The sequence below is a fragment of the Phragmites australis genome, chromosome 4, assembly GCF_958298935.1.
Source record: "Phragmites australis chromosome 4, lpPhrAust1.1, whole genome shotgun sequence".
In the NCBI taxonomy this organism is placed as follows: Eukaryota; Viridiplantae; Streptophyta; class Magnoliopsida; order Poales; family Poaceae; genus Phragmites; species Phragmites australis.
This window is the reverse complement of record NC_084924.1, coordinates 23554905-23626993: the sequence shown is the minus strand read 5'-3', so window position 1 is coordinate 23626993 and position 72089 is coordinate 23554905. Positions and strand designations below refer to the sequence as shown.

General features: G+C 44.7%; 2 protein-coding genes across 2 annotated transcripts; one reads left to right on the top strand and one right to left on the bottom strand.

Annotated features, from left to right (window-relative positions):
* Positions 1–22591: 22591 nt before the first annotated feature.
* On the bottom strand, positions 22592–23164 carry LOC133914675 (extensin-like). Its single transcript, XM_062357730.1, has one exon. The coding sequence runs from the start codon at positions 23162–23164 to the stop codon at positions 22592–22594; it is 573 nt and encodes a 190-aa protein (XP_062213714.1).
* Positions 23165–45461: 22297 nt separating this feature from the next.
* On the top strand, positions 45462–51091 carry LOC133915915 (probable WRKY transcription factor 4). The gene is made up of 4 exons (XM_062359310.1): positions 45462–45895; positions 48296–49014; positions 49094–49216; positions 50258–51091. Exons 1-4 carry the CDS (start codon positions 45563–45565, stop codon positions 50538–50540), a joined length of 1458 nt encoding a protein of 485 aa, XP_062215294.1. The 5' UTR covers positions 45462–45562; the 3' UTR covers positions 50541–51091.
* The last annotated feature ends 20998 nt before the right edge of the window (positions 51092–72089 follow it).

Sequence of the window (72089 nt, the reverse complement as noted above, 5' to 3'; positions counted from 1 at the left end):
CCCTATCAACTACTAGGTGGTGGAAGGTGGAATCACACACACTCAAGCGTCGTACCACGCTCTTACAAATGTTCTTACCAACGCAACAAGGAGGAACAACCGGTGACAAGTCTAGAAATCGTGTGAAGCGTGGGATGATTGCAAGAGTGAAACTGTTCGGATCAAAGGAGGTGGAGCTTGGAAAGGCACAATATGGTAGCAAGGATTAGCAATAACTGTAATCAGATGAGCAAAGCTAAATAAGTGTCCAAAGTATGAATCACAGTTGCTGGTCTATCACGTGTCCCTAGTCCTAGCACAACAGCTGAAACAAAGCTAAACAGGATGATCAGATAAAGCACAAGATGGAAAGACACAGCAAATAGCACAATTATCTGGGTGTTCTCTATGTGCTCCTGTTTTTTTGTCTTTTAGCACTAGTAGAAATCATGAATTTTTTTTTTGTATTTTTTTTGATATTTTTATCTGAACTAGGAGCACACAAGAAACAACCACAGAAATTTTCAGCGCAAACGGATGCAAGATGTGGCCTATAGAAAGAAAATCAAGCATGTTCTTTGAAAAGCGTGCAAAAACTTCGCGGCTCGAATACTCAATCTTCCAAGCCGAATTTGGGGAAATTTTTTTGGCGGAACCTAGCGAAGCGGGGGAGCAACGGATGTTCAAAGCGGGCCTGATACAGAAGTACGACGGGAAGATCAATCCCAATGAGTGGTTACAGGTCTACACCACTATCATTCGAGTAGACGGTTGATGGGATTGTTGGCCTGATCTTCCGATAGGTAGCGATAAGTCGGTAGGTGGAGAACTCGACGTTGATGATCCAAAGGCTTCGACCCGAACAGATCGTCTTCCTTGCAATCACTACACCACAACTCCGTTGGTTATCAACCGTGTCGCGCGGTTGACCTTGCCAAGAAAGCTCAATCCCTGCAAGCGTACCGAGAACACAAGCAAGAACGTAGAAGATGCAATCTAAAATATTGCGAATAGAATTCAAGCACTCAAAGTTGGGGTTCCACAAACACTTGCGGCGGCCTAGTTGGTCCGGAACAAGAGCGAAAATCTCACAGTTTGTGTGTAGATCAATATCTAAGCAAAACCCAACTCTAATTGGGGCGGCGGCTACTGTATATAAGATACTAGGGTTGGCCAAGGACCCCTGGACGCGTCCCTAATGGACTCCATCACGTTACACGGCCCAACGGGCCAAAAGATGGTGGCGCAGCACCCTGACAGATTCTGAATGTCCACTTGTTTTGATGATTTCTGTTGACTCAAAAAGAATTTGGACATGGGACTAGTCCCGTTGGAAAGACTATCTCCTTATCTTTCCAACCATGTGTAGAACGTTGAAAACGGAGTCCGTATGCGTCCTGGGCAATGATTTTAGTGCAGTCTGGTCCTGAACTCCGAAACGGACTCGAACTTGATTGGACCTCCACCTTGGCTTGGGCGCCCTTGCTGGTCTTCTCCCGTGTTCCTAAGTAACAATACATCACAATTATTCAGTAGCATCCCATCCTTATCAAAATATAAAGGAACACTAAGGAACGAGCTCACCTCATGATTTAGTTGACGTGCACGAGCTCGTGTCAATGGACCTATTGTTGGAGGAATACTCGATGTGTGTGTATCCGAAAGAGTGATATCCTCATCATCCTCCCCCTCTTGAATTGGAGTCGTCCACGACGCAATGTCATCTTCTTCTCCCAAGTAAGGCTTCAAATCTGAAATGTTAAATGTGGGACTAACCCCATAATCTGCAGGCAACTCAAGCTTATATGCATTATCATTGATCTTTTCCACAATTTTAAAAGGACCATCAGCTCGAGGCAGCAATTTAGACTTTCTCAAATCAGAAAACCTATCTTTGCGCAAATGTAACCACACAAGATCACCAATTTCAAAAGTAATATGTTTCTGACCTTGTCTACCATAAGTTCTATACTTCTCATTCATCTTTTCAATATTTTCCTTAGTCAACTCATGCATTTTTAGAATCAAATCAGCACGTGTCTTAGCATCAAAATTCAATTTCTCGGATGTTGGTAAAGGCAGTAAATCAATAGGGGTACGGGGATTAAAACCATACACTACCTGAAACGGACTTACCTTGATGGTGGAGTGAACTGATCTGTTGTAAGCGAACTCAATATGGGGTAGACACTCTTCCCACATCCTCAAATTTTTCTTCAAAATAGCCCGCAACATGGTGGATAATGTGTGGTTCATAACCTCTGTTTGTCCGTCGGTTTGAGGGTGACATGTCGTCGAAAACAGCAGCTTTGTCCCAAGTTTATTCCAAAGTTACCTCCAAAAGTGGCTCAAAAATTTTGCATTATGATCCGAAACAATGGTGTTAGGCACTCCATGCAAGCGAATGATTTTCCTGAAAAACAAATCAGCTATGTGTATAGCATCATCGCTCTTGTGACAAGGTATAAAATGTGCTATTTTTGAAAAATGATCCACAACGACAAATATACTATCCCTCCCCCTCTTGGTCCTAGGTAATCCTAAAACAAAATCCATAGAAATATCCTCCCAAGGCACACTAGGAACAGGAAGAGACATATAAAGTCCATGTGGGTTCACGCGAGACTTAGCTTTATTGCAAGTAGTGCTGCGTGCCACGTAGCGCTCGACGTCGCGTCTCATCTTAGGCCAAAAGAAGTGAGCAGCCAGTACATCCTCGGTCTTCTTCACTCCAAAATGTCCCATCAAACCACCTCCATGTGCTTCCTGCAAGAACAATAGGCGAATAGAGCTAGCTGGGATGCATAGCTTGTTAGCACGGTATAGCAATCCATCATTCAGCACATATTTATTCCAAGTTCTTCCTTCTTTACAATGTTCAAAAGCATCTTTAAAGTCCAAATCAGTAGCATATAATCCTTTAATTATTTCTAAACCAAAAATCTTATGATCGAGTTGGGACAGCATGGTATAACGTCTAGATAATGCATCTGCAATGACATTGTCTTTACCTTTCTTGTGTTTAATGATATAAGGAGATGACTCTATAAATTCAACCCGTTTAGCATGACGTTTGTTCAGTTTGGCTTGGCTTGTAATATGTTTCAAAGCTTCATGATCAGAATGAATAATAAACTTCTTGGGCCAAAGATAATGTTGCCATGTTTCTAAAACTCGCACTAAAGCATACAACTCCTTATCATAAGTCAAATAATTCAGAGATGGCCCATTCAATTTCTCACTAGAATAAGCAACGGGTTTACCTCCTTGTAGTAGCACTCCTCAAATTCCAATGCCGCTAGCATCACATTCTAACTCAAAAGTCTTTCCAAAGTCCGGAAGTTGGAGTAGAGGTGCATGCGTAAGCTTCTCTTTCAGCGTATTAAAAGCTTGTTCTTGTGCTGGCCCCCATTGGAACGGAACGCCCTTCTTTGTTGGTTATCAACCATGTCGCGCGGTTGACCTTGCCAAGAAAGCTCAATCCCTACAAGCGTACCGAGAACACAAGTAAGAACGTAGAAGATAAAATCTAAAATATTATGAATAGAATTCAAGCACTCGAAGTTGGGGTTCCACAAACACTTGCGGCGGCCTAGTCGGTCCGGAACAAGAGCGAAAATCTCACAATTTGTGTGTAGATCAATATCTAAGCAAAACCTAACCCTAATTGGGGCGGTGGCTACTGTATATAAGAGACTAGGGTTGGCCAAGGACCCCTGGACGCGTCCCTAATGGACTCCAACACGTTACACGGCCCAACGGGCCAAAAGATGGTGGCGTAGCACCCTGATAGATTCTAGACGTCCAATTGTTTTGATGATTCCTATTGACTCAGAAAGAATTTGGACATGGGACCAGTCCCGTTGGAAAGCCTATCTACTTAGCTTTCCAACCATGTGTAGAACGTCGAAAACGGAGTTCGTATACGTCATGGGTGACGATTTTAGTGCAGTCTGGTCCTGGACTCCAAAACGGACTCGAACTTGATTGGACCTCCACCTTGGCTTGGGCGCCCTTGCTGGTCTTCTCCCGTGTTCCTAAGTAACAATATATCACAATTATTCAGTAGCATCCCATCCTTATCAAAATATAAAGGAACACTAAGGAACGAGCTCACCTCATGATTTAGTTGACGTGCACAAGCTCGTGTCAATGGACCTATTGTTGGAGGAATACTCGGTGTGTGTGTATCCGAAAGAGTGATGTCCTCATCAACGGTGGTGGCAATTGAGTAATGGCCAATTACCTGTTAACCACCCTTGATGGACCCGCAAGGTCCTGGTTGCTAAACTTGTTGCCCAACTCGATTCATTCGTGGACAGAACTTAAGGCTCAGTTCATAGCCAATTTCCAAGGCACATTTGAGTGCCTAGGAATGGAGAACAACCTCCACCAGTTGCACTAGGGCGATGATGAATCCCTTCGAGATTTCATCCACCAGTTCAGCGACAAGCGTAACACAATCCCTGACATCTTCGATGAGTCGGTAATCATCGCCTTTAAATGAGGTGTTCAGTAAATGGATCTGCGTGGAAAGATGGCTACTCGGAAGATCTGTATAGTCAAAGAGCTTTTCGAGTTGTCCAACAAGTGCGTAAAACGAGCATAAGCGCAGGTGCATGCTAAAAACCTTCAATCTAGCAAGGACAAACCCAGTAACAAGCACAAGGGTCCTGATATGACTAAAGCTGCAGTTGACTGGAGCAAATAGCACAACACCGGGGACAACAAAGGCCTCAGTCGAGGTGGTGAAAAGTGGTGTCCATCCATCAGAGCAACCAGCACGACTTCGATGAGTGCTTTGTGTTCAAAAAGAAACTTGATGAAAAGATCAAGACAAATATTGAGCGCGGTAATAAGCAGGTTAAGCCAACTGTTGAGGGTGAGGAGCCCCTGTTCCATGAGGTTGACCATAGCTTGGTGCACATCTTTGGAGGATCCACCACATATGAGTCCAAAAGGTAGTACAAGGCGGTCGAGCGAGAAGTCAACCTGGCCTTAACTAGGCCCACTCAGTATCACAAGTTGTCGGAACAACTGATTACCTTTGATCAAACCGACCATCCGGTCACGGTACCACATCCTGGTCGATACCCGGTCTTGTTTCAGCTGACCATACTCAACATCAAGGTTTCCAGAACTCTGGTCGATAGTGGTAGTTCACTCAACCTCATCTTCTCCAAAACCTTGGATAAGACGAGAATTCAGAGATCAGAGCTTAAGATAGGAGTCGAGCCTTTCCATGGCATAATCCCAACTCATCGACCATGCCTCTCGACCAGATCGAGCTGCTGGTTACATTTGGCACGCTCGACAACTTTCATAGAAAAAGCTGACCTTTGATGTCATGGACTTCGAGACAGCATACAGTGTGATCCTAAGCCCCCAAATGCTGGGCAAGTTCATGGCAGTGGTTCACTATGCCTACCAAACACTCAAGATCCCGGGTCCCAATGGGGCCATTATAGTTAAAGGCGATCAGCGTGCACCGGTCAAATGCGACAAGCAAAGCTTGGATATGGTCGAACACTTCAGTCGAGCGGCCACCACTCCTAAGGATGCAAATTCTAAGCGTTAAAGGCACTAAGGTATCATCGAGGCCAAGATTCCAGGCTCGTAAGTCTTGCCAGCACTTCTAAATCCAATGATGCCAAATGCAAGACCAATGCCGATACTAGCAACAAAAAGACCGATGGTTGCATCAAGGCAGTGCCCCTCGACCCATATGAACCATCCAAGACGGTTAAGGTTGGTGCCAATCTCGATCCCAAATAGGAACTTGAGCTCATCACCTTCCTCCAGGAAAACCAAGACGTGTTTGCATGGCAACCGTTCGATATGCCCGGGGTCCGTAGGGAGGTGATTGAGCATCGACTAGCTGTTAAACCCGACGCCAAACCTATGGTGCAGAAGTAGTGAAGATTTGTGGAAGATAGGAAGTGGGCCATCCAGGAGGAGGTCGATAAGCTCCTAAAGGCGGGCTTCATTTGAGAAGTGTGTCGTCCTACATGGCTCGCAAATCCAGTCCTCGTCAAGAAAGCCAATGGCAGATGGAGAATGTGCGTTGACTTCACCGAACTCAACAAGGCTTGTCCCAAGGATCCTTTTCCTCTCACGTGCATTGACCAGATCGTTGACTCTACGGTAGGCTGCGAGTTGCTATGTTTTCTACATGCCTATTCAGGGTATCACCAAATTAGCATGCGATAGAGGATGAGGAGGAAACGGCTTTTACTACTCCCTTCGGTGTATTTTGCTATGTAAAAATACCTTTTGGTTTAAAAAATACTGGTGCTACATATCAAAGGTGTATTCAAAACTGTCTACAACCCCAAATTGGGCACAATGTAGAAGCATACGTCGATGATGTTGTAGTCAAATCAAAAACCGGAAAAGCATTGGTTGACGATCCCAAGGAAGCGTTCGACAACCTCAGGAAGTATCACATGATGCTCAACCCCGAAAAGTGCACGTTTGGTGTGCCGTCTGGCAAGCTTCTCAGCTTCCTAGTGTCAAGTTGAGGCATTAAAGCCAACCCGCGCAAAATTGAGGCTCTTGACCAGATGCGGTCACGTCAAACACTGAAAGAGGTTTAGAAATTGATAGATTGCATTGCTGCTCTTAGTCAATTCATTTCCAGGATGGGCGAGTGAGGGATGCCTTTCTTCAAGCTATTGAAGAAACAAGATCAATTCGAGTGGAAGAAAGAAGTGGAGCGCACCTTCCAGGACCTTAAAAGGTACTTATCGTCTCCATTAATCCTTACATCGCCTAACAAAAAAGAGGAGCTATTTTTTGTATATTGCAGCTACCCCACAAGTTGTAAGCACGGTATTGGTGGTTGAACGGGAATGTCCCGAGAAAAAGGCCAAGATCCAGAAACTTGTTTACTATGTGAGCGAGGTTCTACACGATGCTAAGCTACGATACCCGTAAGTATAGAAGCTGATATATGCAGTCTTGATGTCTTCCTGGCAATTACGATACTACTTTCAAGCGCACAGGATCACTGTCATGACGACGTATCCGTTGAAGGATATAATATGCAATCGGGAAGCTACTGGATGAATCGCGCAATGGGCGATAGAGCTAAATGAGTTCGATGTAAGCTACGCACTACACACAAGCGTGAAATTCGGAGTGTTAGCAGAGTTCATTGCCGAATGGACAAGCGTTGAAGAAACAAGGCCAAACATGTTCGAAGATCACTGGACGCTCTTCTTTGATGGATCGCTCATGCTCCAAGGCGCGGGGACTGGCATTGTACTCAAATCTCCAATTGGCAACGAACTTAGGTACTTTGTTCAATTAGACTTTAAAGCTTCTAGCAATGTTGCAGAATATGAAGGACTAGTAAACAGGCTCCGCATAGCTTCATCGCTTGGAATTAATTGACTTCTTGTGAAAGGGGATTCATAGCTAGTCATGAACCAAGTTCAAAAAGAGTACCACTGCTCAGACGACAACATGGTGGCTTACTTACTCAAGGTACGAAAGCTCGAGCAAAAGTTCGAAGGGCTAGAAGTGACACACATTAGTAGGAGTGACAACTTTGGTGCGGATGAACTTGCTAGACTAACTTCTTCTCGAGCACCGGTACCCATAGGGTCTTCGTTGAGAAACTCCTTAAACCATCTATCCCGACAGTTTGACGAACGGATGCTGCCCAACCCGACTAGCAATCTGGCCAGGTTCGCGAGGCAGAACCCGCAGACACGGATGCTACATGACTCGAACTAACCTGACTTGGATGACTCCGTACCATGCCTATCTCGAGGGTCGAGACACCCCTGATGATGATGCGTCTGCATACAAAATTTCTCGTAAATCCAAGCTCTACATTTTAGTAAACGGCAAGCTCTACCGGAAGGGGAGTAACGGAATCTTGATGAAGTGCATCATTCAGGAAGAGGGTAGTAAAATATTACTCGATATCCATGGAGGCATGTGTGGTATTCATGTGTCTTCTCGTGCCTTAGTCAGAAAAGTTTTTTTCCAGGGATTCTTTTGGCCGACTGCCCTCTAGGATGCTTCCGATCTGGTCAAAAAGTGAGAGAGATGCCAATTTTTTGGAAGGCAGACCATTGGACCAACCCAAGCTCTACAAACAATTCCTCTTTCTTGGCCTTTCTCTGTCTGGGGATATCCTGGGACTGTTCCCAAGGGCCCAAGGTGGTTACAAGTTCCTATTCATAGTATTGACACATTCACTAAGTGGATAGAGGCTAAACCCGTAGGAAAAATAACTGCAGAAGCGACAAAGAAGTTCATGAGGAGAATAATTACTCTATTCAGCATTCCACATCTGATAATTACAGATAATGGTAGCCAGTTCAGAAGCAGGACCTTTATTGCGTTCTATGAAGAATTCGGTATCAAAACTTGTTTCGCCTTAGTAGCTCACCCACAGTAACGATCAAGTTGAGCGTGCCAATGGTATAGTCTTACAGGGCATCAACACTCGGGTCTTCGATAGGCTAAAAGACTACTCGAAACGTTGGGTAAAAGAACTTCCCTCAATACTATGGGCCGTTTGTACTTCGACCAATAGATCCACCGGTGAAACTCCGTTCTTCTTGGTTTATGGAGCGGAAGGATGCTCCCGACTAAGTTGCAGTTCGGATCACCACGAGTGGAAGCTTACTCCGAAGAAAGGTAGGAGCAATTACGAGCGGATGACATTACTCGAGGAGTACCGAGATCGAGCATCTATTCGAGAGGCTAAGTATCTATAGGCATTGTGTAGATATTAAAGCCAGAGAATTCAATCTAGGAAACTTGTTGCTGGGGACCTCATCCTACGAAAGTTGCAGAAATAGGACCAGCGCCACAAGTTATTGCCTAAGTTGGAAGGCCTTGCATAGTAGTCGAAGTCACTCGATCTAGATCAATACGGCTATCTACTCCAAATCGTGAGATACTTGAGCACTCGTGGAACGTCGACCAACTCCAAAAGTTTTATTCTAGAAAAGGTAGGTTACATGTAAGTCGATTACATTATATTCGGTTAGCTACTTGATTACATAATCTTTCCCTTTTCCTCTAATCCGTGTGTCTAGTGCAAAATTAGCAAAAAGGATCTGCCTAGCTCTTGCAAATAGTGAAGATCCACCATCTCCAAAAGTTTGGAAGCATTTGGACCCTCATTCGCCCTTGAATGAGTCAAGGAACCTTTTATACTCCTCCCTCGGGTGGCAGCTGATCACTCCAGGAACCGACCGTGACCAGCATAAGGGCCAAAAAAAGTGGCCAAGGCAATGGCCCTGCTGGAGTTACTGACGAGCGCCGGTGATGCCGAGTGGTCTTCTGCTTGGCGCGAAGGTGTTTTGGCGGTTGTTGACGGAGAAGGTGACCGCGCCTCCTTTGCCGGCGATGACTCGGGGGCTCCACCACCGAAGACCTCAATGATGACTTGGTTAATGATCCGGTTGAGGTCACCACCATCCTCGTTCCTCTCTGGTGTGGAGCGCAGCACCGTCTAGCCTGAAGCATAGGTCTTGATGTAACGGCGACCACGTTGAGTGAGGAGACAATGACGATCTACGGTGGGCATTTCTTCCCTCTCCTTCTTACGGCTGCTACTCGTGTCCTCGTCATCAGAGGAAGTGATGATGATGACCTCCGAAAGTACCATGGCGAGAGGCCTAGGGGAGAGGACTTCTGGGATTGGCTCAAGAGGCGGAGGTGGAGTGGAGGCGATGCCTTCAAGCTTTATGAGTCGTAGGAGACAATGGGCAAAGGAAACAAAGGAGACGATAGACAAACGGCTTCGAGTCCCATCTATTTATAGCGGGGGAAATGGGTTGCACTGTGTAAACGTACCTGTCAAGATCCGAAACAATGGCGTCGCCTCGGGTGCGTAGCGCGTTTGGTGGAAGTCCTGATGGCGTTATGGGTTGTCTCGTCTTTACAAAGAGGGATGGGCGGCCATTATGACGTGTTAGATCAATGTTGCGGTGAAAATGAGCACAAATGAGAGTGGGGTCTTTTAATTCTCACCTACCTGACTGTTCGAGTTTACTCGATAACCACATTGCAGTTAAAACAATAATGCTCGGGGGCTTGCATTCTTGTGTATTCAGTTGAGAATGAGCTTTACTCTTCGTCCGACTCCATCATTGAGTACATGGTTGAGAACGCGCCTTACACTTTGTCCGACTCCGTTATCGAGTACATAGTCGAGAACGATCTTTACTCTTCGTCTGACTCCATTATCGAGTACATAGTCGAGAGCTATAACACTACTCTCCGATCAATGGTATAGGTACGTCCTTTTCTACTCTCCGATTGAGTAATTTTTCCACGACCATAGAGTCGAGGGCTACATCATAATACCATATTTCTTTTATATGTTTTTTGCAAAATTTTATCTGGCTTTGTGTTGATCACGTTAAATAGAACCAACGGAGGCATGTGTTGTGTCGATGATGGACAACTATACCTCAGGAGGCATAATGGCATAAAGATTGTCAGACATCTCATGCTTAATGGCCAAAATGGTTATGAAGTCCTAGTCTGTCTCGCGTGTGCTCTCTATCGAGTTCATGTTTGTATGCTGATCGAATGCACAAATTGATAAAAGTTCACAAAAAAATTCGATATGCTCTTTCTTTTCTAGCAATGTATTAGTCTTTTCCTCATTATTACGGTCTTCTCAAGTATTCGAGGGCCATGCATCTAATAGCTTATCTAGTTAAGATTTCAGGTGTTGACAGGTGCATAATCGTATGGTCTTGAGAACGATGACAATATTTACCTATCAGTTATTGCATCTACTTATGCTAACCCTATTTCATCGACAAGGGAATAGCAAACAAAAGCATAATAGACTGGCAAAGTGTAGTATTGTTGCCTGCATTCTCAAATCATAAAATATGTCTTACATGTGCCAGAGCAGAATGGACCATCAGTCCGAGGGACTCCCCTCACTATCATCACTAGGTAGACTAAGTCTCAACGACTCGACAAAGGCTAGAATCACCAGTTGAACGCTTTCAACAAGTTTTGCGGCCTCCTCGCTAGTACAATTGAACCCGACTATCAATAATGAGGTATCGAGTGCAGGATTGTAACTCTTGAGGATACCTAGCAATGTGGCAGCACTTGCAGAGGCTGCTTGGGACATAAGGTCGAGTGTTTTCTCCTTCAGCTCTTGAAGAGCAAGGACAACAGCATCCCATTGAGCGATGACAGCATCCCTTTCAGTCATCATGGCCTTCTTTTCAGCTCACTCGGTGTTCACTTGATCCCAAAATCTCTCCCGATAGTTGACATCATTGTCAATCTTCTTCATTGCATCAGCAAGAAGTTTTTCCTTGTTGCTACAGGAGGACTCAAGGCCTAAAGAAGGTAAACTAGAAAGTAATTTTTGTTAGTCATCCAATAATTGAATCACACACTTGTGATCAGGGATAGACTTACGTTTGATTTTCTCCCTCTTGGCTTCGAGCTTCTTGTGGTGGTTGGCCTCAGTGGCAGCTACCTGAGTGCCTGTAACCTGGAGAAGAGCCTTTATAGCTGCCCACAGGTCATTGATTGGGATTGATATTGAAGTTTCTTTTCCCTTGAGCTGCAAATTCTTCTGGTGCGCTCGAGGCAAGAATTGGAGCCAAGGCTGAGTCAACCGGGGAAGTCAGCCCCGGATGACTGGTCAAGACACTAGCAACCTTGGTTTGTGCCTTAGTCGATAGTCTGCAATCAACAAAATAAGGGAACAGGAAAAGAAAAGATTGCCAGTCGACCAGTTGAGATTGTGATCCATGACAAACCTCTTTGAAATTGGGAAGTGCGAAATAATGCTTGACTTTGGCCTTTTTGTGGTCACCTTCTTCGTTTTTGGTCCGACAGGCGGAGCTGGTGGAGGAGTTCACATGGATCAGGCAAAGCCAAGGCATAAGTAGCCTGCAAAGAACTAGATGATAATAATTTATTATCGAGTGAAAGTATGACCAACTAAAGAGCGATAATTCAATTGAAATTACCTCTCTAGTCGAGTCATCAGGCATGACGGTCCCTCAAGTTGGCGATCGTGAGGATGCGCCAGATGTCCCCGAAAAAAGTCACCCATGCAAATTCATCATTAGTAGAATGACCGAAAGAAAATCGATAATTCGAGAAGAGTTACCATTTTGGCCGAGTCATCGAGAGTAGCAGTTGCTTGAGGAGGCGATTGGGCCGGCACGCTTGCCGTTCCCTAACAAAAGGCCACTCATCCAAACCGAACGTATTCAAGTATCCACTTGATAATTTGAAAGGAAACAAGAAGATAATAAGAATTTCGATTTCAATACCCGAGGGCTCCTTCGCTTGCGCTTGAGAGGGCTCGAATTAGGCAGCAAGTGAGAAGACGGGGACGGTCTCTTCGATCGAAGAGACCCCTCGGCCTCCTCATTTGCCGATCCTTTCCCCTTATTGACAACATCAGTGGAAGAAGTGCCATCAAGATAAAAGACCTCTCTCAAAAGGATATGTTCTTGGCGGAAGACTGGAGCCTGCAGTCATACAAACAAGTCAGATCAAATAGACAATAACCGGTCATGCTTTTCCATTAAGAAAATCCTTACATCTGATCGAGGATTTGCTAAGGAATAAGGTAGAATGCCACACTCTGGTGCAATGAAAGAGAAAATCTTTTTCAAATGGGTGGTGACATCCTGTGCAGGCAGGGTTGAAAAAGAGAAGGAAGGTTACTCGATAAAGCTTGAAGGTTATAGCAAAAACAAAATGGCAAAGTGCTAACTAAGCCTTCGGCCGCATCCCTGGAAGCATCCTCATACCCACTGTATTCCCAAGCCAAGTGCGTTTGCGCCTTCAAGGGACTCAATCTCTTGCTAATAAAATCTCTAGCCACATGCCACCTAGTTAGGCCAAATTGCTTCAACATGCCAATTCTGTTGGTGAAGTAGGTGGTGTAGTCGGACTCTCGGTGCTCTTGTGTCCAAGATACATTTTGGATGGGGAAAATACTTCTATACACTAAGGGAAAACCAATCGGATCGGGATTGGAGATGTAAAACCAATGCTTTTTCCAATCCTTTGACCAAGAGGAGGTTAGGGGAACCAGATATATGAGTTTTTCATTCCACTCCTCAATTGGAAACCACACCCCTGACACATTTATTCTTGGTAATCCTTTTCAATTTATAAAAGTAGTAAAAAGATTAAAACTTGGCTCGATGCCAAGGAAAGCCTCACTTAGATGAACAAAAACACTCAACATGGTGATAGAGTTGGGTTAAGGTGGTGAAGTTCAATTTGATATCGATCGAGCACATTGAGAAGAAACTTGGAAGGAGGGATGTTAAATCCGCACTGGAAGAAAGACTCGAAAACTACAAACTCATGCTCGATCTTGTAGGAAGGGAATCTCTCACCAGATGTTGTCCTTCATTCAAGTAGGCTGCACGATGGCACCACTCCTTCCGCTTCGAGTTCCGCCAATCGAGATTCTTGCATCGTTGTGGGTGTCTAGGCATCGATCATGAACCACGTCTCATCGTACTGATCGGGCGAGGCGCCGGTGGCTACTACGTCCGACCGCTTCTCTAGCGAGGAGGAAGTTGGGATCTTCAAAGAAGAGCTAGGATCGATGGATCTAAACTTCTTTTTAGCGGTGGTACTTGTTGGGGCGGAGAAAGCTGATAGGCTTGTGCAAGAAGAGTGGTGGCAATGACAAGGAATGGCTACTACAAGTATGGGTCTTACGGGTAAATAACCAAAAATTTACTGCCTCTTCAACCACTCCCACCTTTACAAAGCTTCAACCGACGCGAAAAGAGGAACAATGATGATGTGCGAATCTTTGCACTCCCTTCTATCCGCATTAAATGCGCCTATACCTGCCGTTCCAAATTTTGAAAGGTTTTTTTTAACTCTACTCGGAGTTGGGTGTCGATCAATTGAGTTCTTTAATCTTTTTCTTCAAGTCTCAAGTACGGATAGCCGCAGGGCGCTCGACCCGACTAAGTTTCCACTCGATACTCGAGGAAGGATCTGTCCATACTCAATTCTTTCGACTATAAGCCTCATCCACTTTACTCGACCAAGCTTAAACTTGATGGTACTCGAGTGGGCACTTATAGAAACCTCTCCTCCTGGGTAGAGTTAGGGGGCTACTGTCGAATATCTAACTTTTGAGTATCTACGTATAAGGAGTATATCATACAGACAGGGTATGTACAACACATATTAGGCAACTCCAGATATCACGGAACCGAATCAACGGTACTTGATACACTTGGAATCATGGAAGTACATACTAGGAAGGTTTAGATTGGTTATCCAACTCGATACGATCAATATTCAAAATAGATCTATCTACTTGGACGTCAAGAAAGACAACTTCCTATCGACTATGGCTGGATAGGAGTCGATACCTCACCCCTATATAAGGTGGAAAGGCTGGGGAAGAACACGACTAAGAACATGACTAAGACGACGAAAGAGAGAGGCAAGCATCAAGACCCCAACAGAGGAGCTACTCGACTACTTCAGCCCTAGTTTAGATTAGATCCAATCTACTCCTTGTAATAGTCTTAGTCACATTGCTTGTACTCGAGATCATCAATATACGGCAGCACCACCCCCACAGGACGTAGGGTATTGCTCCAATCGGAGGCCCAGACCTATATACATCGCGTGTCTCATCTCATGATTAATCTCTGCACTTGAAGGTACCCAGTCAATTTACGAACATATTGTCGGGAACTAATCTTCGACAATAGAGTTTACAACCTTGACACTAACACTATCGTGGAGTCATGTGATATAACTTTTGATGAGTCAACCCCTATGCCAGTTCTGCCTTTAAGTGTGCATGTGATCAGGAGATGAACAAGAGCATCTTTATAGATGGCAACCTTCCTGCTCTTGGTGATGAAGAGGATGATCCACTACTTCCCTCGACCACATCTACTCCAGAGCTAGTTCCTGCTTCTTCTACTCCAGTAGAGGGTCCTGCAGCCTAACTTCCACTTCAGCTGCTATCAAACCTGCACTAGCTATGTTTGAGGGGGAGGTTCTCTCAAGGAGTGAGGCCTGTTAACATATTTAGCGGTGACACCCTCCACAGATGATGATCGGTGATACCAATGAGAGGGTAACGAGGTCCCAATTTGCTTCTCATGCTCATTTTACTAATTCTGCATTCGTTGCTTCCTTCGAGTCCCATGATGTTGGACATGCTTTATTTGATTCAAATTAGGTCAATGCTATGCATGAAGAGCTTGAAAAGTTTGAGATAAACCAAGTTTGGGTCCTTGTAGAGCCACCCTTCGCACTATTGGCACAAAATGGATTTTCAAAAACAAACAGGGAGAGGATGGGTCGTAGTGAGAAACAAGGCTGGACTAGTGGCTCAGGGTTTTACTCAAATTGAGAGGATAGACTTTAGAGAGACCTTCGCATCGATATCTAGGGTAGAAGCCATTAGGATCCTCTTAGCATTTGCGGCATCCTAGGGTTTCGAGCTGTATCAAATGGATGTAAAGAGTTTTTTCCTAAATGGTTTCATATAGGAAAAGGTCTATGTCAATCAACCCCTAGGTTTTGAGTACCCCAAGGACCCTCACAGAGCAAACAAGCTTCAGAAAGCTTTATATAGGCTAAAGCAAGCACCTAGGGCTTGTTATGAGGTACACCAAGGAGTTGGTGAAGAAGTTTGACATGAGTGACGCGAAGCCCTTGGTGACACCAATGGCTACCTCGACTCTGCTTAATCTGTATGAAGTTCAGGAGTATATTTGGCTCCCTCCTATACCTGATGGCGACAAGACCGGACATCCACTTTGCCGTCTACCTCTGCGTACTTCCAAGCTTCACCGAGGACATCTCACTGCCAAGCAGTGAAACACATTTTAAGGTACATCAAGCACACTCTTGAGCATGAACATTTGTTTTCTGCTGCCTCTTCAGTTTCTCTTCAAGGTTTTTCAGATACGGATTTTGATGGTTGTAGAATTAACAAGAAGAGTACATCTGGTACTTGTCATTTCTTGGGTACTTCTCTTATGTGTTGGTCTTCTCACAAATAGTCTAGCGTTACGCAGCTACTGTTGAAGTTGAATATGTAGCTGCTGCTCATAGATTTTGTGGATGGTTGCTACCTTGAGGCATTTTGGGTTAGATTTAAAGAGTGTGCCACTTTTGTGTGACATGAAGGTGATATTCCCTAGAGGTAATTATTGAGATGATTGTATCACACGTCTATGTTCATGTACTCCTGAATATTGTGTTATTCCAAGAATGACTATCGTTTACTTTGATTGGCAAGTATGTGACTTGTTCATGAAACTCTTTGTTTATATCATGATGTTATTCTTAGTCGATCCCTGGTCGCGTATCATTATGGTGATACATAAGACCAGCACATGTATTGATTGATGATCATATTTCATGGATCATAGGTATAGAGTACCAGATTAATAATGTGGACATTTATGTTGGAGAATATAATATTGGATAGACCCACCTTAAGATACTGCTAGTATTGTTATTATGATGTGTCATCAGTTGTTATATCAAATGGTGTACCTGCAGGATCCTTAGACCTGAGATCGTCATTGATTCTCAGAATGTGTAGTGACATACTTTGAGGCTGCCAAATGCTATTCCGTAACTAGGTAGTCATAAATGTAGTTTTCGAGTTTGTCATTAAACATGTCATGGGGTGTGAGCGATCAAGATGGAATTTTCCCCTCCTTGATAACAGGAAAGATATCTCTAGGCCCCTCAAGGTAGTTCGATTGAGAACATGCATGGTCATGACAATATGATTAAAGAGTTAATTATGATGAATCCACTACTTGATCGAGTGAATGGTCGAGCTATCACAATGGTAGCACGTATCTTGCCTTGAGCTTGACTGGTACCGTGATGCGAAGGGATCGGTGCATGTGTATATCAAGGTTCAGTCGATATGGTCTTTTGTGTATACTTGGGAGTCAACATGTCCTGCTAGGGACCGCTATTGATTTCGGTTTGGAAAGGGTTTCTTAGTTGTAGCCATTTGTACATGAACCTAACAGGTCACACACTTAATGGGTTGGAACAAAACATGCGAATTGGATTCGTATATGGGTTTGATTGGATTGTGATCCATGAGGTGTTAGAGTCCTAAAGGGCTTCCAACGTATGAGCCCATTAGCGAGCTCTATATAAAGATAGGCGTGGGGTGAGGCGTTGATAGGTTGAGCCACTTGAAAACCCTACTTGCAACTTTCCACACGATCTCCCAAAACCCTAGCCGCACGCGAGGTGCTAGCACATCAGTGCTTAGCATTTTTACCCGGTACGTGTGGATATCGTAGAGGTGCTGCTGCTATTGTGGCATTGATCTTCCCAGCGAATTGATCATGATGTGTTCAAGACTGGTCGCCGGTCGTGACGCACTGGTCGACAGACCTGCTTGTCTGGTCATGGAGCACAACGCGACCACTCGGATCTGGTCGGATAGCACGACACAATAACTCAGAACTTGTTGAGGCCACAAATAGACCTGATCGGGAGCTGGTCGAGGAACTAGTCGAGGAGCATGACCACCTGTTCGGAGTTGGTCGAGCGTGACCACCTGCGTGGATCTGGTCGAGAAACTGTTCAAGGAGTTTGACATGCACGACGTTGGATCGGCCTACTCCAACTCTTCTTCCGTTGCACTGTGTGTTGAGTGGTAACGATCTATGATCTCCTACTAGCATGGTTTTCTTGGTGATTGTGGTAGAAAATTTTTGTTTTAGGATAGCGTAGCCTATTAGTTCCCAGCATGACAACACCGGTGTCATAAGCCTAGCCAATAATCTAGTCTAGCACCCCAGAACCAAACACATAGTGATGTGTGCTTGCCCGATCTTCCAAAGGTAATATGATATGTTGATTGATGGAGTTTCGACATTGATGATCTTAAGACTCTGACCAGAACAGATCGAGAACCCTCGCAACCACTACAGAACTACTCCGTCATTATCAACCGTACCAAGACACGGTTGACCTCGCCAATATAGGGGGATATGAGGAGGTCGACCTAGGGTTGTGCAGCCGTGGAAAGAGGCATGCACAACCTGGACTTTGACCCCGACACGATTACAAGACCCGACAGGGTCTAAAATGGTGACACAACACCTTATTCCTTCAACTCTGACTATGATATAAGGAATATTTGGTCGAGCATAGATCCATTGAAAAGGGTTCATCATAAGCTTTGCAGCAAGTCCAAGAATGCCATAATTAGACTCCATATGCGAGAGTTATGCCCGTTTCATTGACATGCTATCTTGAGACGTGACCATGACCACGACCATGATCACGACTTCGACCACGACCACGACTAGTGCTCAACCTCGAGTCCAAGTAGAGCTCAGCCTTTGAGGGGTGACGTTTGGGTAAGGTTGTGGTGCTGCTCCCACGTTCCTAAGCAATAAAATATCACAAGAATTTAGTAGTAATCCATCCAAAGAAGCATGAATAGCAAGAAATGAGTTCAACTGGTGGTCTAATTGTTGTGCACGTGCTCTTGTAATTGGACATTGTATGATTTGAGTAATATTAATAGTATTGATCGTATCTGAAGGAGCCATGGGCTCATCATCCTTCCCCTCTTGAATGGGAGTCGTCCTCGACTCAAGCTCTTCTTCCTCTCCCAAGTAAGGCTTCAAATCTGAAATGTTAAATGTGGGACTAACCCTAAAATCTATAGGTAGGTCCAATTTGTATGCATTGTCATTGATTTTCTCAATTATCTTAAATGGTCCATCAGCTCTAGACATCAACTTTGATTTTTTTTAGTTCTGAAAACCTATCCTTCCTCAAATGCAACCAAACTAAATCACCTGGTTCAAATTTTATTTCTTTCCTACCTTTACTTCTAGCAATCCTATACTTTTCAGTAATGCTCTCTATATTCTTTTTAGTTATTTCATGCAACTTAAGAATAAATTCAGTATGTTTCTTAGCATCTAAATTAAGTCTTTCAAAAGTAGGCAAAGATAGTAATCAATAGGAGCACGGGAATTAAATCCATACACTATCTAGAACGGATTTACCGTGGTGATGGAGTGTACCTATCTATTGTAAGAAAATTCAATATGCGGTAAACACTCTTCCTACATCCTCAAATTTTTTTAGAACAACCTGTAACATGGTCGATAATGTACGGTTCACAACCTCTGTTTGACCGTCGGTCTGGGGATGACACGTAGTAGAAAACAGTAGCTTTGTCCCTAGTTAGTATGAACAAGGGTTCCCGATCTTCCGAAAGGTTCTGGTAACTCTCGATTTAGTGGAAACGAGACACAAGTCGATCCGGCTTCCGAACAACACGATCCGAAACCCCGCAATCGCAGCACCACGTTTCCTCTGGTTATCAACCGGCGTTGCACGGTTGACCTCGCCAAGAAGGCTAAAGTCCTTGCCTGCGAATCGAAGAACACAAGCAAGAACAAGGAAGAATGCAACCGAATTGCAGATGAATGATTAATCTCACGAGTTGGGGTCTCACAAACCGACGAAACGGCGAAACTGTTCTTGACAGAATAATCTAAGCAAAAACCAGCCCTAACGAGAGCGGTGGCGGCTGATAATAAGGGTCTAAGGGTCGTCACACCCCCTGGTCACGCCCCCCTAATGGGCTCAACGACGATACACGGCCCAACGGACCAAAAACGGTGACGCAGCACCGGGACAGATTCTGGATGCTGACTTGTTTCAACATTTCCCGTTGACTCAGAAGGAATTTGGACCTCAAACCAACGCCATTGGTTTCCTTATGAAATTATCTTTCCAACCATATGTGAATCGTCAAAAACGGAGTCCGGATGCGTCCTGGACGTCCATTTTACTGCTCGCTGGTCCTGGAGGTCGAGACTGATTCGGACTCGAGTTGGACTGGACCTCCTGCTGTTGTTGGACGTCCTAGCTGCTCCTCCACGCCTCCAAGCCTTCCTCTATGTGTCTCCTTGTCCTCTCCATGATTCCTAAGCAACACATAATCATTAGGTAGTAATCTATTCTCAAAATTATATAAAGAGTTGCTTAGGAACGAGCTCACCTCTAAATTTAATTGTCGTGCGCGAGCTCTTGTGATTGGACCTTGAAAGTTCAATGGAGGATCATTGTATGTATCCGAGGGAGTGATGTCCTCATCACTAGTTTATTCCAAATTGATCTCCAAAAGTGACTCAAAAACCATGTCACGATTCGAGATGATAGTATTAGGCACTCCATGTAGTCGAATGATTTCTTTGAAAAACAAATCAGCTATGTTTGTAGCATTATTGCTCTTATGACAAGGTATAAAATGTGTCATTTTAGAAAACCTACCCACAACTACAAATATGCTAACAAAATCCATAGAAATATCCTCCTATGGTGCACTAGGAACAGGAAGAGACATATAAAGACCATGTGGATTTAAGCGACGCTTAGCTTTGTTGCAAGTGATACATCATAAAACATAGCACTCAACATCACATCTCATCTTTGGCCAAAAGAGGTAAATGATACTTCTCCCCTTTGTATGGAGCAAGAAAACCCACTCGGTTGGGATAGCCCGAGTCAACAAGATAGTATTTTCCTGAAAAAAATATGTAATATTAGCGACTGTTATGATAATGTGGTAAATGAGATGACAACGAGCTAATGTGTAACTATACCATGTGGAGGATGTGGAAATTTATTACCATATTTGCGTAGTGCATCATTGAACACCCTCATATCATGAACTGAGCCTGACCACCCAGCAACAACAAAGATAAACCTCATGTCAAAGTCACATACCTCCAACACATTTTGAGTAGAATATCCATGACGTCCCACATGTGCAACCAGTTCAGACGAAGGCACAACAATAGGTACATGTGTGCCATCTATTGCACCTATGCAGTTATTGAAATGAGGCGAAAAACACGAATCTTCAAGTCTAGAATGCACCGTTCTGAACTCTGAATCTCTTAGTTTGATAATCTCTGCTGCAAGAAGATTGATACTATCTAACACTTCCACAAACTTCCTACTAATTTTTTTGGTTGACCTCTTGAAGATATTTTTAACTTGGATGAATGATTGTGGAGCCCCAATAATCCATAAAAACATACCTAAAGAATCAATAGAACTCATAACTCTAGTTGACTTCAAACCATATTTTGTCACCAACAAGTCATGTAGCCTATCAAAAAGTGGCCTACTCATCCTAAACATATTGTAGCATTCTCTTGGATCATTCAAGTTTTCCATAACCCAAACATGGCATGAAACAACTGATTCTCGCCTTTCAGATTTGTTCAAGAAAGTATCACCATAGGACGTACCAAAAATGCATGCTAACGCTCCATATTGTGCAAGGCACTCTTGTTGACTATGAGCAAGCTCAAACATTGCATCATCATCATCATCACTTGACACATCATCAGAATTACCACTTGAACTCATCTACAAATAAATATAAAGATAGGTTACACAACGATAATATCACCATTGTTCAATGCAAAATAACAAAATGATAATAGCTCCATTGTTCAATGCAAAATAACAAAATGATAATAGCACCATTGTTCAATGCAAAATAACAAAACAATAATAGCACAATTGTTCTTAGAAATATTACATAACGATAGTAGTACTAGTTCCAAAATTAAAAAAAAACTACTCCTTTTTCTTTTCCTCACACCATCTTTTCAGCCAATTGAGCCTTCCTTCTTTGGTGGTTAAAGTGAGGAACATATCACGGTTTTCAGCTTTGACGAAAAGCTTGGTAGCCATAAAATGTTCGTCACTCCCTTCAATTGCTCGAGACTCGACAGTCAAATGCATCACTTCCTTAATTAACTCAGACCTCATTTCACCTTGTAACACCTTGTTGGTTACAATACTAGAAGACTGCATATTTTCCATTATGCCTTTCTTTATCTTAACCATAGGGTTCTTTCTATGCTTCTTTGGGCTTTCATTGTTAACAGAAGCATTTCGCTTCAACATATTAGCACCCTTTCTATTGATGTTGTTTTCCTCAATGCCTACATCACCCAATTGTTCCTCATTATTGACAGTTGCTCCCACTCCTTCACCAGGAACATAAGAGGAAGAACCATCGACATGACTGTTATCAAACATCCTTTCTAGTTCTGAGAGATTTTCAGGGGGTCCATTTCAAAGTTTCATCCATTCTGCATGTCCCTGCAAATAAAAAAGGTAATGTTATGTTAAGCGTCCCAATTGGCTTTATCCGGCACAAAGTCCTCCATCTATTTTTCATAACAGTAGGTAAGCTAGAATCAAACATCACATAAAGCTCCATGCAAATTCAATAGCCAAAATAATTTAGTTAAATATCGCAAGCATTATATAACAACTTAAATAAGCATCATTAACAAAATGCAGGGAAACACTTGCTTCTTCCCGTTTATCGAAGGGCACAACCCAGTTCTCATTATGAAAAAAATATTGGCACTTCTGGTATGCGAGTGAGGTCACCTATATATTCATTAGTGGCTTATAAACTAAATTCAATTGTCCCTAGAGGGAGCATTGCATCACATTTGGCTAAAGTCTAAAGAACATTTGGCCGGCTGAAGAATATTTGGAGATTACCTCTCTACGGCCTTCTTCCTCGCTGGAGATGCAAGCACTAGCTGGAGGTGAGCGGCTGGAGGTGAGCATCGGCTGGAGGTGAGCACCGGCTGGAGGTGAGCGGCGGCTGGAGGTGAGGTGAGCACCGGTTGGAGGTGAGTGGCAGCTGGAGGTGAGCATCGGCTGGAAGGGCTAGAGGGCGGCCGCCGGCAGCAGGTGTGGAAGGTGGGCGCCGGCGGGAGGTGCGAAGGGCGGGCACAGGCGGGAGGTGCGGAGGGTGGGCATTAGCGGGAGGGGCGGAGGGCAGGCACTGGCGGGAGGGGCGGAGGGTGGGCATTAGCGGGAGGGGTGGAGGGCAGGCACCGGTGGGAGGGGCGGAGGGCTGTACAGCGGGCGACGGCTGGAGACCTCCTGCCGGCTGGAGGGATGCAGGTGCGGCACCGGTAGGAGGACTAGAAGGTGGGCGCTGGAGGTGCGGTGCTGGTAGGAGGAGCGAGGCTGATGGAGGCCTGGAGGGCGCACGCCGGTGGAGAACTGGAGGCGGGGTGTGGGAGATCGGAAAATAGATGGGAGCCAGCGGGAGATTGGAATAGAAGGTCCAAAGAAAACGATTCAGGGAACATAATGGCATTGGTGGGTAATTACATGATGCTTGTGTGGGTATTTTTATTTTTTCTAAAATCACAATCTGCAAAAAGCTGGTTAGACACAGATTGTGATAGAAAAGGGGACCAGATTTTGAAAAGCGGATTCTACAATCTAACTATTTGTTTTAGCTTTAGCTTTTAAAAGCAACTTTTCATAATCTAAAGCTAAAACAAACAGGGCCTGAATACCAAAGTTGTAGATCTTTTCAAGTACTATAATTTAGAGTAAAGAAACTTCCAATTTGGAGTCTATACGATGGAGATATCATCCTCGAAATAGAGAGCTACGAAAAAGAAAACCGTAACTGACTCGAACTCGAATCCGATTCGTGTTCGGCTTGGACTCCAGCTCAACCAGCCACCCCTAGCTCTATAAATATCAGTTGCACACCCTCTCCTACCCCTATTCCAAGCCACCAAACCCTAGAAGTCGCTGTTGCCCTATCCGTGCGCCGCCATTCACCGTCGCTGCCGCCCGTGATGCGCTACCTTGTTGTCTTCTCCGCGAATCCTCCTTCCTCGACCATCAAAGCAAGGCGAGGACCCCTTCTTCCCCTCCCTTACTACTATTTTAGCATCATACTAAGTCACTAGCTAAACCCTAGCCTCGACCAAAGCCCGATCTACGCCGCCACGATCGTCGCCATCGCGGACAGCCGTGCTATAGCCGATTGGCATCGACGTTCCCAACCGACCAGAGGTCAAATCACCAAGCCCTTTCACTGGTGCATGTCCCATGATGTTCTCCAGGCCCTCACCAACTAGGTCGGATAGTAGAGCAGCCAAACCACCGTAATCAAGGTTGACATACCCGCTGTCCGGTTTCTGAACGCGTTCTGCGCGCGCACCGGATTTGCGTTCGCGTTCCCCGTCAATCCGATAGCCGTATGGATGCACCAACTGGGAAGCGTGTGACGGTGTTAAAGGTACTGCTAAACGCGCTCTACTCGAGAAGGGGACAACAGACCATGTAGTTGAATGTGGGGCTATTTTGATTTGTCCCGGTGTTGATTTTGAAGTAGTCGTACTTCCAAAATTGCTCCTTGGCCTCTGTTGTTATCCCTGTAATTCTTTTTCTACCAAACACGTAAGTTGGAATAATCTAGGAACACTATCGTTCTTTGTAATCAACTATGTCCTAAATTTTACGTCTTAACCCTTTGTAAAAGCGTGCCATTGCAGCCTCTTCATCCTCAATAATATCACAACGCAACATACTAATTTGTAGCTCCTGATAATATTCTTCTAAGGATCTAACACCATGGTTTAAGAACTGCAATTTCTTACGCATATTATGTTTAAAAGAGGGTGGAACAAATCTATTACGCATAGCAACCTTTAAAGTATTTCCTGTAGTAGGCGTTAACCCATCGATGCAAACTCTATTCCACCAGATGATTGCAAAATCTTTAAATTCACTAGTGGCTTGCCTAACTCTATGCACTTTAGGAACCAAATGAGCATTAAACTCCTGTTCGACTGTCATCTCTCAATCTAAATACTTTTTAGCATCATAAGCACCCGCAAAAGATGGTATAGTAAATTTAACCTTAGCAAATGGATCATCATTAAGATGTGTGTTATGTTGCTGAAAATTATTACCTCTCATACCTTGAGAGTTGAAATTCAATCGATTTCGTTGTTGTTCATCAAAGGTGTCTTGTTCTTGCCTCAAAATTTTATCATGTGTGATGGACTCCTCTTGCTCATGGGCTGCGCCATGAGGATCCACACACCCATGGTTTGGTGGTTGATTAACCACTTGATCAAAGCATGTATTGAGTATAACAATACTATTATTAAGTCATTGCAATATAGTATTTGTCTCCGCAAGCTTCTTATCAATGTCATCATTAATAGCTTGTCGATGTTCATTCAACACCATCGTGAGTTTTTCCCTCAAAACACACTCTTGTGCATCCGATGCTTCTCCTGCCATAGTTAGTCGAAGATACATAACAACGAAAGATAAATTATCCCTATCGACTACTAGGTGGTGGATGTGGAGTCACACATTCTCAAGCGTCTTACCACGCTTTTGCAAGTGTTCTTACCAATCACCGTAGTTGGCACAACCGGTGGTTGGTTCGTGATACCTTATTGGGTACGAGTGAGGTAGTTGCAAGGAAAGATACCGTTCTGATTGAGAGAAGGTGTAACTTGGATAGAAAATATTTAGTATCAAGGAATGACAATTAATAAAATCATATTAGCAAAGCTGAATAAAAGTCCATAGTACACGTCATAGTTACTGGCCTGAACACGTTCCTAGAACTAGCTCAAACAAGCCAAAAACTATATCAGACACAAGCACAATAGAACAAAATTCGTAATGCAAACTGATTCTCTCTCTTTCTTTCTCCGATTTTTTTTGTACTCCTCTTTTTTTGTCACTGTTTTCTTCTTTTTTTTGGCACTCTTTGCTTCTTCCTTGCTTTTCTTTTTTTTTTTTTTTTACGAATGTGACACAAACTCAAAACTCTTCTAGTGCCTTTTCTAAGACCAGTGAAGTATGTGGATCACAATCTCTCTCTCTGAATTTTGACTACCTCTGTTTCGGCTATGATGGTCAGATCCAAGAAGGTGGACGACTCCGACTAGGTGGTTGAATCCGAGAAGGTGGGCGAATCCGATTAGATGATCGCGGTGACTAGGTGGTCGGACCCGAGTGGATGGTTGAAGTACCTGGTCGGACCCCAAGTGGGTGATCTGAGTGACTGGTCGAGACCCTAAGTTGGTGGTCGGATCCCGAGTGGGGACACAAACTCAGCTTTAGCAGACTAGAGCAAGCCGAGTTACTCGATGACTAAATTAGCAAAGATGTGATACTAGAAACTAGAACACGATGACTTAGGGTCATCAAAGACACCGACGATGGACTCTGTGGTTATCAATAAAGACACCGACGATGGACTAAAACTCAACAACGCGAAAACTGAAAATTAAATTGTGAAAGGCTCAAAGTGGTTTGGATAGTGGAAGAACTAAAACATAAATATTTTGTGGAGCAATTTTCTGGACTCTAGGTAATGAAACTCGACGAAATAAAAGAGGTAGTTAAGATTACATAACGACCAACCGAGACTCTGATACCATTTGATATGCGATTGCTGGATCTTCCAAAGGTAATATAATAAGTTATTGATGGAGTTTCGATATTGATGATCTTAAGACTCCGATCAGAACAGATCGAGAACTCTCACAATCTATATCCGATCTTATTAGAGTATTTGCCCACAAGTAATTGAGTGAAATTACCATGACCCTGCCATTGGATCGACTCCAACAGCCAACGCGGGGTCCTGTCCTTTCCAGAAGCAGCCGGCCAGGAGTCCCCACCCAGATTTGCTCCCGCAAATCGCAAAACATTATCCAAAAGGTATCTGCTACTAGTATAAAAGCTGGCCGAATCACCAGTTGGCCGGACCGACCCCGACGAGGAAGCGATTAATGACGGCCTGCCAACTCTTGGCCGCCAGCAGCAGGCTGCAGGCCTCGACCTTTTTTTTTTTTCTTGGGCCAGGACGTACTGAACGAGGCAGTTGAGCACTGTGCTGACAAAAGCTCTAACACCTTCGAAGTTCCATAGCTACGCCACTTGTTAGAGTGGTCAACAAGTTGAGCAAATATACAACAATTCGGTAGAACGTCGGCTTGGATTGGATTTAGTGCCTCTAGCTGGTTAGTATGACTTACCATCAGCGCGTTAAGCATATGTAAAGAACCGTACATGCATGGACACGCAGGGTCCAACGACTCTAACACGTACGCCTCTCTTTTGACAGAAAGCGACCTTCCGGAATTTAATCGAAGTTTAGTGGAGCATGTCGTCCGTGGTTTTCATGGTCATAAATCTCTTTTGACGTTGGGAACATAAGCGCGCTTAAGGCTGGTAACGGAGCGGATATTACGTGAAAAACTGATAAAAACATATGTAAAATAAGTGACATGTTATAATTATGACAGGTTATAGCTATGATCCGTTACTTATAATTTATCATACATGATAAGTTATACTAGGTCAGTTATAGGTGACAGGTCATACCTATTACGACTTATAAGTGACGGTTTATCCTTGCTAGTTATTAGTGACGGGACACAACTTGACCCGTCACCAATGATTAACTCATCAGTGACGGATTTTTCTAGTCAATAATTAGTGACGGGTCAAGTTATAACCTATTATCAATGACTAGATTAATATATAGAGCTATCATTTTATGTATTATGTTTATATATATCTCTAGTTATTCATATATTTAGGTTTATGTAGATATATATACATAATTATGGTTATTTTTATAGATGTATATGATCGATATATAGAGATATCATTTCATGTGCTGCAAAAGTGCATGTACTCCTGATTTATACCATGTGTGTGTATATATATGTATAGTAGTATGAATATAAACTCACATATATGTGTATTATATATTATTTTTCTCTATTTATCGGGGGTGTATATATATAATATACAATGTCGGGAATATATATATATATATATATATATGTATATGATGCTAATTTTTTTTTATTTTTCTTTTATTTTTCTCTTATTTTTTCTCACCTCAGCAGCACTAGAATATGAATTATTGTATAATTTTTCTCAAGTTTGATGTAAAGGGTGACAGCTATGGACACAAACACGCGTTCTGAAAACGGTATAGAAACTTTCGGGGGTGAGAACTCAATCTTCCAAGCCATGTTTAGCCATAAAAAATTCTTTGAACTCGACAAAATCAAGGAGAAAGGGATGTAACATTTTCTATAGATGTTCGTAGAGTAAAAAAAAGTCAAAATCAGAGTCCATATGCAAAAGTTATACCCCTTTTACTAAAAGTACTCTGGATTAATATTTTGCGAAAAACGTCATCGGTGACGGGTTATAATTGTGACCCATCACCTATGACTTGCATAAGTGATGGGTCACAGTTATGACCCATCACCTATGAGTTTTGGCAGTGAAATTAAAAGGATAGCATATCCAGTTTTTATCACAAACATGTGATAGCTGAGGTGGTAAGGGAGTCGCGCACGAGGTCCTAGGTGCGGGTTCAAGTCCCAATAAATGCAAAGACCGAAATATGTTTCAAAATAATGTGGATTGGGCATATAAGATGGGCCCTGTATTAGGGGGGCTCTTGGTTGAAAAAAAATATTTTTTTGACTTTTTTCGTGTCAAAAACAGGAAAAATGTTTATCGTAATAAGTGACGGGTCACAGTTGCAACCTAGCCACTTATAATCTTAACAAGTGACGGGTTAAGTTTTGACCTGTCACCAATGGCATTATTGGTGAAGGGTCCTTACTCGTCACTTATGACTTGTCATAAGTGGCGCGTTTGGGGTAACATGTGCGGCACCCGTCACCTATGACTATTATGACCCGTCACTTTTGAGCTTTTTTCACGTAGTGGGATCAGATAAGGTCTTTGTAGATTTTAAACCTGCAGGTAAAGTTTGTCTTGCAGGATCGTGGGTCGGGGCTCGAGCCAGGTTCGGGTCAGGAGCGAGGCAGGTATTGGCTCGTGAGCACTCAAAAAATTACTCCAGCTTAGCCCATAGAACACCCCTAGCAGCTCAGCCCAGTCTGCCAAAGTCGCAGAGTGAGCTAGTGCCTTAGCTTCCAGCTTCACACTGTAGTGCCCTCGCTGTTCCCACTGCCCACTGGACGAACACGCTACCCTCCGTCGCTCCAACGGGCCGCCACTGTCTACACCTGTCATCGCCCCTACCTTAATTACCGCTGCCGTCTGCGCCCATCGACCACGCCCTTCGCCGCCATCCGTGCAGCTTCCGCTGCCACCCTATGCCTGAGGCCACCGTTCCCACCAATAGGGTCCCCATTGGGTTTCGAGTCCCCGCCGGGTTCAGGGCCGAAGGCGATTTTTCACTCGTTAAGTGTTTCAGGAGCGGGTCGGGTTTCCCGATTCGGGTTTTGAGTTGGGTGTGTTCTTACTGCACCCGACCTCGCCCCACCCCGTTGCCAGGCCTAAGCGCGTGTCACACCGATAAGAAAATTGGCAAATAACTAGTAGATGTCAATCGCATTGTAGCACCAAAACCCTTCCCTTCCATCACTTAATTGTACATAGCATATGCACCCAACTTATCTATGATTGTAAATTGTATTTATTGTAATGGTTTTCTGCTAATTGTAATATTTTTCTGCTAACTGTAATGTAAAACATTGAAGGACATTGCACAACTCTTGTGTGTTGAGCTAGTTAGGAGGGAGATGTGTGGCAGTGCAACCATGGTGGCCATGGGGGAGCTGTGGAATCACTATCGCTGTTGGATGACAAGATACTGTGATGCCATTGAATCCTTCTGGGATGTAGAGTCAGGGTCTCACTACAAGACCTTTACAAAGCACCTCCAAATCCATATGGATCCACTAAGGTTTCACTGCTAACAGGGATTCCATCCACTGCATATACTCCCTCTTGTGCCACTTAACTATTCACTGGTGCGTACATAATAAGGAGGACATCTAATAAATTGGTCCTGACCATATCTATATAAGCCTCGTGGTTACGCTGTTCAGCCGGGTTACAGGCTTCAAGAACCATCCTTATGATCTAAAGCAGGTACTCGCACATTCCCAATGCACACACAGCAGTCATACCAATCAAACCAACCTGTCTAGATCTCTATGATCCATGTAGCTACAAAAGATTACCTAATCCAGTTTATGTTGCATAGACCATTAATCAAATTAACATTTAACCCACCCAACTCGACAGCATGACTAAGCATTGCTACCCCTGACACATACAAAACAAGCGACAAGGATAATCACGAAAAGTACTAATAAACCCTAAACATTAGATTCGTATTGACAAGCATGCATCTAGAAAGTAAAAGATACACTTTCTTAATAGGATCAATGTGATCAAGGACACTTGCTTTCAACAGTGAGTTGCTCAAACTCTTCAAAAGTTTGGTCCTATTGTAATCTTGCACACCAAAAATAAGCAAGCAAAACATCTAAGAACAGAACACTAAATAGTAGAAAAGCACTATAAAAAGCCTACTAATGGAGAATACTCGCTGCTATGATCACGTAAGTACAAGAATCGCCTAAAATGGAGCTATAATAGAAAATTTATGAGGGTTTGAAGCTTTAGGGGCCTTTCTATAAAAGAACAAGGGCTAAATTGTAAAAATAGAAAGTTTCAGATACTTATTTGTAAAATTTTAGGGACCTATTTGTAATTATATAAAAGTTTAGGGGTCTAAAAGTAAAATAATAGTATTGATAAGTGCATTTTTGTGAAAATAGAAAAGTTTAGGGACCTAAGTTTAGAGAATAAAAGGGTTTATTTTTGTATTGAAAAACCTATTTATTGCGTAAGCATGATGCCATCGCTGACTAGGCCTGCTGGCTGGGCTCGGATGTGTTGACGTGGCTTGCCACGTCGGACAAGGCTGCTGACGTGGCTATGACACATTACGCTGATGTGGCAAGGCTGACTGGGCTACCTCTATTTAAATCTAATCCGTTGATCTCAAAACCGGCGGCTATAATTCAAAGGGGCGAAGGGGTATCTAAACCTCTAATCTTGACCGCACGTGAGGGAACGGACAGCTTAGGGCGATTGGGGAGGGTTTGGCGGCCGACAATGACGGAAAATGACGCCACCGCTGCGAGCATGGTCAGAGCATCCCCGGAGAAGCTCAATCCAGCACTACGGAGATGGTGGGCGATGGTGCGCGGCGGTGAAACTTACCGGAGTTTTGCAGGAGAAGTTGTGTGGCGATGGAACGATGTTGAGGGGTAGCGGAGAAGACTCTTTCTCGCTCCTGCAAAGCCGATGATGGCCTCAGAAGCACCGGAGAGGGCTCGACTATGGTGGTCGATGCTTAGCGGAGCTCTGTGGCTGGCAATGGTGGTGGTGCGATTTGGGGCAGTGGAGTGGAGGAAGAACGGAAGGGTGGTTGGGTGTCGTGAAGGTCATTTTATGTCACGGAGAGGGAGCGGGGCCATTGCGGAGTTGTGGGGCGCGGAGGCGGATCTTGGGCGTGGCGGTTTCGGCGGTGGTTGCAGGCGTGATGTGAGCGAGCGAGAGAGAGCGAGCGCTAGCGCGGGCGTGAAGGGAGCGGGAGGTTGGGGTGACAGGCGGGCCTGGCTTGCCAGTGAGAGAGTGAGCTAGGGAGTGGGCTAGGCTTCGAGCGTAGGGAGATGGGCTGGGTCGGCAGCAAGGAACGGGTGTCACAGCAAGTAACATCAAAACCCTAGCAATTGGAGATACTCGACGACCTCAACAATCTAGCCTAGATCTAATTATCTCTATTGTAATAGGTCTAGCTATATTGCTCATACTCAAGATAAGCAATATATGACAGCATCCATACAAGATGTAAGATATTAGTCCAATCGGGGGTCTAAACCGATATATATCATGTGTCTTGTTTCCTGCTCGGTCCCTGATCTCGAAGGTACCCCTGTTTAATTACGAATATATTATTGGGCACTAATATTCAACTGTTGGCGTGCTAGGTAGGGGCCTTCCTCTGTTTTTTAGGATCTATCATGTCTGAAGTACGCATCCACGTCGGATTCTCTGACATCGGCTTTTATGACCACTTCGAGTCGGCGACAGTCATCTTCACATCGTTTCCAGCCAGATCCGAGATCACTTTTGGAACTATGGCATACAGCTGGGAAGATGGATTGATCCACACCGGTATCCTCGAGTCCAGCCCATTGGATGTATATCGTGAGGTGGAACACCTCGACTGGGATCGAGAGGAGCCTAGCGTTCCTCAGTTCATAGACACCGATAATGATGGTGACGGTTAGGAGAGTAGCAACAACAACTCCATCAAGGCCAAAACCGCCGAACAAATCAATTCATGTTCATTGTCGAAGGAGTCAAGGGTTTACCCGCTAACCAGAATGTGGAAGATTAAAACGCCATGGTAAACAATGGTGCAAGAATCTCTTAGGATCTAGCAGTAGTGGCCGCCACCAAAATATCGGTATTGCAGGAGGATTACCACTAGGGTTGTGTGCAGCCAGAACCTTGCAGGTCCCTGACACCACTCACCATCGATGGACTGCGGAGAGTTATGTGAACGCTAATATTCTATGTTGACTTTTTACGGAGAAGCCTCTTGGTCAGGTAATGCTTCCACCGACAATGGCTCCAAGATCAGGGAACGAACTCCCTCGAAACAACAATTATGGTGCGACGTCGGCTCTACCATAGCCAAGCCTTGGCAGTGGTATCTTTAGCACTCTGAAGGCCAACATCCAGGGTGCCCATCTAATCCTAAGATCCTTCTCCGAGTTGGATCTAGTGAATCCCTGAACCCCAATGGTCAACTAGCTGAAGACTTTGCTCAATACAGCTTAGATCTGAGTTGTTTGAGTGAACAACCCTAGTGACTCTAGACACCCTAGCTGGCAAGGCGCTGATCTGAGGAGTCATAAACACGGACATCCCTAAGTATCAGGATCACAAACAAGAAGGTCAGGTGGTTGAGCTTGAGCACAACCATGCAGGTCAAACCGCAGCTGTTTCATCCATAGGCGCAGGAATCAGGAAGACCTGAGGAACCACATCTCTCATGAAAGGTGCGACTTATGGAGGTGATTGATTACTGTCGTGAGGAACGTCGTGAGGATGATCATTATCATAACGACCTAACTCTCTAGGATAGGATGATCGATGTGACTCCTCTGTTTGAAGGAACAAGCATGATAGAGCTTCCCCATCTGCTCCCGAAGACTTCAACAGAGGTTGCGAAACCTTCGCACCCAAGCTTCGGTTGATACGATGGCTCAAGAAGTTCAAAGCGGGGCCGATCCAGAAATACGATAGGAAGCTCAACCCCAATGAGTGGTTACAGATTTACACCACTATTATTTGACCAGCTAGTGGTGAAACAAGGTAATGGCTAATTACCCGCTAACCGCCCTCGATGGACCTAGAAGGTCCTGGTTGCTGAACCTACCATCCAACTCTATCCGATCATGGGTCGAGTTGAAGGCTCAACATTGCCAACTTCCAGAGTACATTCGAGCACCCAGGAACAGAAGACGATCTCAGCTAAACCAAGGTAAGGATGAATCTCTTCAGGACTTCATCTAGAGGTTCAGCGACAGGCGTAATACGACTCCGAATATCTTCGATGGATAAGTCATCATCGCCTTCAAGAGGGACATCAAGGACAGAATCCTGGTTAGGAAGCTGGCACCCCGAAAAATCCAGATAGTCAAGGAACTCTTCGAGCTAGACGACAAGTTTGTGAAGCGTGCTGAAGCCCAAGAACATGGCAAAAACCCTCAGTCTGGCCAAGACAAGCCCAAGTCTTCAAATAAAGGGAAGAAGAGAAAATCTGGTATCAAGTGTAAGGGTCTGGATATGACCGTAGCCGCGGTCAAGAGGAGGAAGTCACACAACACTGGAGATAACAAGGGCCAGAACCGTTGTGGTGGGAAGTGGTGTCTCGTTCATCAGTCCAACTAGCATGACTTTGACGAGTGTCAAGTTATCAACAAGAAGCTTGAAGAGAAGCTTAAGGCTTCTATTGCTCACTATTATATCAAACAGGCTAAAGGCGCTGATGATGATGAGCCCAAATTCCATAGGGCCGATCAGAACTTGGCACACATCTTCGGAGGATCCGTCATGTACGAATCCAGGAGGAAGTACAAGGTAGTCGAAAGGGATGTTAACCTGACTCTAGCTAGGCCTCCCCGATATCTCAAGTGGTTAGAGGTTCCAATCACCTTCATTCAAGCCGATCACCTAGTCATGGTTCCACACCTAGGTTGGCACTCGATTGTAGTCCAGCCTACTATCCTCGACATCAAGGTCTTTCGAACATTGGTTGACAGGGGTAGCTTACTCAACCTTATCTTCGCTAAGACGTCAGAAAAGATGGGAATCCCAGAGTCAGAGCTCGAGGCAGGAATTGAGCCTTTCGATGGCATAACTCCAAACTCATCAACCATGCCTCTTGGTCAAATCGAGTTACCGGTTATGTTCAGCACGCCTGACAACTTCCATACAGAGAAGTTGACATTCGATGTTGTGGACTTCGAGATTGCATACAATGTGATCATATGCTGCCCAATGCTGGGAAAGTTCATGTCTGTGGTGCATTCTACATACCAGGTGCTCAAAATCCTAGGTCTCAAAGGGGTCATAACCATCAAGGGAGATCAACGTGCAACAGTCAAATGCGACAAGCAGAGCCTGGAGATGGTTGAGCACTTCTATTGAATGATGACTACCTCAAGAGACATAGAGTCTAAGCATCAGAGGCATCAAGCCGGTGCCAATGGTAAGGACAGTGACAAGAACTCGAAGCTCATGAGTGTCACTGATACTTCCAAGTCTGATGATTCCACCAAGAGTGAGACCAACAACGGTGCCAAGGACTAGAATAGTGATAGTGCTATCAAGGCAGTGCCCATCGACCCGTCTGAGCTAGCTAAGACAATCAATATAGGGGTTGACCGTGACCCTAAATAGGAACTCAAGCTCATCAATTTCCTTTGGGCAAACCAAGATGTGTTTGCATGGCAACCATTCGATATGCCCAGAGTCCCTAGGGAGGTGATGGAGCATCGACCTAGCACTAAGCCTATGGTGCAGAAACAATAAAGATTTGTGGAGAACAGAAAGAAAGCCATCCAGGAGGAGGTCGGAAAACTCCTAAGGCAGGCTTCATTTGAGAGCCTAAGATCGGACGCAATGTAGAAGTGTATGTCAATGATATTGTAGTCAAATCTAGAACCAAAGATGCATTGACTGATGACCCCAAGGAAACATTCAACAACCTCAGAAAGTATCGTATGATGCCTAACCCCAAGAAGGGCATGCCCAGTTCGAGTGGACGGAAGAAGAGGAGAAGGTTTTTCAAGACTTGAAAAGGTATTTGTTGTCTCCGTTAATTCTAACCCCGTCTAATGACAAAGAGAAGCTCTTTTTGTACATTACAGTTACCCCACAAGCTGTAAGTACGGTCCTGGTAGTCAAATGGGAATGTCTAGAGAAAAAGGCCAAGGTCCAGCAGCCGGGTTACTACGTGAGCGAATTCTTACATGAAGCTAAGCTACAATACCCATAAGTACAGAAGTTGCTCTACGCAGTCCTGATAACTTCTTGGAAGCTATGACACTATTTCCAACCATACAAGGTCATCATTGTGAAGACGTATCCATTGAAGGATGTTATACGCAATAGGGAGGCTGCTAGGCGAATTGCACAATGGGCGGTCAAACTCAACGAGTTTGACATGGACTATGCACTGCGTACAAGCGTTAAGTTAGGAGTAATAGCATAATTCATCATCGAATGGACAAACGTTGAAGAAACAAAACCAAACATGGTCGAGGACCATTGAACGCTTTTCTTCGATGGATCGCTCATGCTTCAAGGCTCATGGGCTGGCATTGTGCTCAAATATCCATTGGGTGATGAACTCAGGTACGTTATTCAATTAGAATTTAAAGCTTCCAACAATTTGTAGAATACAAGAGACTTATAAACGAGCTCCGAATAGCTGCAGCACTTGGAATCAAGTGACTACTCTTGAAAGGGGACTCACAGCTAGTCGTAAACCAAATGCAAAAGGAGTACCAGTGCTTGGACGACAATATGGTAGCTTATCTAAATGTGGTATGAAAGCTTGAGCAAAAGTTCAATGGGCTGGAAGTCACGCACATCCAGAGAGGTGACAACTCCACCACAGATCAACTCACCAGATTCGCTTCATCTCGTTTACCAACACCTGTGGGAATCTTCGTTGAGAAACTTCTCAAACCATCTATCTCAATACCCTCAAGTATAGATGTTGCCTAACTCGACCAGCAGTCTAGTCACGTCAGCAAGGTAAAACCCACAAATACGAAAGCTGCACTACTGGAATGCGAGCTGACTTGGATGGTGACATTTTAAGCCTATCTCAAGGGTCGAGAGATCCCTGGCGATGATGTGTCTGTAGAGAAATTATTTGTAAGTCTAAGCTATACACCTTGATAGATGACAAGCTCTACTAAAAGTGGAATAATGAAATTTTGATGAAGTGCATCACTCAAGAAGAGGGCAATAAAATATTGCTTGATATCCATAGAGGCACGTGTGGTAATCATGTGTTGTACCGCACCTTGGTTGGAAAGGTTTTTTTGCCAATGGTTTTATTGGCTGACTACCCTCTAGGATGCTTGCAAGATGGTCAAAAAGTGTGAGAGCTGCCAATTTTTCAGAAGGCAGACCACTCGACCAACCCAAGCTCTATAAACAATTCTTTTTCTAGGCCTTTCTCCATCTGGGGCTTGGATATCCTGGGACCATAAGGGCCTAAGGTGGTTATAAGTTTCTATTAGTGGCTATCGACATGTTCACTAAGTAGATCAAGGCCGGACTAGTAGAAAAGATAACCATAGAAGGGGCTCAGATGTTCATGAGAAGAATAATTACTCAATATGGCATCCCACGCCAGATAACGGTAGCCAGTTCAGAAGTGGAACCTTTACTACATTCTATGAACAATTCGGCAGCAAAACTTGCTTTGCTTCAGTAGCTCACCCCCAAATTAACGGTTAGGTCAAGAGCGCCAATAGTATAGTCTTACAGGGTATCAAAACTTAGGGCTTTGATAGGTTGAAAGCCTACTCAAAACACTGGGTGAAGGAACTTTCCTTGGTACTATGGGTCGTCCGCACCTCGACTAATAGAGCCAATGGTGAAACTCCGTTCTTCGTAGTCTATGGGGGCAGAGGCAGTACTCCCGACCGAATTGCAGTTTGGATCGCCATGAGTGGATAGTTATTTGGAAGAAGGGCAAAAGCAATTGTGGGCAAACGATATAAACCTCCTCGAGGAGTATCATGATCGAGCATTCATATGAGCTACTAAATATCAATAAGTGTTGCGTAGATATCACAATGAGAAGATCTAACCCAGAAAATTCACTGCTGGGGACCTTGTTCTACATAAGGTGCAGAAACAGGCTAGACACCACAAGTTATCACCTAAGTGGGAAGGGCCTACATAGTGGTCGAAGTCACCCGACCTGGATCAGTATGATTATCTACTATAAATGGTGAAGAACTTGAAAACTCATAGAATATCGATCAACTCCGACAGTTTCATTCATAGACAAGTTACATCGAAGGTAAGTCGATTACATTTAATTAGACTAACTATTCTATTACATACTTTTTCACCTAGCTCTTGTAAACAATGAAGATCCACCACTTCCAAGAGTTTGGAAGTATGTGCTAGAAGAGTGCAGGAAGTGGAACCCTACTTGCTCTTGAATGAGTCGAGGAACCTCTTCTGCTTTTCCTTGGGATGGTAGCTGATCGCCCTGGGGACCGGCCACCAGCCAGCGAAAGGGCTAGGAGAAGTGGCTGAGGCAAAGACCCTACTCGTGTTGAAGCTGCAAACCGGCACCAACGATGCTGAAAGACCCTCCACGGGACACGAAGATGATTTGGCTATTGTCAATGGAGCCAGCAACCGTGCTTTCTTCACCACCGGAGGCTCATGGGCTCCATCGTCGAAGACCTCATTGGCGACCTAGTTGATGATCTCGTTAAGATCATCACCACCTTCATCTCCCTATTCCATAGCTTCCGTTGCTCACTCTACAGCATTGGCATCAAGGAAGCATTGGAGGTGCTAGGTGAAGGGTCGATGACTTTCGACAAACATTCTGCATCTTCTTCTCCAAGGTCCCTCACTTGACTCCTCCTTGTTGGAGGAGATGATGATGATGATTCCTAGCGGAACCATGGTGAGAGGCTTTAGGGAGAGAGGTACTACTTCTTCGGTTTCTTGGTATTGCTTGGGAGACGACGGTGAAGTGGAGGCCATGGTTTCAAGATCTACGAGTGCTACTAAGCAATGCGTAGGTAAGAAAGGAAGGAGATTGGGGTGAACATGGATAGCCTCGGGTCCCCTCTATTTATAGTGGTGGGAACGGGTCGAACTGTAGATGCGACACTATCAAGATCCGATAACCCTGGTTGAAATTTCGAGGTTGCCTCAGTTGCGCGGTATTCACATGCTAGTGCATCAGGCAGAAGCCAAAACGTTGCCAAGATATTATGGCACATTCAATCCCTACGCAGTGGGATGCTGCGTCACTATGGTACGTCAAATCATGAGTTATGGTGAAAACAGGCATGAATGGGAGTGGATTTTTAATGTTCACCTACCCGTCTGTTCGACTTCACTCGATGATCATGACATAATTGTAGCTATATGCTCGGGAGCTGGTGCCTTCGAGCATATGGTTGAAAAGTAATGAGTTGATGCTTATGCTCTATTCTCCACTCGATCTAATCATCGAGTAGAGAGTCGGGGGCTACATCATATTTTTTTATGCTTATGCTTTACTCTCTATTTTGATTATGACATTAACTAGAGAGTCAGGGGCTACATCGCATAATGTTAGTGTTTATGCTCCACTTTCTACTCAATCTATTTATTGAGAAAAGAGTCAGGGGCCACGTCGTGTATTTCTTGGTGCTACAGCTCTATTTTCTATCTTGATTATCACATCAAATAGAGAGTCAGGGGCTACATCGAATATTTTTGATGCTATGAATTTACTCTCCACTCAATTCAGTCATCGAGTAGAGAGTCGGGGCCTACTCCATATAATTCTGATGGTACATGTATGTTTTTTCGTACTCTCCGATCTAGAAACCTTCTCCTCGACCAGAGAATCACGGGCTATATAGTAATACCATATTTCGTAAAAATATGATTTTTGCAAAAATTACCAGATAGAACCAACAGAAGCTTGTGTTGGGTCGATGACGGAAAACTACACCTCATAAGGCATAATAACATTTGAGATTGTCAGACATCTCACGCCTAATTGCTCACAAGTTTCTGAAGTTCTAGTCGGTCCCATATATGTTCTCTATCGAGTTCATGTTCATATGTTGGATAAGCACATAAGTCAGATAAAGTTTACAAAAACCGTCATGTTATCTCTTTTTCTAGTTTTGCACTAGTTTTCCTTTCCTTATTCTTTTGGTTACCTCAAGTCATTACTTGACGGCCAATACGTTTAATGATGTGTTTAGTTGAGCTTTCAGGTGCCAATGGATATGCAGTCAGTCAGTTCCGAGGATGGTCATAACACGTACTAATCAGTATTGCATCTACTTATGCTAACACCATTTCATCGACAAGGGCAATAGCATGCTAGACAAGAAAAATAGCATTAATGTTATAGACATCCCCAAATCACCAAACAAGTTTTCAAATGTTTCAAGTTGAGAACTATAGATAATTAGTTAGAAGGACTACCCTAGCTCTCGTCGTTGGGCAATCTAAGTGCTAAAGACTCAATGAAGACGGGGATTAGGGGCCTGATGCTTTGGATAATATCTGCTGCCTACTGTGTAGGGCATTCGAACCCCTCTGTCACCTACGATGTGTCGAGGTTGGGGTTGTAGCTCTTGAGGAGACCAAGCATAGTCTTGGTGCTGATGGCAGCTGACTGGTTCATACGGTCGAGGGTTTGCTCCCTCAGCTTTTGAAGCGTTGCAACTGTAGAATTCTGTCCGGCAACCATAGCGTCCCGATCAGTTTTTGCTTTCTTCAAAGCACCCTTAAGCTCTTCCATCTTTTCATCCTTCTTATTGATGACTTTTATTGCCTCATTGAAAGCCTTGAGTTTGATCTTCAAGTCAGCTTCAAGGGCTGAGAAAGAAAATGGAAACAATTTAGCATCAGGTGCGTGATGTTTGAATCATATACTAGTGATCTGTAGGTAAACCAACCGTTGGTTTTATATTGGTGAGCGGCTAGTAGGAATCTTTCTCCTCGAGGGCCTTCTGGTGGCTAGAGTGGTCGATCGCCAGATGCTGATCTTTGGCAATTGCTACCTAGGTGCTTATAGTTGTAAGCATACCAACCCACACCTCGGTTTGCGCCTTCATAACCATGTTGAAAGGGGCAAAGTTAACACGGTCGAAAGGCGAAGTATGGGTTGTATAATGAATGCACAAAGGCGGATTACCTTGACTCGAGCTTCTATCGCTGCCCAAGGATCAACAACTAGTGGAGTCTCAAGGACCACAGTTGATTTGAGCTTCGAGTCTAGCTCGGGTGCATCAGCGGAAGGTTTCTCTGGTCGAGAAGGTGGAGGCAGTACAAGGGGGGAAGCTAGAACCATTTGGCTGGCTGAATCGCTTGCTGTCTGTTCCTACAATAGACAGGGTAAGGAATGGGAAAGTAGGCAGTGAGTCAAAAAAATATTTGAGTCAAACCTTTTGGTGATTGGAATGCATGAAAGGATGTCCGACTTCTTCCTCTTGGTCGATATCTTTTTCCTCATCGTACTGGCAGCTGAGACTGGCCGTGTTGAAGAGATGACTTGGAGGCCAGACAAATCCAGGGCAACCATTGCCTGTAAGAAACCCACCCATAATGATTCATCATCATTCTATATTTATCGAGCGAATGCTCAAAAGAATGACCAACATAAGGGGGGCAACTTGATACGAGATAAATCTCTAACTGAGTCATCAGGCACGACGGTCACTCGAGGAGGCGATTGAGGAGAAGTTCCAACTGTCTCTTATAGAAAGGCCACCCACACAGATCAGGCATCAGTTAGTATATGCTCAATAACTAGAGTAGCAGCTAGATGAGTGATCATCTGAGGATTCGATCTCAATACCAGTTGTCTTCTTCTCTACGTGCACTTGAGGGACGGTGGGTCAGATGGCAAGGATGATCTCTTGGATCGATGAGACACCTCGACCTCTTGATCAGTTGGCACTTTCCCCTTGGCCTTTGTTTCCTCTGCAATAGCACTGGTTGTAGGGTGAGGGCCTTGTTTATCGCTAGCGTCGAAGATAGAAGTGTCCTCGAGAACAAGAACCCCAACCATGGGGATGTTGTCCTCTTAGTGAAAAACTAGAACCTAGAATCAAAAAGATGAATCAGGTCAAACAAGTAACAATCATTGCTACCTTCTTAATAAGAAAATTCTCACCAATGGTCGAGGATTCATAAGGGAGTAGGGCTGGACAGAGCATGGTTTCCTCTCTTCAGCAAATAGTTTCCTCAATCGAGTAGTTATGTCCTGCAGGAACAAGGCTGAAAAAAGAAAGGAAAGAGTCACTCGAAAGAGCTCGACTACGTCAACAAAAACAATACAATGCTAGTTAAATATTACATCTTCCAGTGTCCTAGGAGCTATCATCGTCTCCTGCACAACTAGAAGAAGTGATCTTGCGCATTTAGGGGACTCGACCTCCGACTGATGAAGTCTTTGGCCACATGTTACCCGGTTAAACTACTCTGCCTAAGTTCATAGATCCTCTTGAATTAATGGGTAGTGTGGTCGGATTTGCAGTGCTTCTTCGTCCAGGACGGATTCCGGTGGGGATGTAGGCCCTTATAGACTAAAGGAGAATCGACTAGGCCGAAGTTGAAAACGTAAAATCAATGTTTCTTTCAATCTTTTTTCCGGGAGGTGGTCAATGTAACTAGGATATAAGAATTCTGCATCCCATTCCGCAGCTGGAAACCACAGCCTCCAACACATTTATTCTCAGTTTTTCAAATGGTAAAAGTACTGGAACAAATTCAAGCTCGGCACAATACCGATGAAGGCTTCGCACAGATAGACAAACACACTAAGCATGGTAATCGAGTTGGGGTTCAAGTGGTGAAGCTCGATTTGGTAGGACTTGAGTATGATGAGAAAGAACTTGGAAGAGGGAACATTGAAATCACATACGAAAAAGGATTCAAACACCACTATCTCATTGTCAAATTGGTAGGAGGGGAATTCCTCACCCGATGCCAGCCTCCAGTTGGCCATTTCATGAGGAGGAACGATTCCTTTGGCTTCAAGTTCTTGGAGCTTCGACTCTTGCATTGTCAAAATTGACTAGGCATCTATCAGGAGCTTCATCTCATCCAATTGCTTGGAAGAGGTGGCAGCAGCCATCGTGTCGGGGTTCTTCTTAGGCGAAGAAGGAGCGGTGACGTTTGCAAAGGGGCTGGAAGCCATGGGCCAGGTTTTTGTGCGACGACGCACGCTTGGGTGGAGAAAGATGAAAGCTTGAGGGAGAAGATTGATGGTGAGAGGATGAAAGAATGGCTAGAGTCCAGGTTCATACTGATAAATAACCAGGTATTTACTATCTCTTTAGCAACCACTCCCTTTACTATGTCATCTTGTTCGTCGTTAAAGGTGGGGTGATGGTGTCGTGTGAATCTTTGTATGCCCATCCGCGCACATTAAATGCACATATACCCAATGGTTCAAATTTTGGAGTTTTCTCTTTTATTTCTACTTAGAGTCGGGTATCGATAAGTCGAGTTTCAAGCCTTTTCTGAGTCTCGAGTGTGGAAAACAGCAAGGCACTCGACACAACTACATTTCCACTCGATATATGGAATAGGATCTTTCCTGCTCGATTCTTTCGACCACAAGCTCTACCCACCTTAATTGTCTGAGCTTAGACTTGGCGGTACTTGAGTAGACACTTATGGAAGCCCTCCTTACTGAGCATAGTTAGGGAGCTACTGTCGAATATCTAACTATAGGGTATATGTGCATAAGTATTACACCATAATAACTCTGGATATTGCAGATTCGGATATGCGGGATTTGGTATACTCGGAGATCTCGAAGACATATAATAAGAATGTCTCGATCGGGTTAACTTATTTGAGTATGACTAGTATCTAGGTCAGATTCATCTGATTTGCCTTAGCCGACAAGACGACTTTCTATCGACTACGGCTAGATCCGAGATGATACATCAATACCCTATATAAGGTGGAGACCCGGACCCTCGGAGAGAATGAGGGAACAATCCACACATACTCAATTCAAGGCAAGCAACATCAAGACCCTAGCAATTGGAGATACTCAGCGACTTCAACCCCAGATTAGCCTAGATCCAATTCTCTCTATTGTATTAGGTCTAGCCATATTGCTCATACTCAAGATAACCAATATAAGGCAGTATCTACATAGGATGTAGGGTATTACTCTAACCGGGGGCTAAACCTATATACATCGTGTGTCTTGTTTCATACTTGATCCTTGATCTCGAAGGTACCCCTATTTAATTATGGATATATTGTCGGACACTTAATCTTCGACACATTTATCCTAATCTTTGTAATGTCTCGTAATTAAGTACTCCCTCAAGTACAAATAAGTGCGGCATAAACGTGGCCTCTAAAACACAACTTTGACAACTAATATTTGTAGTATAATATTTATGGAACATAGGAAAATATCCTATTATGACAACAATTTCTTAAGACAAATCTATTCATATAGTTGTTAAATATTCAAAATCAATATATAAAAAATAATTTGTGATCAATACAACCTAAAGTGTTATTTATCTGTGACTGAAGGGAGTTGTTAAAGGCCCTCTTGTTTGGCTGCGATTTAAAATCAGTTCTGGTTGGATACCTACAAAAGTAGAAAAAAGAACCAAGCCGTAAGAAGATCAAAATTTTGAAGTAAAATGCTGTAGTTGTGATTTTTTTCAACTTTAAACTTCTTGATTTTCCAATGAAGTATCCATAATTTTAGAATTCCAAATAAACTGAATTTTCAACTTCAGATACTTGAAACCTAAAAAAATCGGATTTGCATTTGAAATATTAATTTCCTTTTGAAAGTTCAATAAACATATTTGAGCTCTAGGTTTCAAACTCAAAACTTCAAATTTCAATTCTGATTTTTAGAAAACTTTTTGGGACATTGAAATTAAAACTTTAGAGCCTGTTTAGTTGTGCTTCTGCTTTTGGCTTTTGGCTAAAAATCTGCTTTTGGATTTTATCTTTTGGATTTAACAACAATTTTTTAACTTCTCAGTACAGCAAAAGCTAGAAAGGCTACTCTCAGCTAGCTTCTCAACTTCTAGTTCATTTCCTTAAAAGTAGACTTTTCGCTTCTGTAAAAGCAACTTTTCAACAATCCTATTTGTTTAGGCTTCTGCTGGCTTCTCCGGCTTCTGATAGGCCCTTATTATTCTTGATTTTGAAACTTAAGTTGAGAAGCCTAAACAAATAGGATTGTTGAAAACTTGAAGTTTCAAAAAGGTCACCAAAAGCACGTTCCAACCAACTTCTACTTCCTAGTAGTACATTGGCTTTAGCTTTTTGGAAAAGTTATGTGTTTGTGTTCGACTTTTGGTTTTTTCTAAGGAAAAGTTGAGGTCAATCTCAACTACGGGACTGCTTGGGACAACTCTAACTTCAAATTTGGTTTACAGATTCACAGTGAAGCAGATCCATCAGCGAAGCTAGAGGTACCAATGTGGGTGTTTGGCTAGCATGTTGGCTCTAGATCCATGAATGATTAGGTTTATGATGAATTATTTATGCTACCCTTGATTGTGAAGTTCACCCCTCGCCGCGTCCACGCCCACCACTTCCACCTCCTACCCCACCCTGTGCTCGTGAAGGTGCTTCTCGCGGATCCGTCCGCCTTGACCTCGAGGCTGCCGCCACGGCTGGAAGGAACATGCTCCTCCACGTCACCTCCATAGGAGGGCACGCAGAGCTCGCATCGCTCCTCCTTCTCCGCACCATGCGTCTCCTCACCGCTCACGCCAAGGCCCACAAGGTCGTCGCAATCCTGATCGCATCCTCATCCTCATCCTCCCCACATCCTACCTGTGCATCCTGACTAGGGCCACGAAAAGGCGCACGCGCCACACGATGGTGAGTGGGGAGTGGGTCTAAGGGCTGGTAGATGTATTGATGACAAAAACCGTAATATCCCCTCAATTTGATGTACTCGTTAGTTTCCAAGAGCGGATCCATACTTAGAGTAACATTTTAGTTGCATCCTAAAATTTATAGGAAATGGAGGGGATCAATGAATCGGGCTACTTAAAAACATAGAGTTACTTCATTTGGTAGGACTTTATTCTAATCCAACATAGATTCTGGATCTGGAGCCTGGCAAACACTCACTGGAGAGGTCCTAATGGAATCTCTAACATATTTTAAGCCGGCCATTGTATTTTAAGCCGAACAAAGTGCACTTCGATGTAAGCACCCTCGGAGGCCGGAGCAGAGCGGACGAGAGACAAACCAGCAGCCGGCCGCGGCCCGCGGCGCAGAAAAATCCATCCATCCACGAGGGAGGTCCCGCCAAGCCAAATGGCGGCGGCTAAGGTTTACCGCGCGTTCCTGTCGCGGTTAAGTATCACCATTTCCATTCCTGATCGAGGGGGGCCGGCGAGTGGGCGCACCCCCCCCCCCCCCCCCCCCCCCGGCTCCTCCAAAAGCCGTCCCTCTGTCTGCCCCCGCACGCCCACGCAGGCAAGAAAAAGGAGAAGCGTTCCCCAAGCATCCCCCCTGCACAGTTGCTCCTTCTCTCTCGGCTCTCTCCTCCTCCCCCATGGCGGCCCGCGAGGCCTCCGCCTCCGCCACCGGCGAGGGCGCGCGCCACCCGCCGCCACGCACCACGCTCTCCCTGCCCTTGCGCTCCGCCGTTGAGTCCCTCTTCGCCGCCGGCGCCGGTTCCACGGCCGCCGCCGAAACCAGCCCCGGCCCACTCACCCTCGCCGACGCGCCCTCCCCTGCCTTCCACGGCTCCTTCACCCAGCTCCTCTTCGGCGCCATAGGCTTCCCAGCCGTCGCCCGGGGCCCCTCGCCGCCCTCTCCGTTCGCCGTGCCGCCAGGACTCAGCCCCACCGCGCTACTCGGCTCCCCCGGGCTCTTCTCCCCAACGGTATTCCCCAAACCCTAGCTAGAAATCGAAATCGCACCTTCGCTTGCTTTCCTTGCTCGCTTGTGCGGTTGTGCTTGCCGATGCTTTGGTTTTTATCTGGTGCGTGTTGGGTAGTACTAGCTAATTAAATTTATTGGGACTATACTACTTCTGGTTCCTAATAGTGTTGCGGATTCGTGAGGTCAGTTCACTGCTGGTTCCTAGCTTGGACCCGCCTTGGGAGATCTGCGTGCAGCGTGGAAAGGTCAAGCATGGTTGTTAGCTTGTGTCATGTCGTGGTCCTCAGTACTTGGAATTCTGTACGCGACTGTTCTCAGTGTGATGCACTGTGTAAAGGATAGCTCTGAACTCTAGCAATTTGACTTGCATTTGCCGAGGGATGATTTGCATTGCAGTGGGGGGATTCGATTAGCTCATTTACTCACATGAGCATTTTCCCCAAGATTGTGAGTGTAGACCAAATTGAAGTTCCTTTTTGGGATTATGTTGAATATCCTTCATTCCCGCTTACAGCATGAGTTATTTTTTCTTGGTGAGATCCTGTGCTTGGACCGTGGCCTTCTTGTTTGAATTTTTGAACTTTCGTCTTTTGATTAAAACTGAAATTACAACGTTCCATTTAGGTGCAAATAACAGAAATGAAACTTCGGTAGTCTTTCATTTAGCTCTCCTCTCTAATGTTTTGCTTTGTTAGTTGCAGTGATAAGGTTAGAAGGGTTAATAGTTATGCTGATTAGTCGTGTACTCTTGTTTCACTGCTCTCTTATATATTTGTAGTTTATGCCAAGGACACTATTTGCTTGTGCACCTTGAGGTTATACCATTATAACATTCTTTCACGTAAGGAGTCAACCAAAAGATACAGATGCCTCAAAGAGAACCTAGCAAGTTAACATTCAATTACTGTCCTGAATTTTCACAAGTAACTCTACTGTGGTTGTGATGATTCAATCAATGCTGTCAAATGGTGAGCAAGCGGTCACCATCCGTACTTAAGCAAATGGGTGCTTGTTTGGCCTTTAAGATGATCCCATTTGTCAAAATAAATAAAATAAGAATACAGCATGCTACTCCTAAATTCATATAATTGATACGTAAGCCATGCTCTGATATAGTTGATACATAGATGCAACTTGGTAATATGTATGCTTGAAGTTGTTTAGCCCATTAAAATAAGGAATATAACAAAGTTTTCCAAATTATAATTGCACTATCAGACCTGCTTATGCGGACATTTAACTTTTTCTCTACTATTGGCCAAACTTAATTGTACTTAAAACCACTTTTTTGGTATCAACTTCAGAACAAGTTTCTTAGGTTAGGCATAAATACTGGAGCTTGCCAGCTTGGGCAGAAAAATAACTATTTTAGTATGTTAGTATTTCAATTTTTTTTTATGATATTACAATATGGGGCATTGATGATGGCACTTTATTTTTTAATAATCTGTTGCATTCTGAAAGATTTCCATGTTGATCCTATCATTCACATAAGTGAGTTGCTGATTTTGGTCCTACAAATAATGAATTGAATACAATTATTATCTTATCTGTTGCAAAAAGAAAAATATCATGCTTGCATGTGCCTTTGTTTACTATGCTGATATTGATTACATGATGGTAATGGTGGTGTCAGTCCCAACGCAGTATTACCTGAACATGAATCCGAAAGATTGTTGCATACTTGCATCAACACATGCTTTGTACTCTCAATGTATATCAGGCATGACACTAGCATTAATGAGAGAAGCAGAGGATATACTAGTGTGGGGATGAATTCAGTTTTAATTTTTGGTATTCTATCATATCGTAGTAACTACCTTTACTTTGTGAAAAGTAGAAGAAAAGCTAGAGAATACTATGAAAAGTCTCTTAGATAATCAATGTCATGTAATTGCAAATTATTGACTGATTTCTGGCCGTGTTGTGACTGGTATGCTCTCATTCGTGTAATGTTTGGTGTTTTCTGGCTGGTTGCCTCTAGTTCCTACTTCCTAGTCTGGACCTGCCCATTGTGAACTGCTAATTGTTGCTGAGGGTAAACACCTTGTCTCCAAACATCTAAAATCTTTCCCTTGTTTTGCTTGAGAAATGCCTGAAACTTATGTAGTGGATAGGATGAAATTCCAGCCATTGAACCAGCAAATGTCTTGCCATCCTGAATGACAGAATTGATTTTGAAGTTTCATTCCTCCTTGTCGCTGTAAAAAAGAGTCCAATTATTTCTTATTGTTCCATGTAGATATCAGGAAATCACTGGTATGGTGCTTGGTTTTAAGTTTTATTGAATGTTTGGTTTGTCACTGTATATTTGCTTGTGCTAATTGGTAGTTATTACATTCACAAATAAAGATATGTTTATATCTGGGCTTATAGGTGTTATTATAATTTTTCCTTGCAGGGGAGTTTTGGGATGTCCCATCAACAAGCATTAGTACAAGTAACAGCACAAGCACTCCACCCTCCGTACAATATGGTCAATCAAACAGATTACTCACTCCCTTTCTCGTCGACAACACCAGCTTTGACGTCACAGCATGTCAATTCTTCTGCCAATGTGACATCAACACAGGAGATACCAACTCAGCCATTGCATACAGCTAATAGCAACATTGAATCAAATGAGGTTTCCCAAGGATTCCAAACTTCTGCATTCACTGTGGATAAACCTGCCGATGATGGCTACAACTGGCGGAAGTATGGCCAGAAGGCAGTTAAGGGTGGGGAGTATCCAAGGAGTTACTACAAATGTACTGAAGCGAGCTGTCCAGTTAAGAAAAAAGTGGAGCGCTCAGCAGATGGACAGATTACTGAGATAATTTATAGAGGTCAGCATAACCACCAGCGTCCACCAAAAAGGAGGTCCAAAGATGGTGATTTACTAAATGAAGAGGATGATTTTCATGAGAATGAGGATGCTTCAACTAGATCAGAACCAGGCTCTCAAGATTGCTCTGGAAAATTTGAGGCATCAAATGGCATCGCAGGGCCTTCAATGTCAAAGAGGGGAGAGGGAGGTGAGAAATTGTCAGGCTCAAGTGACAGCGAGGAGGAGGGTGATGATGAAGTAAGAGCTGGCACTGACAATGAAGATGCTAGTCATGCAAATGTAAACAAAAGGTAGTTTCTATAATGAGCATTTTTTTAGTAGGAAATCTTTTTCTATCTTTCATCTATAAATGCCTGTTTTATTGGGCAGACATGTGCCAACTCCAGCTCAAAGGATCATTGTGCAAACAACTAGTGAGGTTGATCTTCTGGATGATGGCTACCGGTGGCGCAAGTATGGACAGAAAGTGGTAAAAGGGAATCCACATCCAAGGTAATACTGTTATCATTTTGCATTTGTTCTCTATGTTCTTTCTATGTATTCATTCGTGTGAGTTTACACTTGCTTTGAAGTTAAAGTAGCGGATGAGATCATGTGATAGTCATGGTTGCCACAAAGCCAAATATATCCCTCCCGGTCAGTGGTGTGAGCTCTTGAGGACTGGCACATGATTGGTTCAAACCTGTATTTTTTGCAAGTTAGTCCTGATGTCCTATTTATTCCTAGACCATGTTCCAGTGCCGAAAATACCACATGGTCGTTGCCTGCAGTCCCTACTATAACTCTATAAGTATTCCATTGAGTCCATGTTCTTTGGTGTTTTAGTTAGGATCTTTCAGAAACCACAAATACAGGTACATATTTACTCTTTGTTAGGTTGTAATGGCCTTTGCTCTGAGATTTGTAAATTATTTTTTTTAACAAAGGAGTACCAAAGAAAAGCCCCTCTATATTTATACAGGATTTAAATTTAGTAACTTATTGCACGCACTACTTAGAAATACTAAGTGGCAATGAAGAACTCTTGTTTGATTTGGCCGTAGTCCTGCTGCCCACATCTCTTGTGCGGACCAAAAAACATTTTTACGTTTTACCATATGAGTATTGTATAGTTGTCTCACCCAGTTAAGATGACTCTTGATTAAGTGAGTTAGTTTTGAAAGAATTTGGCAAAATATCACAGTTCCAGTCATTATTCTCCAACAAAAGTTATTCTGGAAGCTTTTCTGATTGTATTCTACTTAGCTTTAAGGTACCTAGCTATAAGGGCTGCTGTGTTCTTACTTTACACATATTTGTCAATGTATATCTTGCTCTTTAACTTGGCTTGTTGAAAAAGAACAAGGAACAATTAAAAGTTGTGGCTTTTGGACAAGTTTACGCTTTCAAATGATATCTGTGGTTATCAGTTTGAACTATTTAGTCATCAAGTAGATTTGGCGATGGCCCTTTTGTTGAACACTTAAAACTTATATGGAGAATCTATTTGAATTAAGTTATACTTCACATGTCAAATTTGGTTGCACTGTGTAGGAGTTACTACAAATGCACATACCAAGGATGTGATGTGAAGAAGCATATTGAAAGATCTTCGCAGGACCCAAAGGCCGTCATAACTACATACGAAGGGAAGCACAACCATGACGTGCCAGCAGCCAGGAACAGCAGCCATGCTGCTGCTAATGCCAATGCGTCATCTTCCAACAGCTTACCACACAGGGGGCAGAATTCAGCATCCAGTAGTCGTGGAGCAGACGTACAAAATGCGTCATCAGCTTCTTCCATGCTACTAAAAGAAGAAAATGAAATAACATAACCTTTTGGAGTGTCTGACAGCCTAAATTATTCTGTTCTCTTGTCCAATTCCTGGGCGTTCTGCTTCACATTCGGCGCTGGAGCAAATTGACATTGTAATTTCTGCATTGGTTTCAGTCAAGAGCAAAATCCTGCGCCGTGCCCTTCCAAGAGCCCGCACACCCTGTTTTGCAGCAGTATCTGTTATGTTGTACTCCCATTGGTTGTAAATGCCATCAGTCTTACCCACGGAGAACTATATAGATGACAGCTTTGAGCTTTCTTCGGCCCAAGTGTATATGCTCGATTTGAAACTTTTAACTGATAGCTGGTTTGTAGATACATGGCTCCTTCCTAGTTTCTGTAAGTGTTTTTTGGACAGGACGTGTATAAAGTTATAGTTGCTGAACGCGATGATGATCGATTTTCCGTGGGCCTGTGAGCACACTTCCAATTTTCCAATCTCCATACTCAATTTAGTCGCTGCCATTGACCAGCAACGAATTATGTAATATTTTATGATAGGTCTGTGCTACAACTTTCATGTGAAAAATTTGGATACCTTTATTTATATGGGCGGTTAGTTTTCCAAGGCTAACTAGACATTTGCTCTAAATTTTTTTTCAGCTTTGCTAATTTTCACTTGACAAATGTGCATACCCACCATGCAAGTTGTTGTAACTTAGGTGCACCTTACTCTTAATATTTCTTTTCAGCTTAATTAATTTCAATCGCCTAAAAATTTCTTTTTTTAAGAATAAAGGAGGGGGAAACCGCTCCTATTTTTTTAAAATACATTCTTATATCTCAGTCACCTACTAGATAGATTAAAGTTGCAATATTATGTTAATTCTTGGATATTGTTTAATGGCTAAAAAGGAGATTGAAAAAACGAAGTTTCAATCCACTTGAAATTGGACACCCCCATCTTTTATTAGTACCGAAACGGTATACCCGTAATGGCTTCTTTTCGAAACATTCTATGGCGACCCGACATCACCACTTCAGAGGTAGGTTGTCATGTCTATGGTCCCTACTCCGGTAAGTGAAAATTATCAAAGCATTGACACATCAGAGTGACATAACAGAAGATAATGGAACAGATCCGTAGACGATATAAATCACAACTTATGTTAACTTTACAAGCACCATTAAGTTACGAACCCAAAATCTAAGAAGATCCAAGTTATATGCCAGAAAGGTAGGTCAAGATATCCACCCAACCTATGCTTAGTTCAATGCCACTCCTCATAGCCTCCTCAAGTATAAGACATCGTACTATGCTTCTCGTTCTTCAATTGCTGGTGAGGCTTCATCGTCATCTTCTAGAAACCTAGGTTATAGTCTATATTTTTCCCATCTATAAAAAAGGAGGTTTAAAGATACGAGTACAAACGTACTCAGTAAGATACATTGTAGCAACCAGCAATCACATGAGTCAAGTAGAGTTCACAATGTTATCATTGTGTTAAGGAGATACTAGTGATCTTGCATGACAAATAAGCAAGAAGATACTAGTGAGGCATTCCAAGAAAGGCAAGATATGTAGACATGCATGACATACATTGTCTCACTAGCATTCTTCATGCTCAAGAGCATCATGTTTCATAGTAATTAGTTAAGGTTAACATGGTTCTCTAACTTGGTTTGTTAGATTACTGTGATCATGCAGGTGATAGTCATATATAAGTTCAAAGCCTCGCTTTGAAAATAGCTTCGCAACATGAGCAATCATTGGAACTTACCTAAAACAGGAAAACTATCAAAGTGTTGGATATTAGACTGAGTTTGAAACTTCGGGTCAGTTCCAAAGCTTGAAAACAATCAAATCAAAGGATTCTATAAGAGCGATGTTCACTTAAGATATACTTACCTTAAGGAACTAGATATTATGGAAATCTAGACCAATGCACTTTAATCTAACTCCCAGTTGATGCTCTAGAAGATTTTTCCTTAACTGTTAAGATCTTTGGTTATTTTTAAAGTGCAAGCTGAAAACAATCTATAAATCAACCTTGTCCTATTTGCTAACATTTATTATTAGTTAGAAAAATACTCCCATATTATTTAATCAAGATTCATTAGATTTCTAGAATAAAAATATCCTGGATTAAAAGAATAAGTAAAAAAGGAACTTCGGCTCAAGGATGGCCCAAACTCCATCCCAAAAGGACCAAAGCAGCTCGACCAATGTAGGCCTAAGCCCATCCATGGACCTAGCCTAACTTGGCCTATACCCTAGCCCAGCTGTCTTCCTTCTTGCTCGGTCTAGCCCACCTACGACCCCCTTGACCTCCCCTCGGAAGCATTCGATCGAGTTCCTTTCCTTATCCTTCCTCGCACGACTCTCCTTCTCGTGCTCCTTTGCTCCTCCACCCGAATACCTTGACCTTGTAGCTTGGTCGACTCTAGTAGCTCTGGCATGTCAGCTGCCCAAAGGCGAGATTCTTGGTGCCTCCTCTCCTTCCCCCCTTGGTAGTGGCTCTTCTTTGCTGCAAGTTCAATCTGACACTGGCCATGGCACCTTCACCACCATCGGTGAGATCTAGAGGAGCTCCTCTACCTTTGGCTGCCCTCCTCTACACATATTCCTTCCTTTCTCCTTAGCTTGACCTAGTGGTGGTGCTCTGTCATAGGGCTTCGCAGTCGTCGTCACCAGCCGGTCTCCTCGACTCGAGCGACATGGTGTTGCTTTTAGGAGCTCCTCTGGATGTCTAGCCTTAGCTCTAACCTCCTCTACTTCCTCCTCAGCTTGGTGAGGCCTTGCCACCTCTCTGGCACCATTTCTGCTATTGAGATGGTGGTATGGTTCTCCCCTACTACTCTTCCGGTCATTGGAGGCCACCTTCGTTGTGGAGCTTGGCTCTCTGGTTTGGTCTCTAGCTACCCGGTTTATCCCCTTTTGCTAAACCCTACTATTTTTCACATAAAAGATGCCTACATGATGCTGGTGATTCTTTCTGATGTTTGATGATGCTCTATGATGCATGTTTAGGCTAGATGACGCTCTGAAAATGCCATGGATAAGATGATCTAGCTATTTTATATTTCTTCAGGATGGAAACCTAGTTGAGAACAACCTTGATGCCTATACATGCAAGCTGCGATGATCTTGGTCAATAAATTAGCAAAAACCACCTAGTTTGTAACATCATGAGTTTAACATGTTAATTAATTGCAAATTTTGCTCCAAATTAAAACTTTTTGTGATTGATTAGGCTAACTAAAATCAAGGAGGTATGTATATGAATGTATATATATTAGTGTGTATATATTCATATATTAAATGTATTAAGTTGACCAGGTATTCCAAAATGCACTAAAATTATTTCCAAAATAATCCGTGCATTAAATTCGTTCATGTGACTTGGTTTATGGTTTTTGTGGTTCTTGTGTGGAGATTGAAATTGAATGTCTCTCAATTTCAAATCTGTTCCTACATTCCTTCATATCAATTCTAATTTGAATTCAAATCATCTTCAAAGTCTCAAGATCCAAATCCAACTTACAATTCAAATGTCTCCATAGAAATTATACCAAACCCAAAACCTAATTCCAAATCTAAATTCAAATACCTCCATTTGAATTTAAACCCCCAAACTCTTTTTCTTTTTCTATTCCTCATGGGCTGAATCTCTCATTTTCCCCACTCTCTGTTCGGCCCGTGCTCAGCTAGCCCAGCCTTCCTCCCCTCCCCCTCTTTTCTCCCTCGCGTGGACCAGCCAGCCCAGCTTGTCTCCCCCTTTCCTTCACTCGTGCCTGGGCCACCATCGCACTGCCGGCCTAGCTCACGCGCGCGCGCTCGCTAGCCCATTGCTTGTCCACGCCTGCACAAGCATGGCCGTCCACGTGTTGGCCATTTGCCGCTCGGTTGCCCGCACTCTCTCCTTCCTCCTCCAGCACATCGCACGTCGCTCACCACCGCGACAGCCGCGACCCTCCAAGAAATATCACCACGACACCCCTTCGCTCCCTCGCTCTCTCTCTCTTCTCTCTTTGTTAATGCTCGAGTCGCCCATGCCTCTGCACTGTGCGACTTTCGTGCCCACACACGTTCATGGACAGCGCAACGCTGTCATTTCTGCCACTGTGACCTCGCCGTCGATGTTTTGCCCCCACAAGCTATTGAGGAGCACCCAGAGGATGCCGCCGACCCCTTCTCGCTCTCAATTGACCAGAAGCCCGGCAGAAGCTCGCTCGCGCCAGTAGCTAAGCCACCTCCACCTCTACTGCTCCGTCGCATCACTGGCCATCGTCCAGCTTCTCGCCATTTCCGATCTTGGTGAGCTTCCCACCCCCCTCGTGCAACCCCCTAGCTAGCATGTCACCGCCCCAATGCTCTCTCTTAGCGCATAGCCATGTGCTGCCCATGTCCTTACTCCACCGTTGTGAAATTGCTCGCTGCCTATATGCTTGTGCCTCTGCTTGTGGTCTGGCCATCGTGCTGTGTAGTTCAGGGAGCATTAGGCTTCTTTTTCTTGTAGGGCAATCACGCATAGACTAGAGGAGGCGCTGCCCTTTTTTCTTGCACCGCCACCATCTCCTCCGGTCACCCTCTAGTGTCATTCCTGTTGCTAGGCGCCGTTGATGTGTCCCTAGACAAGTTCCCCATCACACGTAGATGCTTGGCGTTAACTTTCCGCTGTGGAACCCTAGCGACATCGTGCTCCCAACAAGTTCACCGGCGCAGCTCCGTTGAATCACTCGTCACTGGTCGATCATTCCCCTATCATCGCTCTATTCGCTCGCGCGCTCTGCACGCATGGCTGGGCCATCGCTCACCCAGGCAGCCTGGCCAAGTCAGCTTGCGGTTCGATCTGATCACCACCGGCCTACCAGGGTGACCCAGCTACCTAAAGGCCATGCCCTAGTGGGCCGGCCCAGCTCCATAGCCTGCTAAACCAGCCAGCTAGACCCGAGTGGGCCGAGTACTATGCAACCCAGTACTATGCAGCCCAAGCTCAAGCTTAACCCAGTCCAAACCCATTTTAGGCCTAATCCCGGCTGCTATTCATGTGGGCCTAGGTTACTATTCATGTGGGTCCCACATATAAATAGTGTCATTTCATATTTTTTCAATTTATATTAGATTAAATCTTTTGGGAGTCATAACTTCTCCATTTTGGCTTTGATTCCAGTGATTCTTTCTCTAAATTCGAGATCTACCTATCTATCATAGTGTAATATTCATTAGGGCTCATTGGCTTTTCATTTGGTGTTATTTGATTCTACTCAAGTGTAGCCTATTAATGATCGTAGTCACAATTACAGAACCGCTAGAATTCTATGAGTGAGTGCTGCGCTGGAGGCATCTGGGGCGAGGAAGATCCTAACTACAATCAAGACTTCAAAAAAACCTCATAGAAGGCAGGTCCTATCTCCTTGATCACACTGAACCTATGTTTTTAACTAATCTACATGATCAACTAAAATTAGACTTATATCGCATGTGTTATATAATGCGCTTTTACAAACTGCTTGTAGTAGTTAATCCTATTAAACACTTACCATGCCATAAATGTTATCATCCAAAATACACATCACCCTAGGATTACCTGTTGTTATCTATATTAATGACAGATGACATCTTGATATCTAACATGCTTAGGATTTAATACATCTCCTCGGAGACGTCGCTTTTAAAACACCTCTCCTCAGAGATAAGATTTGTTGTTATCAATGATAACTCATATATCATGAATCCTTGATGGTTGTGAAATCCTTGATGTCGTGTGGGATGTGGAGGGTGATATGTAAAAATGGGTGAAAACTGTTTTGACGGGGGCAGGTGGAGTAGTACTCTGGATGAGGATGCTCCCAGGGGCTTGAGTCACCTCTATGGTGTTCATTGCCAGAAGACACCTATCATAGCTGCTTAAGGACCATTGCACCGTCTAGCCTAACCACCTTGTGAAACCATGCATCTTGAATGGGTAGAACTTGACTTCTCCTTCACTTGACTGAGTTGGGAATCATACTAGGAGGCTGAGAGCAGCGAGCAGTCAAGTGACTATATGTCCCTCTATTTGGAGGTTGCTAGTACCGACCTAGGCTTAAAAAAGGGACTAGCCTTCAGTACATGGACTCTGGCGCTTGGGGGTAAATCTCGTAGAAAAGCTCGACAGGAAAGGTGATTGGAGTGTCTCAGCATGATTCGCTCCTCTGCTTGCAACAGTTAGAGGTTGAGCATATGGCATGGGTAAAGTTGTACAACCTCTGCAGAGTGTAAATCTATTTTAATAGCCATGTCCATGCTCATGGACGTGCGAAAGCAGCAATCGTGTTGACTAGACTCTGGGTGCGTGTGTCTTGATGAGTGAGTATGTGGACAAGATGTCCATGTGATGAGGCTGCTGGCTAAATTTGCCAGGATCTATGGAGTGAGGTGTGATGAAAGGTACTGCAGAGTGAGGTGTAGCCCCTCCCAGGACCGAAAACCCCTAGATATAGCTTGTTACCTAGTTTTGAACTATTTAAATTGTTTTTAAGTCAATCCTAGATGATACAATTGGACAAATGAATAAACTACTTTATGCTTAAAACTAAAACATAAAGCCTTATCCTTGAATTACCCCCTTTATGCATATATCAACACCTTGAACTAGCATAGGGCTTATTGAATACCTTCCACACTCATTCTTGCTGTCATTCAAAATAGCAAGCTGATGCGGACTTCGCCAGAGGTGAAGGCAGGGATCAAGAATAGTCTTAGAAGTCGCGTCCGCACCCTAAGCTACTTGTGGCTTGGGCTTTTGCTTTCCACTATGTTTTGTTGGCCTCTCGGCTAGGTTTGTAATATACAGTATAGGTTGTAACATTTTGTACTCTAAACTTTAGTAACTATGTACAAAGTTTGACTGTGATATTACAACTGTTGTATTGTATGTATCAACTACTTGGTCCCGGGATTGGGGTCTTACAGGAGTTGTACCAGAGCCATGCTCGGTTGTAGGACGTGACCTTAGGATATAATTGCTCGTGTCTGTTTATTTTCTAAAAACTATGTTATCAAAACTACTTGCATACTTACCTTCTATCTTGTTACCTTTGAAAACTTATTATGCTAGTTCTAAGCTATCCTTTTTTCCCCACCAGATGGAAGATGAGAACTGGAACACAGTGCGATGTCTACGAGTGAAGGGCTTTCCCGAGTTGCTCTGGGAAGCTTGTTGTCACCTAGGATACAACCGACACCTAGAATTCATCAGGCGTGAGTACGACGAGAATGAATCCTAGAAGTGCTAGGTTTTGTTGTAGATCTTCAACTGCCTGAGGCACCCTAGCTAGTGGCCATGGCATGTCAGCACCACTGGAGTACAATACCCTAACACGTACCAGTTGGTGGCCTACGAAGCACTTCAGCACTTATGCAGGAGACATCTCAGAGAGGTGGCATACACTCCCATGAGGCACTTTCCAGCTACCACTGGCTAGCAAGCCACTTGGTGTACACGTCTAACTGCCATGGAGGATGCAGGACAGGAAGAAGAGGAGGAGGACACCACCATGGCCATCATAACACAGTACCTCCACACCTTGGAGCACATGCACAATGTGACCTATCAGCTGTTATAGGATAGTCGCCAGAGGGCAGAGGAGTTAGAGACATGAGAGAGAGAGAGAGAGAGAGAGAGAGAGAGAGAGAGCTCTTTGTGTGATGTTGGATTAGATCAGGGCCTAGGCCAGAGTTGCTGAAGACACAACGGTAAGACACCACGAAGGATGGCAAAGGGTGGTAAGGGCACATCACAGGGATCTTAACAGGCAGAATGACATGAATGGCTCCTGAGTCAGAACAACTGTCAGGAAGAGCACGTTCAGTTTTAGGTGTACCCCTCCTACCCGCACATATAGCGACAGCTATAGCAGACGATAGGATTGGCCCCTTGCCAGTTCCAATAGCTAGTGGAGGATTAGTGCTCGCTGAACTGATTCAGGATGGAGACATTGTGATACTCACCAACGACTCAGAGGAGGAGGACCCTAGTGAGCGTGAGCTCGTTAGTGACCGCGACAGCGACAATGACAAAGAGAGGATCTTCGACCCCACTTCCACCCCAACACCAGCAGGGACCCTCTCAGCTGCTGAGTCAGTTGCTGGCAACACCGCTGATAGGTCCGTAGATGACGCATGAGGATGACATGTCGTGGCTAGTTAGTAGTAGGATTAGATCCTTTTGTAGATTTTGTTGTAGATAACCCTGTAGTCAGATGCTCTATGAGCATGCTTTTGTCATTTGTTGAACAAAAACTTCTGTACTAGTGACCTAGTACAGATATTTATAGGTTTGTTGAATATATATTGTTGGTGCTTGTGTTTGGTGTTGATTCTTGTTGGCTCTTGATTGCGTTATTGGCAAGGATTGTCCTTGATTTTATCTTGCTTGCCCTCATCTGTTAGCTGCATCTCAGCTCTTGCTTCCTCTCTTATCTAACAGGTGGAGTCATCCAGGCAATCATCTCACCTTTGACAACAACTCCAGGGGGCTCTCGTCCTTGTGGCCCCTGAGGGTGGATCTAAAACCGAAAGTACGATAGTGTCCAGAGGGAGTGTTGCTACGGGCCAAGATAGAGGCAAAGATAGGGTTGCCAACTCCCAAATTAGCCGAGAACCAATAGAGCAGGAAGTCCACCAGAGCCACCGCAACAGTCAAGGAACCCCACTACCCCCACTACCAGAAAATGACCTAGTGGCAGTGATGGCCAACCAAACCCACCTACTAGAGGCCATAGCACATGTAGGAAACAACAACTGAGGTTATAGACCTTAGAACAAGATGTCAGAGTTCATGAGGATCAAACCTCCAACTTTTGATAGTACTGAAGACCCCTTAGGGGCTGATGACTGGCTAAGGGCCATCACCAGAAAGCTCAAAATCATCAACTATGAGGGTCAAGAAAGGGTGAATCTAGCAACCCATCAACTTAATGGATCAACAGCAGAATGGTTGGAGAATTACTATGAGGCATTAGTAGATGCCGATGCCATCACTTGAGAGGAATTCTGTGAAGAGTTTCGGAAGTACCATGTGCCGGAAGGGACCATGAAAATGAAGGCTGACGAATTCCGTAGCCTAAAGCAAGGATCAATGATAGTAGACCAGTACATCTAGAAATTCATCCGTCTTTCTCACTATGCCCCAGAAGATGTGTCAACAGACAAGAAGAAGCAAGATTGTTTCAAGAAAGGACTGAAGTGCAACTTGTATGTCCAGCTCGTACCTACCATCTACCCTGACTTCAATACTATGATGAACAAAACCATCCTTCTAGAGGTATCCCGTGCACCCATAGAGGCAGAAAGGAAGAAAAAATTCTCTGACCAGGGGCAGTAGGTCCTAGGGGACAAGTCTCAATGTAGACATAGATTCCAATATTGGCAGCAGCAAACTATGCAGGATCAGACTCCGGGATCCACATCCCGCACAGCAGCATCTGTTCCCTAAAATTCCAGCACTGGGCAGTCCCAGCAGAGCAACACCAAAACTCCAGTAGTTATGCAAAGAACATGCTACATCTGCCATCAACTAGCTCACTACATGAAGGACTGCCCAATGCCAACAGGAACAATGCTCCATCCCGTTCAGCCCCTAGAGCTCTAGCAGCAGGAGCTGGACGAGGAGGGAATCAGTCAGCCAAATAGTCACAAAACTATGGATGAGGCCTCCTCAACCACATTGATGCGCAAGAAGCACAGGAAGCATCAAAAGTCATACTAGGTGAGTTCCCTGTCAACTCAACCTTTGCAATAGGCTTATTTGATTCTAGAGCTTCGCATTCATTTGTTTCCTCAAAGTTTGCTACACATCATAAGTTACCAACTATAGTTCTTAAGAACCCTAAGCTGGTCGATCCCTTGCGAGAAATATCTTGTGTCATCTAGGATGCCCCCGGGTTAAACTCCGTTTAAGTGGGGTAGAGTTCTTGACAAATCTAATTATCCTGAATTCAAATGGAATAGATGTCATCTTGGGAATGGATTAGTTAACCGAGCATGAAAGCAATATAGCTTGTGCTAGTAGAAGAGTTACCCTAGTCAATAATAAAGGAATCAAGTAGAATTTGAGCCTAAAGGACCCATGTCTGACCCAATGGTATGCAACTTATCTACCCAGTCAATAGAGGGTGTGCCAGTGATATGTGAATACCTAGATGTATTCCCAGAGGAATTACCTGGTATGGCACCAGACTGTGACATAGAGTTCGCTATAGATCTCTTACCCGAAACAACCCTGATTGCTAAGAGACCTTAGAAGATAACAGTCAATGAACTGGAGTTATTGAAGGAGCAGATTAGAGAACTGCAGGCAAGTGGTTTCATCAGACCTAGTTCTTCACCTTGGGGATCACCAATTCTGTTTGTAGAAAAGTAAGATGGAAGTCAAAGGATGTGTCTTGATTATTGTTCCTTGAATGAGATGACAATCAAGAACAAGTATCCACTACTAAGGATTGATGATCTGTTCGATCAGTGAAGAGGAGCCAAGTACTTCTCTAAGAAAGATTTGAGATATGGATACTACCAATTAAAGATTAGGCAAAGTGACATCCAGAAGACCGCCTTTGTAACAAGGTATGGATTGTATGAGTTTACAGTCATATCATTTGGATTGATAAATGCCTGGCATACTTTATGAATCTAATGAACAAGGTGTTCATGGAAGAACTGGACCGATTTGTGATAGTGTTTATTGATGATATTCTCATCTACTTAAGTAGTGCCGAAGAGCATGAACAATATCTGAGAGTAGTTATGGAAAGGCTAAGAGTACACCATCTCTACGCCAAATTCAGCAAGTGTGAGTTTTAGCTTCAAGAAGTGGCATTTTTAGACATGTTCTAACAGCTGAAGGTGTGTTAGTGGACCCTTCAAAACTTAAAGTAGTGGTTGACTGGATTTAACCAATCAATATCACGAAAATTAGAAGCTTCCTTGGACTGGCGGGTTATTACCATAAGTTTATTGAAGGATTTTCAAAATTGTCTAAGCCAATGACTAATCTTCTCCAAAAAGACGCCAAGTTTGAATGGGATGAAGCCTGTGAGAGGAGTTTCCGAGAACTCAAGAAGAGACTGACTACCACCCTAGTGTTAAAGTTGCCAGATATCTAGAAGTTTGTGGTCTATTATGATGCCCATGCTAAGGTTTAGGTTGTGTATTGATCCAAGAAGGCATGGTTGTAGCTTATGCATCCAGGCAACTGAAGACGCATGAAAAAAAATTACCCAACTCATGACCTAGAGTTAGCAGCAGTTGTGCATGCACTTAAGATATGGAGGCACTATTTTATGGGAAATAAGTGCGAGATCTATACGGATCACAAGAGCCTGAAGTATATTTTCACTCAGTTAGAATTGAACCTGAGGCAAGGAAGGTGGTTAGAGTTGATAAAGGATTATAATCTAAGTATCCAATATCATCTGGGCAATGCTAATGTGGTGGCTGACACCCTAAGTAGGAAAGTTTACTGCAGTAGTCTTCAAGTACCAGAGTTAAGACCAGAACTTCTCTAAAAAATGTAGCATTTGAATCTGCACATAACACAAGGGCAACTTCAAAACCTCGTGTTACATCCAACACTGGAAGATATAATTCGTAAAGCCTAGTCAAAAGATGAAAAGGTTCTAGAAATAAAAAAGAATCTCAGTCTATTTAAAGCACCAGGGTTCAGAGTGGATCAGCAAGGAACTGCATGGTACAAGGATCGGTTATGTGTACTGGATCGGGAAAATCTTAAGAAGTTAATCATGGATGAAGCCCACAACTCTCCCTACTCCATTCATCTTGGATGTACCAATATGTATACAGACCTGAAGACCAAATATTGGTGGACATGAATGAAATTTGACATAACAGGGTTGTCACTCGATGTGACACCTGTTGTTGGAGCAAGAGTTCATCTTGCCCCAGCAAGTACGGTGAGAGTTTCTTCTAAGGAGGAGACTCAAGCTTGGAGAAGAAGTTTAAGAGGAAGGAACACCACACATGTATTGATGGTAGAAAATAGATCGCTCTGGGAGGAGTATCACAGCGTGACTTGGTGTATTTTCACCTCTGTGTCTTTTTCGCTGTCTTGCCCTCTCCTCTGCCCAGATGACCATGCCCCCTCATTTATAGGGCCGTGCATAGCTTGGCGTACAAGTTATCATAATGTACAAATATCTGGGATCTGACCGAATTACTGGGCCTTATCCCAAATAACTACTTTCTACCCTATCGGGGAGATAAATATACATTGTGCTAACTATCGTGGTGCCTGCCCCCTAGAGTGTGGCGAGACGGTCGCTAATTGTGGCCTGGTGCCGCACTGTCAGGGGTGTTAGGATAGCCTCCATTACGCCGGAGTGTCAGAGCGGTGTCCATCAGCCTAGGCTTTTAATGCCGATCACTTCCTTGCAAGCAAGGTGCTCCCCTTCCAGCAGATCTTTCCTAAGGTCTGCTAACTCACCTTGTAGCCTTCGGGAAGGAGGCCCGAGCAGCCCGAGGAGGGGGCCTCGGGAGGTGAAGGCTTCAGGAAGAAGGACTCTGGAAGGTTGGGGCTTCAGGATGTTGAGGCTTTGGGGGACCGAGGCTTTGAGAGGCCGTGGTTTTGGGAGGCTGAGCCTTCAGGAGGCCGAGCTGGTTAAGCCAAAGGAAGGCTTCGTAGGTACGAAAAAGTACCGTGAAGGGACCCGATGACTTCGGAGGTCGAGCCTTTAACTGAGGGTCCAGAGATCAAGGCTTTGGAGGAACCTAGATAGTAATCTTCAACCATTATCCTCAGGCTAGTTTATTTCCCCCAACAGTACCCCCTCATTCTCGGTCCCTGATGTTTCGGAGGAGGGGAGAGGATGTAGAGGAAAACTAACCCCAGCTTGGTATAGTATCAAGGATGCCTGATGGAAATTCCCTGTCCTTTAAGATGTTTTTTTGGTTAAAAACCGTGGGCGTCGATGGCGAGCCCAAGGCTGATGGCGTACTGGTGGTGGCGATCTGCTCTGGAGCCTATTGGAGCTATCATCCGCGGTGTCGGGACACCGGGCTAGAGGGACGTCGATGGATGTGGTGCACTTCTGGGGTTTGTGCTGAGACCGATACAGGTTATCCGGATTCCTTCGGTATGGTTCTTCCTACCTTTTGAGGTCTCCAGAGTAGAAGTTACGTGTAGGATTGGAGGATCCTACGTGTTTGCCTGGCAAGATAAGACGTACCATAGCCATGTTCTGACTGGATAATGCGGGGGGGGGGTCATTTAGGGTCTTGTGCCCACGCCCCTATCACGCGCTGAAAGGAGTCTGGGTTATTAATGTGACGGGATGTCTGTGTGAGAAAATGAGGCATTCATCGTGGAGCGTTGCCACGTGTTGGAGGAATGACTGGGGCACCCACTGTTCCCCCAGGAATTCAATGAAGGACACCGCGATGTTGGTTTCGCTTTATCTTCCAGACTTACGTGGCTGCTTGGCCCAGGTATAAAGCTGGGGTCACCCGGTTGGAGTCTCCACAGCCCTACGAGCAAGCAGTTAACCTTGACTTGGGTATAGCGTCGTCTTCCTCCTTATCCTCTTCGGAGATGTTGATGATCTCGATGGCTTCTTCGGGATTCGGACCATTTCAGTCGTCAGCAGAGGTGTCAGTGGCCACGCCGCTTCCATCTCTGTAGGGGAGGTAGCTGCCTGCCGCTCCAAACCCACCTTTGGTTGGGGAGGCCATGCCCGTCGAGATCATCAATATCTCCAATGACAATGAGGAGATCGACTGGGATCTCCTGCGGGGGGAGAGCGAGCAGGCGTCTATGGAGACAGCGGTAAAGGTGGAGGCCGGGAAGGCGAAGGAGAAGGCCCCGCTGGCAACCTCCTTGGACTCTTCTTCGTCCTTCGACAGCTCGAGAGCCAGCTACTATATTGGCTTTCGCAGGGCAGGCTCCAGATGAGGCGCATACACCATCTCATGCGCGGCCCCTGCCGGGACTCGTAGGAGGTTAAGGCGGTCACCGGGATGGTGTACTTGATGATGTCATGAGGCACCCATGTCTCACGATTGACCATGGCCTTGCTGCGGGCTCATGGCTTGACTTAGTCGCCTTGTAGTCTTTCTCACCCTGGTTTGCTCCGTAGGGATCTATCTTCTTTGTGGCAATTTCTGTATTGTCGCTTTAGTATGTGTCCTCTAGATGTACTAGTTGTTTAATAATATAATATGGACCTCCAGGGATGGTCGTGTCTCCTTCTGTATCGGAGTGCAAGGGGATCTTTCGAATGGGTGACCGCATGCGTGTGTGCCTTTGTGCCTTCAAAACACGTTTCTTTGTCCTCTTCGTAGGCGATGGCTAGTTTTTCTAACGACCGAGGTACTGAGCCTTCGCATAGATCATCGCCGGTTTCGTTCCTTCTGGGGGAGATGTGGCCTCGGGAATCTGGTGGTGGTAGATACGTAGGGTAACTAAGAAGAGCCGGGTGGAGTAGTGGTGACTTCATCACTCCCTGTTATTGTGTACTCCTCGGGCTCGGCACTGGTAGAGCCTTCTTCCCAATTTGTTCTAGATTTCTGACTCAGCGAAGTCCATCTGGAACCTTTGGAGACAAGCTCCGGAGGTGGTTCTTGACCCTTCAGGTTCCTTAGCTGCTGCCCGACTCCGGAGGTACTCCGTCTGGAGCCTAGTGATGGTGTGTCGGAGGCAAAGCTAAAGGCTAGGTAGAAGAGGTTGTCCACAACCCCCTCAGCCCTTAGCATTGCCCGGCTTGAAGGTACTTCATCTGGAGCTTGGCGACGGCATGTCGGAGGCAAAGCCGAAGGCTAGGCGGGAGAGGTGGTCCACGACCCCCTCAGCCCTTAGCTGTTGCCCAGCTCTGGAGGTACTCCGTTCGAAGCCTAGCGACGGCGTGTCGGAGGCGAAGCTGAAGGCTAGATGGGAGAGGTGGTCCGCGACCCACTCAGCCCTTAGCTGCTGCCCGGCTCCGGAGGTACTACGTCCGGAGCCTGGCGACGGCGTGTTGGAGGCGAAGCTGAAGGCTAGGTGGGAGAGGTAGTCCACAACCCCCTCGGCCCTTAGCCACTGCCCGGATCCAGAGGTACTCTGTCCGGAGCTTGGTGACGATGTGTCGGAGGCAAAGCCAAAGGCTTGGCAGGAGAGGTGGTCTGCGACCCCCTCGGCCCTTTGCCACTGTAATGAATTGACGTCTCTGCAATGGATAGTCGAGGGTTCCATTATGTTTCCCGTGCCACACAGTGTGGGCTTTTATTAAATGTTAGTATAACGCTCATAAAATGACGTATGAAATGTGTCTATAAAGGATATGGTAGGGTAATTATTTTACCTTTTACCATACATGTTTGAGTCACGCGGGTCATAACTTTCCCTGTAGGGAGGGGGATTTTTATACCCCTTTGATCTGTGTGTTGTGCTCTTTGGAGGCCAGCAAGTTTTGTATCCCTTCGGCATAGAGGCATTTGCCTTCAATGCCGGGTTACTGTTCCCGTTAGGTCCTTTCAGAACCTTTCCGCCCGGCAGAGTTTTCAGAAAACATCCCTATTGCGGTAGTTTTTGGAAGTCTTTCCGTTTTGGTGGAGGTTTGGTAAAACTCTCCATTTTTGCTGGAGGTTTGGTAAGACTCTCCGTCGTGTGGAGGTATGGTAAAACTCTCCGTTGTGCGGAGGTTTGATAAGGCTCTCCGTTTTTACTGGAGGTTTGGTAAAGCTCTTTGTTGTGCGGAGGTTTTGTAAAGCTCTCCATTTTTGCCGGAGGTTTGGTAATGCTCTCTGTTGTGTGGAGGTTTGGTTAGGCTCTCTGTTTTTGCCAGAGGTTTTGTAAGGTTCTCCGTTTTTGCCAGCGCTTTTGTAAGACTCTCCGTTTTTGTTGGAGGTTTTGTAAGGTTCTCCGCTTTTACCTTAGGTTTTGTAAAACTCTCCATTTTTATCGGAGGTTTTGTAAGACTCTCCGTTTTTGTCGAAGGTTTTGTAAGACTTTCGTTTTTGTTGGATTTTTGTAAAGTTCTCCTTTTTTGCCAGAGGTTTTGTAAGACTCTCCATTTTTGCCCAGGAGTTTGCCCCAGGCCTCCAAACCCTACGTCGTCCTTCGCCCACTCTTTCTGCGGCCAGGTATTCTGCTTGCCTTCCAAGGTATTCCTCCCGAAAGGTCATGAGGGTGCGGCAGTCGTTGGTGTTGTGGCCGCTCCCTGGTCCATACAGGATGTACCTATGTGCCTCCGGGGCTCTGGAGCTTGGAGTTGTCATTGGTGTCACTGCCGAAGGCGGTGTGTCCCAGAGCCTGTTGTTTCCCTAGGGTCTCCTTCCCCTTTAGGAGACCATCGAGGCTACCCGGTGAACCGGTTTTTGGAGCCGAAGTGGTTCTGACTATGCTTCCCCAGACGAGGTGGCCTTGGGGTTCCATGCACGTGGTTGGTGTTGTGAGGGTGGCGTTGGATGCGCTGGTGAGGTCCGCGCACCCCGTAACCCTCCGTCTCCTTGGAACTATCTTTCGCCTAAGGGGCCCAAGGAGGGCGCTGGGTGGACAGACTTGTTGAAGATGTTGGCTCGCTCAAGGTATCGTAGGTCTGGTCGAAAGGGATACTTGGGGACCAAGCCCAGGTGGGAGCACTCATGTGTTGGACCGCCTAGAACCATTGGAAGGTGGCCTTCTTGGCTGTGGCTTCGGTTGCGTCCTCTCTTGCGGTGGTCAGGTCTTCGTCGTGCAGAGGTTGGAAGGTATCTGCGCCGTCTGGAGTTCCAGTACCGACCCAAGGTTCTGAGTTGGCCAAGGTCAGAGAAACGCCGTCCCACACGGCAGCGGGGCTGGAGCATGCATACAGTGCATATGGCTGAGACAGCCATGCATATGGTTGCTTGCTTGCAACGGTGGGTATGGCGGTTTTAGCTAGCCCTTTGGTGGTTTTTCTAGTGGATTCCTACCTCTCTTAGCACTTCTGTGTTTGAGTCCCCACGGATAGCACGCTGTTGGAGCAAGAGTTTGTCTTGCCCTAGTAAGTACGGCGAGAGTTTCTTCTAAGTAGGAGACTCAAGCTTGGAGACGAAGTTTAAGAGGAAGGAACACCACGAATGTATTGATGGTAGAAAAAGTAGATCGCTCTAGGAGGAGTATCACAACATGACTTGGTGTATTTTCACCTCTATGTCTTTTTCACTGTATTGCCCTCTCCTCTGCCCAGATGACCATGGCCCCCTATCTATAGGGCCGTGTATAGCTTGGCGTACAAGTTATCATAAGGTACAAATATTTGGGATCTGATCGAATTACTGGACCTTATCCCGGATAACTACTTTCTACCCTATCAGGTGAGATAAATATCCATCGTGGTAACTATTGTGGTGCCTGCCCCCTCGAGTGCAGCAAGCCAGTCGCCAATTGCGGCCCGGTGCTGGACTGTCAGGGGTGTCAAGATAGCCTCCATGATGCCGAAGTGTCAGAGCGGCGTCCATCAGCCTAGGCTTTTAATGCTGGTCACTTCCTTACAGGCAAAGCACGACTGGTGCTGCCCTTCCGGCAGATCTTTCCTAAGGCCTATTGACTCACCTTGTAGCCTTTGGGAAGGTGGCCCGAGCAGCTCGAGGCGAGGGCCTCGGGAGGCATGGATTTGGGAGGTGAAGGCTTCGGGAAGCAAGACTTCGGAAGACCGGTGCTTCAGGAGGCCGAGGCTTCAGGGGACCGAGGCTTCAGGAGGCCGGGTTTTTGGGAGGCTGAGCCTTCGGGAGGCTAAGCCGGTTAAGCCAAGGGAAGGCTTCACAGGTATGAAGAGGTACTGTGAAGGGACTTGATGACTTCGAGGTCGAGCCTTTAACTGAGGGTCCGGAGATCAAGGCTCCGGAGGGACTTGGATAATAATCTTCAACCATTATCCTCTGGCTGGTTTATTTTCCTCCCAACACCTGTCAAAGGGTCATGGCAAAGCACCAAAGACCCGCAGGATTGCTGCAACCATGTAAATCCTAACTTGAAAATGGGTTGAAATTGGTATGGATTTCATAGTAAGATTACCCAGAACTCAGAAGGGTAAATATTCCATATGGGTTATAGTGGATCACCTGACTAAAGTGGCTCATTTCATACCTATTAGGACAAAATACAGTGGAGATAAGTTGGCGAACCTGTATATTGACAAAATTATGAGACTGCACGGAGTTCCTAGTAGGATCGTCTCTGACCATGGACTGCAATTTACATCAAGATTTTGGAAAAGCCTACACACTGCCCTGGGAACTAAATTAGACTTTAGTTTAGCTTACCATCCACAAACTGATGGTCAAACCAAAAAAGTAAATCAGATCTTGGAAGATCTTCTGAGTGCTTATGTGATAACCTACGTAAAAGACTAGGAAAAAAGTCTATCATTTGCAAGTTGGCCTGAAGATGTCTCTATTTGAGGCATTGTACGGAAGGAAATGCAGACACCTCTACTATGGTCAAAAGTAGGAGAGCGTTCGCTCTTCGGACCTACATTAATTCGAGACACAGAAGATCAAGTCACCAAGATCAGAGAGAATCTGAGAGCAGCTCAATGTAGACAGAAAAGTTATGCCGACTGAAGAAGGAACTTGACCTTCAAGGTCGAGGACTACGTATACTTAAAGTATCCCTAATAAGAGGCACTCGGAGATTCCAAGTTCGTGGAAAGCTGGCACCAAGGTATGTGAGACCATACAAGATGCACGATAAAATTGGTCCAGTAGCCTACAGGTTAACGCTTCCTGAGGAAATGTCTGATGTGCAAAATGTGTACCATGTACCACAATTAAAGAAATGCCTGAGAGTTCTAGAGGAACATGTTCCCCTGGAAATCATGGATCTATAACAAGATCTTCAGTATGAGGACAGACCCATCTGAATCTTAGATGTGGCAACTCGTTAGACCAGAAGAACAACAGTCAGGTTCTGCCAAGTACAATGGAGTAATTAAATAGAAGCAGAAGTTAATGGGATTGCGAAGAGGATCTAATGAAGGAGTTTCCAAATCTCTTCGATGAGAATTCCGAATCTCGAGGTCGAGATTCCGTTTAAGTGTGGTAGGTTTGTTACATCCTGAGTTTAACATGTTAATTAATTACAAATTTTGCTCCAAATTAAAACTTTTTTAGATTGATTAGGGTAACTAAAATCAAGGAGGTATGTATATGAATGTATATATACCAGTGCGTATACCAAAATGCACTAAAATTGTTTCCAAAATAATCCCTCCATTAAATTGGTTCATGTGACTTAGTTTATGGTTTTTGTGGTTCTTATGTGGAGATTGAAATTGAATATCTCTCAATTTCAAATTTGTTCCTAGATTCCTTCAGCTCAAATCTAATTTGAATTCATATCATCTTCAAAGTCTCAAGATCCAAATACAAATTACAGTTCAAATGTCTCCATAGATATTATACCAAACCCAAAACCTAATTCCAAATCTAAATTCAATTACCTCCATTTGAATTTAAACCCCCAAACTCCTTTTCTTTTTCTTTTCCTCCTGCGTTGAATCTCTCATCCCCCCCCCCCTTCTCTGTTCAGCCCGTGCTAAGTCGCCCGGCTGTCCTCCCATCCCCCTCTTTTCTCCCTTGCGTGGCCCAGCCAGCCCAGCTTCTCTCTCCCTTTCCTTGTCTCATGCCTGGGCTGCCATCGCATTGTCAGCCCAGCACACACGTGCGCTCACCCATGCCCATGCAAGTGTGGCCATCCGCGTGTCAGCCATCTACCACTCGGTCACCCATGCTCTCTCCTTCCTCCTCCAGTGTGTGTCGTGCCACTCGCCACCGCAATAGCCGCGCCCCTCCGAGAAATATCACCGGAACACCCCTCACTCCCTCGCACTCTCTCTTCTCTCTTCAGCCATGCTCACGTCACCCATGCCTCTATGCTGCATGACTTCTGCGCCCATGCACGTGCGTGGATGGTGCAGCGTGCCCATGCTACAGGAAAAATGGTGGGCATCGCTCCGCTACCTCACTGCCACGCTACTACCAACGACAGCATGACGTCATGCTCCACACCGCCTCACTGCTCTGCCTCCCTCTATAAATAGAGCTACTCGGCCTTTGTGTGTGTGTGTGTGTGTGTGTGTGTTTCCCCATTCTGCTACCACCACAGGGCCGGCTCCATCACCATTTCCACTACTGTGACCTTGCCGTTGATGTTCTACCCCCACGAGCTGCCAAGAAGCACCCAGAGGATGCTATTGACCCTTTGCCGCTCTCCATTGACCAGAAGCTCCATCGCATCACCGCCCATCATCTAGCTTCTTGCCATTTTCAAGCTTGGTGAGCTTCCCGCCCCCTCGCGCAAGCCTCTGAGCTAGCATGTCATTGCCCTAGTGATCTCTTTAGCGCATAGCCTCGTGCTACCCGTGTCCTTGCTCCACCAATGTGAAATCTCTCATCGCCAGTATGCTTATGCCTCTGCTTGTTGTCCGGCCATTGTGCTGTGTAGTCCAGGGAGCTTTAGGCTCCTTTTTCTTGCAAGGCAATCGCACATAGACTAGGGGGCGCTGCCCATTTTTCTTGCACCACTTTCGTCTCCTCCGATCACCCTTTGGCCGCTGTCTCCTCCGACTGCCATCAATGTGCCCCTAGCCAAGTTCCCTATCACACGTAGATGCTCGACATTAGCTTCCCGCCGTGGAACCCCAGTGGCAGTTCGTTCCCAATGAGTTCACCGGTGTGGCTTTGTCGAATTGCTCATCGCCGGTTATCTATATTAATGACAGATGAGTTCACCCTAGGATTACCTGTTGTTATCTATATTAATGATAGACGACGTCTTTATATCTAGCATGCTTAGGATTGAATACATCTTCTCGGAGATGTTGCTTTTAAAACACCTCTCTTCGGAGACAAGATTTACTGTTATCAATGATAACTCAAATACCATGAATCCTTGATGGCTGTGAATTCCATGATGGTTGTGAAATCCTTGATGTCGTGTGGGATGTGGAGGGTGATTTGTAAAAATGGGGGAAAACTGTTTTAGCTGGGGCAGGGGGAGTAGTACTCTGGATAAGGATGCTCCTACGAGCTTGAGTCACCTATGTGATATTCTTTGCCAGAAGATACCTGTCCTGGCCGCTTAAGGACCGAGTCATTGCGCTGTTTACCCTAGCCACCTCGTGCAACCCTGCGTCCTGAATGGGCAGGACTTGACTTCTCTTTCACCGACTAAGGTTGGGCATCATAATAGGAGGCTAGGAGCAGTGAGCAGTCAAGTGACCATTTGTCCCTTTGTTTGGAGGATGCTAGTACCGGCCTAGACTTAAAAGGGGACTAGCCTTTTGTACATGGACTCTAGCGCTTGGGGGTAAATCTCGTAGAAAAGCCTGATAGGAAAGGTGATTAGAGTGTCTCTGTATGATTCGCTCCTCCTCTTGCAATGGTTGGAGGCTGCTCATATCGCATGGGTAAAGTTGTACAACCTTTGCATAGTGTAAACATATTTGAGTAGCTGTGTCCATGGTCATGGACATGTGAAAGCAGCAATCGCATTAACTAGACTCTAGGTGCGTGTGTCTTGATGAGTGAGTGTGTGGAATAGATGTCCGTGTGATGAGGTTGCTGGCTAAATCCACCAGGATCTGTGTGGTACTAGAGGTACACCAGATGTGA

What these genes read in the sequence shown, in the direction of transcription:
- LOC133915915 (XM_062359310.1), top strand. Translation starts at nt 45,563, where the DNA reads ATGGCGGCCCGCGAGGCCTCCGCCTCCGCCACCGGCGAGGGCGCGCGC. An exon ending in CCGGGCTCTTCTCCCCAACG is followed by an intron (nt 45,896 to 48,295) that starts GTATTCCCCAAA and finishes TTTTCCTTGCAG; the next exon opens with GGGAGTTTTGGGATGTCCCA. An exon ending in CATGCAAATGTAAACAAAAG is followed by an intron (nt 49,015 to 49,093) that starts GTAGTTTCTATA and finishes TTTATTGGGCAG; the next exon opens with ACATGTGCCAACTCCAGCTC.
- LOC133914675 (XM_062357730.1), bottom strand. Translation starts at nt 23,164, where the DNA reads ATGCCATTATGTTCCCTGAATCGTTTTCTTTGGACCTTCTATTCCAAT.